General features: G+C 35.7%; 5 protein-coding genes across 8 annotated transcripts; 4 read left to right on the plus strand and 1 right to left on the minus strand.

Moving 5' to 3' along the window:
• Positions 1-7,845: 7,845 nt before the first annotated feature.
• LOC121976079 (V-type proton ATPase subunit d2-like) lies at positions 7,846-11,665 on the minus strand. The gene is made up of 10 exons (XM_042528081.1): positions 11,394-11,665; positions 10,500-10,620; positions 10,231-10,338; positions 10,059-10,161; positions 9,832-9,912; positions 9,673-9,758; positions 9,471-9,530; positions 9,338-9,386; positions 8,595-8,729; positions 7,846-8,216 (listed from the first exon to the last, which is right to left on the minus strand). The coding sequence occupies exons 1-10, from the start codon at positions 11,572-11,574 to the stop codon at positions 8,085-8,087; spliced, it is 1,056 nt and encodes a 351-aa protein (XP_042384015.1). The 5' UTR covers positions 11,575-11,665; the 3' UTR covers positions 7,846-8,084.
• A 169-nt stretch (positions 11,666-11,834) lies between these two features.
• LOC121976095 (tRNase Z TRZ1-like) lies at positions 11,835-16,156 on the plus strand. The gene is made up of 9 exons (XM_042528102.1): positions 11,835-12,057; positions 12,144-12,419; positions 12,664-12,826; positions 12,897-12,967; positions 13,049-13,144; positions 13,301-13,414; positions 14,551-14,619; positions 14,712-14,786; positions 15,736-16,156. The coding sequence occupies exons 2-9, from the start codon at positions 12,183-12,185 to the stop codon at positions 15,808-15,810; spliced, it is 900 nt and encodes a 299-aa protein (XP_042384036.1). The 5' UTR covers positions 11,835-12,057; positions 12,144-12,182; the 3' UTR covers positions 15,811-16,156.
• On the plus strand, positions 15,914-18,539 carry LOC121976089 (sugar transport protein 8-like). Of its 2 annotated transcripts, XM_042528096.1 has the most exons (5): positions 15,914-16,056; positions 16,652-16,765; positions 16,856-17,175; positions 17,259-17,885; positions 17,971-18,539. In XM_042528096.1, coding segments are annotated over exons 1-5 (1,500 nt in total). In that variant the 5' UTR covers positions 15,914-16,055; the 3' UTR covers positions 18,409-18,539. The 2 variants fall into 2 exon arrangements, with proteins under 2 accessions (XP_042384030.1, XP_042384025.1); XM_042528091.1 differs by lacking the exon at positions 15,914-16,056 and having other exon boundaries at positions 16,340-16,765.
• Positions 18,540-20,531: 1,992 nt separating this feature from the next.
• Positions 20,532-22,560, plus strand: LOC121976106 (bifunctional peptidase and (3S)-lysyl hydroxylase Jmjd7-like). Of its 3 annotated transcripts, none has more exons than XM_042528104.1 (4): positions 20,532-21,285; positions 21,368-21,546; positions 21,864-21,934; positions 22,055-22,560. In XM_042528104.1, the coding sequence occupies exons 1-4, from the start codon at positions 20,581-20,583 to the stop codon at positions 22,213-22,215; spliced, it is 1,116 nt and encodes a 371-aa protein (XP_042384038.1). In that variant the 5' UTR covers positions 20,532-20,580; the 3' UTR covers positions 22,216-22,560. The 3 variants fall into 3 exon arrangements, with proteins under 3 accessions (XP_042384038.1, XP_042384045.1, XP_042384055.1); XM_042528111.1 differs by having other exon boundaries at positions 20,533-21,285; positions 22,181-22,559; XM_042528121.1 differs by lacking the exon at positions 21,864-21,934 and having other exon boundaries at positions 20,533-21,285; positions 22,181-22,558.
• Positions 22,561-28,887: 6,327 nt separating this feature from the next.
• LOC122041599 (transcription factor MYB86-like) lies at positions 28,888-30,484 on the plus strand. The gene is made up of 3 exons (XM_042601346.1): positions 28,888-29,020; positions 29,520-29,649; positions 29,773-30,484. The coding sequence occupies exons 1-3, from the start codon at positions 28,888-28,890 to the stop codon at positions 30,482-30,484; spliced, it is 975 nt and encodes a 324-aa protein (XP_042457280.1).
• The last annotated feature ends 41,250 nt before the right edge of the window (positions 30,485-71,734 follow it).

The following is a 71,734-nucleotide window of genomic DNA, read 5'->3' on the forward strand; positions in this document are numbered from 1 at the left end:
CGAGAAAATTTCAGAAATGGATCTGATGAAGAATCCTGAAGCTGCCCCATCTGAGATTATCCCAAATCAGTCCAGGTTAATAGGGATAATGTTAGCCGCTGCACTAGCATTTGTCCTAGTGGGAGCGGTATTGACCTATCTAATTTATTAGTGTTCTGTTTACTGTCATTATGTACAAATAGTATTAGCCCATTTAGTTTTTGAGTCATGTAATAATTTCTGTCGTTATGTACGAACAGAATTATATAATGAAAAGTTATGTTATATGTTAACTAACTTGCTCATGATTAGTTCATGTGAATATGATTAGTTCATATGAAAAATGATTAGTTCATTTTAATAATGATTCGTTCATTAGATGGGATATGTGTAATATGATTAATCAATGTTGATTAGATTAGAATATACAAATGATGAGTGGAAATAATGTTATCACTTGATTTTGTAAACTAATTCTAATTTACACTGAGTTAATAAATAATTGCACATATATGAATTACACCAAAATAATAAATAATGTATTTATTTATGTAGATCATGACAACTAAAAACATCATAGCTGAACTCAATAAGGGTGAGAAATTATATGGGGATAACTAAAAAATTTGACACCTCAAGATACAATACGTTCTTGAGGAACAAGAAGTTCTAGAGGCTATAAAATAAATCATGGAAGAACCAGCTGATGGTTCTACAACACAGCACAGACGTGACCTTGATGCCTATAAGGCATGGAAAAGGAAGGACTCTATTGCTATGGGAATATTGATTAGTTCAATGGTGGATGACCTGGTCTTTGAGTATGAGCCATTACTGTCGGCTCATGCTGTCTAGGTAGCCCTTAGAGAAAAGTACGGTGGAGTTAGTCTCAGTAAGCTCCGTCAGCTAACAATTAAGTTTGATAGCTATAAAAAATGCTCGAATGTTACCATGGCCCAACATCTCAGGGAGAAGGGTAACATGATTCGAGAGCTTAAGGCTGCTGGTCATGCATTGACTGATGAACAACAGGTTCAAGCAGTTATCCATTCCCTTCCTGATTTTTGGGAAACGATGAAATAAAATCTGACCCACAGTGAGAGTATCAAGACTTTCACCGATGTCTCACACCATGTTGAACTTGAGGCAGAGAGGATTGAATCCGCAAGGATTTCTGGTCAAGATTTTGTAGCTGAAGGTTCTGGTTCCAAGAATAAGAAAAGATGGTTCAAGAAAGGAAAGGGAAAAGGAAAGGAGGCTAGTGCTGTTGCTGTTAAAAACCAAATCAAGAAGAAAGGAAAGAGATATGGGCAAAGACCTATGAGTAAGTTGACATGCTTCAACTGTGGCAAGAAGGGCCATTTTGCTTGAGATTATATTGAGCCTGAAAAGGTAGATCTATTTTTATCTTCTTTCCACGAGCAATATGTTGCAAGTACAGTGTTGTTAGCTGATTCGTATCCTTTGTGGATTGTAGATTCAGGAGCAACGAACTACGTAGCACGTGATCGAGCTACAAATGTGGAGTACCGTCAAGTACCAACTGGCAACAAATGGATATATGTAGGAAATAATGCAAGAATTGAAGTCAAAGGAATTGACACTTGCAAGCTCAACTTACGTGGTGAGCGTACCTTGTTTCTACATGATGTCCTGTATGCTCCTGAGATTCGACGGAATCTGGTTTCCGTCATTTGTCTTATTGATTTAGGTTATAATGTAAATTTTTATAGTCGTTGTGTGGAACTTCGAATTAACTCTGTGTTAATTGGGTATGGTTATATAACAAATGGTTTTATGGTTCTTGATGTAGAACCAAATAATAATGATGGTTGTTTTTCAAACATTGCTCTTACTAGTAATACTGATGTTAATGATGAAATTTGGCATGCTAGGCTAGGACATATAAGACAAGAACGAATGAATAGATTAGCTAAGGAGGGTCATTTGGGCACTCATGATAAGATTAACTTGTCTATATGTGAGCATTGTCTTGCTGGAAAGACGACTAGAAAATCATTTGGTAAGGCTATTAGGGTTGAATCACCATTGTAATTAATTTATTCAGATATTTGTGGTCTAATGAATATGAAGACTAGAAATGAGAGTTCTTATTTCATTACATTTATTGATGACTTCACACGTTTTGGTCATGTGTATTTGATTTCTCACAAATCTGAAGCATTAAATTGCTTTATTGGAACGAAGTTGGGAATCAATTGGAACGTAAGGTTAAAACCTTGCACACTGATCGTGGAGGTGAATATTTGTCTGATTAGTTCAAGACAATATGTAATGAGAAAGGGATTATTAGATAGCTAACTATCCTTGGAACTCCACAATAAAATGGGGTTGCTGATAGAAGAAATATGACTCTTTTTGAAATGGTTAGGTCTATGATGGCGCAAGCTAATTTGCCAATCTCCTATTGGGGAGATGCATTATTGATTACAACCTATATACTCAACAAAGTGCCTTTAAAGTTAATTCCATCTACCCCACATGAACGTTGGACATGCAGAAAGCCGGATTTAAGTAATCTGAGACCTTGGGGGTCAGCTGCCTACGTTCATGATAAGACTCACGTATATGAAAAATTATGACCCAGAGGTAAGAAATGTATCTTTATAAGGTATTCTAAGACTTCTAAGGGTTATATTTTTATTGGTGAGCGACAAGATGGAACCATCTCTGAAATAGAGTCAAGAGATGCTACTTTTCTTGAAACTGAGTTCCCAACACGAGGTGAAGTTGATAAGACAATTTCTCTATATGAGATAGAGGAGGAGGATAATGTTCCTTTATCAACAAATCAGGAGATGCTTGAATCTAGTCAACCTAATGGGAGTATTTTGCTACTGACTGAGTCAGTTTCTCAAATGTCTAACCTTCGAAGAAGTAGTCGTCAGATTATTCCTCGGAGAACGTTTAATATTGAGAATGAGGCATTGATGATTCTCCCAGTTGATGATGAGGAGCCTCGAATAGTTGAGGAAGCTTTGAGAAGCTCAGTAAGAGAAAAATGGAAAATTGTAATGGATGAGGAAATGGAGTCAATGAGAAAGAATCAAGTTTGAGATTTAGTCGATCTTCCTCCGAGCCGAAGGGCTATTGGGAATAAGTGGATTCTCAAAGTAAAGAGGAAAGCAGATGAATCGATTAATCGATACAAAGCTTGATTAGTTGCAAAAGGATATACCCAAATAGAGGGTATTGACTTTGAAGAGACATTCTCCCCAGTTGTGAAGTTTGTATCAATACCTGTCATCCTAGCTATAGTAGCACAATATGACATGGAATTACATCAGATGGATGTAAAAATAGCTTTCCTTAATGGTAATCTTGATGAAGGAATCTATATGGTACAACCAGAAGGTTATGTTGCTGAAAGCCAAGAGAAAAGAGTATGTAGACTTAGGAAGTCTATATATGGGCTAAAGCAAGTGTTAAGACAATGGAACATAAGATTTAATGAAGTCATTTTGTCTTACGGTTTCGAAATGATCAATGAGGATCATTGTGTTTACCTTAGAAAGGAAAAGGGAAAGTTTGTCATCTTATCATTATATGTTGATGACATGCTAATAACTGGAAGTGACATAAAGTGTGTGATAGAAGTCAAAAGTTGGCTTTCATCGCAATTTGACATAATAGATATGGGAGAAGCAAAGTATATCTTAGGAGTGAAGATCGTTAGAGATCGATTAAAAAAGCTTTTGGATTTGTCTCAAGAAGCTTATATCACTAAGATGCTACAACACTTCAATATGTCAGATTGCAACATTGAACAAATGCCTATAGCGAGAGGTATTGTTTTGAGCAAAAGTATGTATTCCAAGACTCCTGAGGAAATAGCCGAAATGAAGAAAAAAAATCATATGCCAATGCTATTGGTAGTTTGATGTACACTACATTGTGTACTCGTCCTGATATAAGCTATGTTGTTGGCTTAGTTAGTCATTTCCAGTCAAACCCAAGATCGAGACACTGGAAAGCGGTGAAGAGGATATTCAGATATTTCAAAGGAACAGCGGATTATTGCCTCTGTTTCCAAGGATAAGAAATGAGCCTAAGTGGCTACACAGATGCAGATTGGGCAGGGGATCTTGCTGACATAAAATCCACATTTGGCTATGTCTTATTGCTGAATGGTGGCGTCATCTCATGGAACAGCAAGAAGCAGCCTTGTGTAGCCTTGTTGACAATAGAAGCTGAGTATGTGGCTTATGCATCGATTGTGCAAGAGGTTGTATGGCTAAGAAGGTTCCTGAAGCATCTGAAGATTGCTGAGGATAGTGGGAGTCCTGTTATAGTGTATTGTGACAGTCAAGTTGCAAAAACTTTTTCCAAGGATCCCAAATATCACAGCAAAGACAAGCATATAGAAATTAAGTATAATTTTGTAAGGGATATTGTTGATAAGAAAAAGATAATTCTTGAGTACATCCCTACACGAAATATGCTTGTTGATCATTTTACTAAGTCATTGACTAAAGAGTGATTTTATGTATATGTGAAGTCTTTGGGACTTCGAAGAATGTAACTTATTGTAAAAATATTTTGATAAATGAAAAATGCTATGATCTATTCAGTGTATATGTCTTTGTTACATTTGAATAAAAGTCTCGATAAGTATGTTGGCAGATTGAGATTGGTCCACTCACATGGACAATCATATCTATTTGTTAAGTACAAATAGAGGTAAGACCGTTGCTTATGAGACAACTTATGTAGCTGTGAATAGAGACATACCCATAAGTTAAGGTCGCCTGATAATTGTGTCAAGATGAGATCATTTGTGTAATGATTGAAGTAAATACACCCACTATTTACTGAATCTGTTTAAAGGTCATATTAGAATTCATATGTTGAATTCAAGATTAGACATTAGGTATGTCTAGATCGAAATATGTACGATGTTAAATTTTGGGAAAAAACATGCGCTCTTTTTAGTAAAGAGAATAATATCGTAGCATGTGATTCATACCACATGTGCTATGGCGACAAGAAGGGTAGTAGGAGAATGAATCCCTGCTTCTCTACTATGTGAGACCCTTGAGATTATAAGTTAATCTCAATCTTACCCTAAGTGACTATTTAGCTGTCTACTTGAAGTTCTGATCAGTGTCTGTTACTTTAGTGTTTTTACTATTGACTATGGATAATTCGGTCTATAGAGCATAACTAGGAAATCGACTGATTAGAATGGATAGATTCTAGCTAAAAAGGAAGATTAAGATTGATTTACATCTATGACATTTATTCACTGGTACCAGTTACATTTTTAGTTCAGTGCATAAAATGTAATTGTGAATAATTTGTTTGATTGAAGATGTTGAACATGCTCTTGACATATAGTAAATATGAGGGATTAGAGATGTTCATATTGCTATAAATAATTTAATCTGGGGTAAAGGTAAGTCATTGATGTATCTGATTCGTTCAATGGAGCAGCTAAGTAAGGTGTGACAATCTTCTTAGTAATTGAATGCTTACTATGCTTGCGGTCGCACGAACCATTTTCCCTAATGTATGAAATGAATGTTCTTATATGGTCTTTGTGATTAATTTATGCTCTGGTCTTCGTGACTTGATCCTCATAAAGTCTATGTGACTTATTTGGTCTTTGTGACTAATTTTGCTCTGGTCTTCGTGACATGATCACCTTGTGATCTATGTGACTGACATGGTCTATGTGACCATATAACCTTATGGATTAACTTGGATAGTGAGAGATGCTGGACGTTGAGAGGAGACGAAGGAGCGTTGCTTCCCCTTCATCTCCCCTTTGTGAAAACATCAAGGAGACGAAGGGGCGTCCTTTTCCCTTCATCTTCCTCTTTCCTCTTATAAAAGGAGTCCAAGATAAGAGGTGAGCAAGAGAAAGGGAAGGTGATCAGAGAGGGCAAGCAAAGATGTGAGGTGATCGTGTGCGAGCGAAAGAGAACGTCCTGGGCTCTGGAATTTGGTTCGTGAAAAAGTTCGAGGAGGTTCCAAGCGGTGGTCTTCTCGGCGACAACAATAGCAACTTCTTCGCCGACATCTTTTGCGATTTCTTCGGGAGATCAATGTAAGCTGTTTACAGTTTAGCATCTGGTTTTATTTCATGCTATCTGGATCAACAGAAGGGTGCCTCGTCATCGCAAGAGAAGATCCTTGCTTTGACGACCATGGCGCTTAAGGCCCGCACCGCGCGCTTCAGCTGGCAGCCCGCGGTGAAGTGGAGCACGGGGGGATGGAGAAGAAGAAATCGTGGCCGGCGTGCGTGGCCGCGAATGTCCTCCGCTTCCGTGGCAGGCGGCGGAGCTTGATCAAGTCTAGTAGGTCGTCGACACGAAGGAACTCCTCGTGCAACTCCTCGAGCCAATCGTCTACCGAATCACCTAGCTGCTTCTCGACGTCGCTACAGGTCCATTGGATGGTGTAAAGGATGTTGGCCAGGGAGGTCAGTTTGTTAGAAAGGAACAAACAGCGCATCAACTTGTCATGCGCGAGGGAGCTAGCCCCACAGGTGACGTGCCTCCGTCGCCAACACGGCTGCCGTTGACCTGTCCATGACGATGCTGACGCAAGCAATGAGACTGAAGATGTAGTGGAGTGATTGATGCGGGGAGGAAGGAGGTCCTAAGTTATCAAGGTAGATGGACTTCGAGAGCGAGTCGAGCTGAGCTTGAGCTAGTCTAGACTCGAGCTCGGGTTGATTATACTGGCTTGACTCAAATTTTCTTAGCAGGTAGAGTTGAGTTCGAGCTCAATATTTAATTATTGGTTCGAGCTCGATTTTATTATTATTATTTTTAATAAAAAATTAATATATTATATATTATAAAATATATATATTATTATGAGTTGTTTGGCTGACAAATCATTGAGTTAATAATAATTAAATTCAAATTTAACTTAATTTCTAATCAAATCGGCTTGAGCTCCACTAGTGCTCGATCAATATTAAACTCAAGTTAAATTTTCATCGAGTCGCTCACGAGCTGTTCACGAATGATATAACTCATTTACGCCCCTACTTTGAGACACCTGGAGTGACGTAGAGGATTGGTATCCTACCCATGCATGGTGCAATCGTCAAGGATTGAGCTTTTCTTTACTGGTCTGACAAGGCGATAATTGCACTGCATCATGAAACGTTGCCTGGCATATAATGGAAACCTTTTGCTTCTTGTGTTTCTTCTTCTGGGCAGTAGCCTTTGGCTATAAGTAAGCATAACGTGACATAAGAGTGCTCTGGGCACACATTTTCAATCGTCATTGGTTTGTCCACATCACCTTTTCTGCCATCTCTCTTTCTCCTAGTTTCCATCTCCAGTTGCTCTTTAAAGGGACCCACCGTTTTTTCTATTACCAATCACCTTCTTCAAATCTTTGAGGTGCCAATTCTCCGTTTTGTGACTTTTTTATTTTTCTTGTCGTGAAAGATTATGTTCTTCGGGATGTCCTGGAAGGCTCAAATTGGAGAGTCGAGTTTTTGCCGAAATCAACTCAGAAGTAAGAGTACTTAGAGCAATAGGTGAATAGATAAATCATAAAAAAAAAATTTACTTTAGCACAATGATCCTTTATGGAAAAAAATCAGGTACCCAACAAATTGTTTTACATCTGTTAAAAATTAACTCAAAAACTATTAAAACAAATACCTATATTGATATTAACTATGTCAACCCACGAGGACAACTCAGAAATAAAAATATGTTCGATGTTCATGTGTTAGCTAAGAATAAATTTGACAAAAATAGTTATTCAGGGTAGACTCTTAAAATTTATAGTAAAAAAACATGATAAATCATATCATAAATTTATACTACAAATATATATTCATCACCATTCTATTTATACGACTCAAATCCCTCCAGGAGCAAGGAAAAGTTCAAGCTGAAATTGTACCCCAAAAATATTCCACTATTTGAAAGGAAACACATTCCTTTCTAATGCAATTTACAGCTTATTTATATTTCAAATTTAAGTGATCACGCGTTATGCTGATAGAAACAATGCACGTACCATGGTTTCAGGTGACAAATAAAGAGATAAACATGAGAATGAAATGATGAAGGGAGCATCTCCGGATACATTTTTGTGTTCTCATGCAGCACTTAGAAAATGAAGACCACACTATCATGGATTCTGGTCTTCTGATTCTGGGCTACGCATTCGGAGATCCACATTAGATTCCTTATCTCCTGTTCTTTCAATCTCATATAAGCAAAGAAAACGGCATAGTGAAACTGCAATGTCATTATGAGAATTTATTAGGCCTGGTGATGTTAGTTCATCGAAAATGTAGAATAAAAACATGTGGACAGCATTCTGCACGTCATTTAGTATTTTCCTAGAAGAAAACATGAAGCCAATAGAATCATCTTATCCATGAGGATTTGTATACCGAACATGTTGACTTAATGATAGATTGTTAGCAAAACCACATTAGTTGTATAAGCAATCTCTGAACATGTGTACACTGAAACAAGAGAGTTGGCATGTTGGACTAAATTTATCATTTAGTCGCATGATCAAGCGGTATTCCAGTCAGGGTTCTTCAAGCAGGACAGTCTTTTAATGAATATTTAATTTATAGTGTCAGGCAGTTGATGAAGGATGTTTACCTGCTGTTCAAAAGCCAAGCAGAGTCTCTTTACTTCCTCTTCATAAAATGCTTTGTCCAGCATCTGACTCTCTCCATAGGATATCTTTGCAAAAATTGATTGATATGGTGGGTATTTCTCCATCGCACCACGGACCTGGACCAGAAATAACAGGTAAAATGGTGTTTAGGACATGCATACTTGGGACGAAATAAGAGGCAAATTAATGTTCGAATATAATAAGAATATGCTTGATTGACTTTCAAACTATTATTTATTAATAACATATATTGTACATAATAAATATTAAAATGAATAGAATTAAGATTAATAAGACATTGCATACATGATAATATCAATACATCGTATTATTATTCTTTGATAAAATCACATTTTCAAAATATCAAGTAACAGTAGAATATTAATTAAAATGTATATGTATCATATTATTAAATGATAACTCATTTGCTAATGTGGAAAAGAAGTGTATCATAATAATTTCATATTTGTTCCTATGAAATTAACAAATAGCATTAGCTTATCAGTATAATATTAATTAAAATTGGATTATCATATTATAAATCCAGCCCAACTGCTCATCACAACTGAGTAGAGTACTAGTAGTGTCATATATCAAACAGTTGGAGTTTGGCCCAAAACTTGAGCGTAGGAACGAATTCCATCCAATCAATAATAAAACTTCAAAACTAGATAGATAATCTTCTTATATGTTTTTTCATGTAAAAGCAATAAAATTAACTTACCTGGTCGATATCCTCACATACAGCAAGTTCCTCATGACCATACGGATATCTGTGAAGAAAAAGTTCCATAAGAAAAGTGAAAACAACCAATACAAGCTAAAATAACTATAAGATAAGAGGCCCAAAACCATACAAAAGCCCAAAACTTGAATAAAGCTTCCGGCGATCATCTCTAGTCAACTCAGTACCAATGCTGTAAAACCAAGCCCACAATTAATGAGTAAAAAATCACATTTTTTAAAAAAAATTCATCTGTCGACAAATGTTTTGTGTGGAACACTAAAATGAATAATATGACCACACCTTGAAAATCTCAGAATTTTAATTTGTCTAACCTATTTATAGTGATATTAACAGCCCTTCTATCAGCTTCAAATGCAAGAAGATCAGACATTATCTCAGCAGTTGCTCCACCTAGTTTCTGTTTTGACATAACAGTTTAAGCTAAAAGCAGTAGGAAAGGCTGTTCTTTTATTGAAATACATTATTGTTACCTGACAGAAGTTATAGAAATCTTCAAGGTAGGCCTTGTATAAAGTATTCCTCATGATTTCTATATTCATATCATCCAAATCCTGACAAAAATTGTTAACAAAAGATAAGCTTTGAAAGTCATCATAATTAGATGAGTATATGTTTGGCAATCATCCAGGTGTGCTGATTCTTCACACTTATCACACAAAAAATAATCTGATCATATGGAAACAATTCTTAGTAGTACCTCTGATGTGATGCACTCTGAGAAATATGATGCCAATGGTGTATCAACAAGAACCAATCTGTAAAGTTCCCGCATATTCTGGGCAACTGCAAGAGTTGCAATGCTGCAGAAAAGATGCTCAAGGCCTCAACATGTTAACACAAAAGATAGACATAGAACAGAAAGGACAAACCTATCAAACATTCCCAGAGGATGACATTTTTCCAGCAGTTCCTGAACATCCCTCTCATGTAAGGTGCCAGTGACAATAAGGACAACATTATCGATCATGTAGCCGTACCTATGAGGAACAGAAAATGAGTCAATGTCTCCATCAATGTCTAAATAAAATCCATTATACTAAAAACTAGCTTGTAGAGCAGTAAACCATTACACTGTGAACCAGAGAACTGGAAACAAATAGAAATAAACATGTAAAACAGTGCTTACAGGAACACTTACGTTATATACTCCAAGAAGGTTGATAGAGGCTCTGTTGCCTGACACAACATATGCTTATACTCATCCAAAAGTTTAAGAGTACACTTCTCCACAATGGTGGTTGTATGTAAAGGAGATGGTTCTGCGAGCAATTACAGGCATATATAAGATAACACAAAACATCCATATCGATTAAAGGCTAATACAGAACTTGATCATAGATAATAAGCATGCAAAGTTAGTTGATATTTGTAAAATTTTATCAATCTGCTTAAGATAACTATATTATCTAGAAATTATCAGCTATACAAGAGTAGTGGTTCTTCAACAAAACCTTGTGTTCATGTCGCAAAATACGTCATAATGCACAGAAACTCTAGTCAACTTGTGCATTGTTGCATTCTCATATTGCATCTAGTCCCTGATGCATTCAGCAAAAACAAACTTTTCTAAGATACGAACTCACTAAGCTCACTAAACAGAATTTTTATTAACTTCATTATTTAGACAATGAATCAAGAGGCTAAAGATCCGATGTGCAAAAACTCACGGTAGATGTAACGGTTATGCAAGCAAAGATTCAACCATGAGTGGAAATTCTCCTATGAGAAGTTTTATCACAAATTGATAGTGAATTTTTCAAAGGAGAACGGGAGTTAACTTGCTCCCTTTTCCATAGGCTGATAGGCAATCCCACGGCAGAGGAAGAGATCCGAATCAGGTTTCTGATCAGGTATATATGAAACCAGAACATGTCGACCACTATCTCGCCAATCCTATTCAATATCCAAAGTCTTTGATGCCCCAAATAAGCCCAAATTTGCAATTTTATAATGCAATAGATAAATCCAACAGCACAAATTCGAGAAACTGAATCGGAACCGCATCGGGAGCTAGAGTGAGATATCAACGCACCGTTCTGCAGGTATGGCCCGTACTCGGTGGCGGAGAGGTGCATCTTGATGTCGTCTAGGGTCTCGCACTGGCAGAGATTGTTGTAGTCGGCGGCGGTGAGGAGGCCAGAGCGGTACCCTCGGACGATGGCCTCCAGGTACCCACCATGGATGTTGAACGTGAGCGCCTCGAATCCGTACATCGCTTCGCCTTCCTCCTCGCGGTGGATTCGATGGTCGAATGATCGGATCTCAGGAAGAACCTTGCTATGTTCGGGAAGACAGGTGGATCATACCACGTCTGTAATTACGAATCCGGTTACGACACTCAACGTGGCATTAAACCAGTCGCTACTAAATTCGTGTTTCTGTAGCATTCGTTTCGTGAACGGCCCGCTAGATTGATGAACCGGCCCACGGCCCTCCTACAAGTCAACTCTATCAGGCTTCTCATCCTCCCTTTCATTCCAGTCCCTCTGGACTCGTCGTTCTCCCTCCCCTACCCTCTCGTCCCCTCCTTCTCGTGGCGGCGGCCTCGAGTCCAGTTCCCTACGGAATCTCTCCATTCCGTTCACTTGGTTTCTTATTCAATTGATTGCGGTTGTGATCCAATAAAGCTATTTATTTGCAGTGATTTCTCGTTCATCTCGATTCACTTCAGTTTATGGTTCTTATGATTGAATCAGGTTCTTGTTGATCAAGAGAACTTCGGTGCTCATCGATGAAAAAAATTCGTTTTTTTTAAATGTTTTTTTTTTGTCTTCAATTACAGGCCAAGAAATTTCTTGTCAAATTGCATTAGTAAGCTGAAATGGGGAGTCGCAGAAGCAAAGCGGATAGTGAAGCAAGTGCTGAACAGTCTTCGTTAGTTCCAAGAAAGAAGCCACTGGTGATCGAAGGGTATCCAGTTGAGGGGTTGTCAATTGGAGGGCAGGAGACTTGTGTCATCTTCCCGTCACTTAAGTTGGCCTTTGACATTGGTAGATGCCCGCAGCGAGCCATTTCCCAGGAATTTCTGTTCATTACCCATGGCCATATGGATCACATAGTAAGCAGTTTCCAATTTAGTACTTATGTACAACAGGCGAATTATTGCAGTCGTGATTTAACGTTATCTCAATAAGCATTCATACACAACCACGAACAAAATCCGTGGCGCTAGTTAAGTAGTTTCTACTCTGTGCATTATTTTGAGTTGACCTAAACCTCTTGAGAGTTGCACTCATTCTTAGGACTCATGCTAAGAGAAACCGTTAACCTCTTTGGTCTGAAACATTCAAGTTTTTCATCAGGGAGGACTTCCTATGTACGTTGCTACTAGAGGATTATATAGCATGAAGCCTCCAACTATCTTTGTCCCAGTGTCTATAAAAGAACATGTGGAAAAACTGTTTGAGGTGCACAGGGCGATTGACCAATCTGAACTGAAGCACAATTTAGTCGCCCTTAATGTAGGTATGTATCTATCAAGAAACATGTTAGAGATAGATGGATACCCTTTGTTCTAATAAACTTTATTTTTCAGGCGAAGAATTTCAATTGAGAAATGATCTTAAAGTTAGAGCATTCAAGACCTACCATGTTATACCTAGCCAGGCTAGAACATCTTCTATATCCTATTTACTTTTTGAAAGGTTTATAAGGATGAAAGATAAGTTTGCTTTTTAAAATATGTAGGGTTATTGTATCTACTCTGTCAAAAAAAAGCTTAAGGCAGAATTTTGTGGTCTTTCTGGAAATGAGATTAAGAGCTTGCGACTATCAGGTGTTGAGGTATGTTTTGCTGGATTCCAACGAGAGTGATATATGATTATTAAAAAAATGGTAGATATTGAATTTGGATATATTGTTGAGTTCATTCTAATTTTTTTCAGCCTAGGTTCTTTTTCTTTTGTTTTTTTTTTCTCTTGATTAATATTGTCCTTGTAGATTACTGACACAATAACAACTCCTGAAATTGCCTTCACTGGAGATACGATGTCAGATTTTGTTGTTGACCCTGACAATTCTGATGTACTTAATGCAAGAATTCTTGTGATGGAGGTAATGGATTTGTATATTGGTTGGAATTACTCTTGTCAATTGTGGTGTGGACTATCATGGACAAGTTTAATTTTAGGTTCAAACCAATCAGTATTTTTTTTCTATTATCATTATTATTATTATTTGTAGTGCATGCCAACTATTTAACTTTGATTCTGTTGGTTTTGTAACTACTATTTTAGTTTGGCTCTTGTTGGGATTCCTTGTTTGCTATTGTAACAACTGTTTTGTTTATAGATATATCTCTTGGTTTCCCTTTTACACATATAGGAATAGCATTGGAATAGCATTGGTCCTGATAAGATTCTGCTTTTAAGAGGTATACTAGATCCTTTTGAAGGCCCCTGCTTCTTTCCCCAATTTTGTACTGCATTTCTTGTCTTGGTCAGTATTCCTTTGCGATACCTTCTGAATGCTGCCACAAAATGGAGCATAGTTCAGTGGCAGCTGTGCCTTTGCAGCCTTATTTGTTTGCATTCCATCCTGTCTTAAAGGAACATAATTTGTTCGTAGAATTCATATACAAGAATAAGGTCAAGTAAAAGAAAGTACTAGTCAATTAAGCAATTCTATACATACAGATAATCAAATAAAAAGGGTAGCCAGAAGGGAGTTGCACAATTAGTTGCTGCCTCTTTGCTCAAAAACGGTTTTGTATAAGAATTGTATGGTTTGCAGATGGGTAGATGAATTGTATCTTTTATGATGCAGCTTTTCTTGCCAAAGAGTATGTACATATTTGAAGTTTTTTTTTTTTTTTGACTATTTTCCTCTTCAAGGGTCTAATGCAAAATCTGTTTCATTATTTGGCTACTGCCTCATTTCTAAAAACAAAAAGTATGTACAAAAATTTTGTCTATTTCAGATGTACCCAAGAAATTGAATATTTTATGGGGCAACTTTTCTTGATAAGGAGTTTTATAGATATCTGAATTTTTGGATTATTTTTCTCTTCAAGGTCCTGTTTCCTTAACCCAAATCTGCTCGAGTCTTTATGTGAATGTTTTTTTATCTGTTGTCATTATTTACATTTGGTCATCAACATATATGTTTTCTTTAATATATTTGACTGTCTTCTAATCATTCCATATCTTTTTAAGACATTTTTCACTTTACGGCTTTACTTGATTTTCTAGAGCACTTTTGTGAATGATGCAATGTCAGTTCAACATGCTAGGGATTATGGCCACACCCATTTGTTTGAGGTTAATATCAAGCTCTTGTGTGTCATTTTTGAGTAATTATTTTAGCTATTGATACTTAGATGTGTGCGCCTTTGCATATACTATTCTTTTAGATCGCAAGTTATGAGAACCGATTCCAAAATAAAGCAATTTTGCTCATCCATTTTTCAGCTCGTTATTATCCAGAGGTAAGTCATTGCCATTGCTGACTATTCAAATGCCAAAATCTATCTTGCTTAGGGATAAAGTCTTATCACTTTGCATGCTTCCAATGTGTGATTGCAATCTCAATTCAATTCATGATTATCTTTTATTTTTAAAGATTGAATTTTTATTTCCATTTATCACATAGGACAAAAAATTCAGTATTCTTTTACTTATTTATGTGTCACTTGTCTTTGTCTCTCTCCCATATTTTCTGTCGAAGTAAATGGACTGAAGATACCATATCGGATGGCTCCTTGTTAGATTTTGCTTCTCACTTTTGGCTTCATGTTCTGTGTTGTAATTTTTAAATGTCGCCAAGAAAATCTCTCAAAAAAGTTTTCTTCATGATGTTTTATTTGCTCTAAACATGATGAATGATACATACCCAACTGAGGTTTGCATTCAGCCATATCCTCCAATTCGAGATGAAACCTTGACTTAATTCTTTGGTAATTGTTCTATATCTGTTGAACCAAATTGAAATTCATGTGTTTTCTTCAGTCTCTTCAGATTGAACCTCATAAGTAAATCAGTACCTTTTATTGAAAGGAGATTCAAAATCATTTCGTGAAGTCAAGTCCCAATAAGGATAAATTATATGTATATCCCATCTATTTCATGTACCTCTGATTTTCTTTTAAAATCCTCGCTTTAATCTGAATATGACTAATTTAATTTGAGCAAACATATTATATCATTTTAGCACTTGTCCTATGTTATTTACCATCATATGTATGGTCAAAATAATATAATTTCTATCAACTTATACCAATTTATTATGCAAAATAGTGGTATTATCATTTCGTGAATCATGTGAGAAAATTTATTAGCATTTACGTTTCTTGGTTTCATGTTCTCCATCCGCATTTGATTTTGAGCTCAATGTTGGTTAGTTCATACTGACATTTTTTGCTGTTCTTGGTTTTCCAGGAAATCGAGGCTGCCATCGCCAAGATGCCTCCATCGTTTTCTGGTCGTCTCTTCGCCTTGACAAATGGTTTCTAATGATATTTTTGATCATTGTAGGGTATGACTATTGATGCTCTTACTAAGAGCGACAAGAAGCCTTCCCTTAAGAATAATCTGAAGAAACCTTCCATAGATTATTCCACAACAAGTGAAGCTGCCAATTCCACTCAACTTGCAGAACAAGTGGAAAATGAGACATCTTGTTGTGCAGTGGGGAGAAAAGTTCAGTGGACAGATAAATGTGGCAAAGAACTTGCTGAGATCAGAGAACTTGAACTCTGAGTATATTTTTCTTCGATATTATAAATCAAATTGACAATGGTTTTACTGCATTTATATGGTTAAACAGATAGTCTAAGGCAGGATGTTTATGCATTTTTCATCTGATTCGTTTAATCGTCGCTTCTTTGTTTTAGCGTACATAATTACAGATCGTCATTCATGAATCATTTTATCATTTGGTTGTCATATTGCTAAGGAAATATCAAATATGTTGATCTGGATTTGAAGTGCTCGCTTGTTTAGTCTATTAGTGGGATAAATTTAGCAAACAGATCTTAATGTCAATTACAGGTGTCACATTTTTATTACATCATTCAATTTTTATTTGTATTAATTAATCTTCTACATCTACCTTTATTTAGATTTGTCCTCTCTATTTGGATGTTTGAATAGTCTCTACTTAGACACTAATCTAGTTTGAGATCTAAAATTATCTCCTCTTTTCTATCCATTAGAACTATTATTAGTCATTTCTTTCATGTATATATACACCTTCAATGAGTTTCTCCTCTTTCACAACCTTCTTTTTTCTTTTAATTTTGTAAAAACATCTACCATTAAAATAAAAATAAAGGCAAAATGCCGGCTGTTGTAGTGTCAAGTGGTGGGGACAAGCAGTTTGAGGGAAAGATCACTGTTTACGTAGTGATTTGTGGGATAATTGCGGCCACGGGAGGCCTCATGTTTGGCTACGACATTGGGATTTCGGGTGATAGATGCTATTTTGATTTCATAATTAGCAGTTTGTATACATGATTAGTTTTAATTGTGTTTTTTACGATCTAATTAATATCTGTAGGAGGAGTGACATCCATGGATGACTTCTTGGAGAGATTCTTTCCTAAAGTTTTTGAGAGGAAGCACATGGCCAAAGAAAACAACTATTGCAAGTTTGATAATCAAAATCTGCAGTTGTTCACTTCATCTCTCTACCTCGCTGCGTTGGTATCTAGCTTTATAGCTTCTAAAGTGTGCACCAAATGTGGAAGAAAGATCACGATGCAAGCTGCATCCATCTTCTTCTTACTCGGAGTCATCTTTGATGCATTCGCTTTAAATATCGCCATGTTGATCATAGGAAGAATTCTTCTGGGAGTGGGCGTAGGATTTGCCAATCAAGTAATTAATTAAATTATTTATCGAATTTATTAGTAGAATTAGTTAAGTATTCATGTGATTAATTATATATATATATGCTTTAGGCGGTGCCATTGTTCTTGTCGGAGATTGCTCCAGTGCACCTTCGAGGAGCGCTGAACATCCTCTTCCAGCTTGATGTCACCATCGGCATCTTCGTGGCCAACATCGTGAACTACTTCGTCGCGAACATCCACCCATGGGGGTGGAGGCTGGCGCTCGGCCTCGCTGGAGTGCCGGCGATCATGCTCTGCTTTGGCTCCTTCATCATCGCCGAAACGCCGACGAGCTTGATCGAGCGCGAGATGTTAACGGAGGGCCTCGCCATGCTGAAGAAGATTCGCGGCGTTGACAATGTGCAAGCGGAGTACGAGGAGTTGCTGCACGCGAGCGAGATGGCACGACAGGTGGAGAATCCCTTCAAGAACCTCATGAAGCGATCGAGTCGGCCGCAGTTAGTGATCGCCATCTCCATGCAAATCTTCCAACAGTTCACGGGAATCAACGCCATCATGTTCTATGCTCCGGTTCTCTTCCAAACCATGGGGTTCAAGAATGATGCCTCCTTGCTCTCCGCCGTCATAACAGGGATCGTTAATGTTCTCTCCACCATCGTCTCTGTGGTCCTGGTGGACAAAGCCGGCAGGAGGTTTCTTCTTTTAGAAGCTTGTGTTCAGATGTTCATCACACAGGTATATACTAATATATATGTGCGTTTATTAATTTCTAATTAATTAATGGCCTGATCAAATTAATTTTGTTTAATATCCTCCTCAGGTGGCCATCGGAGGCATTCTTCTTGTGAACCTCAAGTCCACTAATGAGATCGATCACACTCTTGCAACTTGGGTGGTGGTTCTCGTATGCCTCTACGTGGCCAGCTTTGCCTGGTCATGGGGGCCGTTGGGATGGCTCATTCCTAGCGAAATCTTTCCCCTCTCCACTAGGACAGCTGGATTTGCCTTCGCTGTTAGCTCTAACATGTTTTTCACTTTCGTCATTGCCCAAGCTTTCCTCTCCATGATGTGTCATATGCGCGCGGGGATCTTCTTCTTTTTCGGTGCTTGGATCGTGGTCATGGGATTGTTCGTCATCTTTTTACTGCCCGAGACGAAGAACATTCCTATCGATGAAATGACCGAGGTGTGGAAGCAACATTGGTTTTGGAAAAGATTTATGGATGAAGATACCAAGGACGAGAAAGCTAAAAACTGATGTTCGACTAACACCCAACGCCTGAGTGTATACGGAAAATTATACCTGACCTGATTAATCAATTTTTTGTATACAGAAAAATACCTTAAAAATTTTCTTCTGATTATATATCGAACACATTATCTTTAAAATTTTCTTCTGCCTTTTTATTTTATAGTGATTAATTTGAACAATATGGTTAAAATCATCTCTTTCTCTATCAAAATCTATTGTTGTTACCAAGTTATCATGTATAATTTTAATTATGTAATATATTGTAATATAAAGAATAAAATGTGATTATAATGACGTCTCCTTTTTTTTTTGTTTTATTATACTGTATTTTCTTTCATTTTTTAATTTCATTTTTTTTACATCCAAATTATGGAGAAATAAAATATCATTTAATCTTGCTTGGTTTAATTTTAGATAATGTAATAAAAATTTATTTGTTTTGAGGTTTTAATATATAATTTAGTTTAATATTCTATTTTAAAAATAATAATAATATAATTCATAATTACTAAGTAAATAATTTTATATGAATATATAAAATTTATTAGTTATTTTCAAAAAAATTAGGAATTTTTAAATATTTTAATGGGATAAATCAATTAAGGTTTAGAAAAGTATATTTGGCTGTACCATTTAAATTGAAAATTGATTGGAACTTAACTTAAGTTTAAAAAATTAAAATCTAAGTTTTAACCCTAATCAAAAAGATTTAAACAACATAAGTTATCAACGATTATCCTGAATCAAATGAGTATTCACATGTTTAAATTCAACTTGAATTATGTATATTTTATTTTATTTTTATTTATTTTGGCATATAAATAAAATAAATAAATAAAGTGGAATTAGTTTTATCTGTACACGGGTTTGCCGGGTTGGATACTGATCGATCACAGTTGACTGCAACGGGTTTGTAGTGGCTTAGGGTTCTGGATCTTTACCCGATCCAATAACATTCTCACGAACACCTAGGGGGCGTTTGGTTTAGGGGAATAGGAGTGGGGAATGGGAATGGGAATCATTCATTGCCATTGTTAATGTTTGGATTATAGGAATATGAATACAAATAAGGGAATGAATCCTTCCTTCAATGAGCCATTACCCTATTTTCATCAATCAAAATATTCCCTTATTCCCAAAATACCCTTCACTTAAAACTAAAATTTTCTCCATTAATATCCAATATCAAAATATATTTATTTATTTTTTCTTTTATATCACTTCTCTCTCCTTGTTCTCTCTCATCATATTTTCTCTCTCATCATTTTATCACATACTTTCTCTCTCCTTAATCTCTCATTTCACACTCTCTTTCCTTTTTTCTCATTACACTTTCTCTCTCATCATACTTTCTCTCTCCTCAATCTCTTCTATCGCACTCTCTTTCTTCTTTTTTTTCTCATCACACTTTCTCTCTCATCACACATTCTCTCTCCTCAATCTTTTTCATCACACTCTCTTTTCTCTCTCATCACACTTTCTCTCTCCTCAATCTCTCTCATCACACTCTCTTTTCTCTTTTTTCTCAGCACACTTTCTCTCTCATCACACTTTCTCTTTCCTCAATTTCTCTTGTCACACTCCCTCCTTTTTTCCTCAACACACTTTCTCTCTCAACACTCTCTCTCTCATCATTCTTTCTCTCTCCTCAATCTCTCCCATTATACTCACAGTTCACTTTCTCTCTCATCATACTTTCTCTCTCACCATACTTTCTCTCTCCTTAATCTCTCTCATCATACTCTCTCTCCTCAATTTTTCTCATTATATTTTCTCTCTCTTCTTCCTCTCCCATCATACTTTCTCTTACATCATATTTTCTCTCTCATCTTCTCTCATCATGCTTTCTCCCATCATACTTTCTTTTCTCATTTTCTCTCATTACACTTTCTCTCTCTTCATTCTTTCTTTCACACTTTCTCTCTCATCATACTTTCTCTCTAATCATTCTCTTTCATCATATTTTTCTCTTACATTTATCTTTATCTCAAATCTAATTTTTTCTCTTATTTTCCTTTAATGGTTATTGTTCGATGCTTTTAAGAGTGATATCCATATTCATACCCATTCCCATTCCACAATACAATGATTCCCATTCCGATTCCTATTCCTAGGAATGAACCAAACGCCCCCCTAGTCTTCGCCCAAGCTCCTAACCAGAAGAAGAGAAAACCGACGATGGCGGAGGGACAGGTGAGGGATCTGTGGAAGGAGGCGCGAGAGCTCGGCTTGGGAATCTCCGGTGAGGTAGAGCGTCTTGAGTCTCCGCCGTCTCCGCTTGTCTTCCTTCGGGATTTCGTTGCCGCTAACAAACCCTGCATCATCTCCCGAGCCGCCACCCTTCACTGGCCCGCCGTTGCCCGCTCCCTCTGGTCCGATGATTCCTACCTATGCCAAGCCCTCGATGGATGCGACGTATCCGTCCACCTCACCCCCCACGGCCGCGCTGATTCCCTTGTTCCGATCCCGCCCGGTGCTCCTGGCGACGCCCCCCGCGGTCTCTGCTTCGCCTCCGCCTTTGTCCGGACCATGGAGTTCCAGGAAGCGCTTCGCATTATCTATTCTACCGGATCTCCGTCATCCCCGGTCGTGGCGTACGCCCAGCAACAGAATGACTGCTTCAGGGCGGAGTATTCCGCACTGTCAGCAGATGTAGAACCGCACATCCCGTGGGCGACCGAGGCTCTCGGCTGCCTACCGGAGGCCGTCAACCTCTGGATCGGCAATGGGCGATCGGAGACGTCGTTCCACAAGGACCACTACGAAAACCTCTACGTTGTGGTAACAGGGGAGAAACACTTCCTCCTGCTCCCCCCAACTGAGGTCCATCGTCTCTATGTTCGCTCTTATCCGGCCGCCCAATACGTCACCTCCTCCTCCTCGGTAATCTCTTTCTTCTGCCATTAAATTCACTCTCCTCTGTGTTTTTTCTTCTCCAAGTATGATACCATGTGGCGTGCCGTAGGAAATGGGGGAGCTGAAGCTGGAAATGGTGGAACCGAAGATTCTTGTTCCTTGGTGTAGCGTCGACCCCTACCCTCCATCACCTGAGGTCATGGCTGACCAGAGAACGTCTTTCCCCCTATATTTCAATGGCCCGAAGCCATTTCAATGCACTGTTAAAGCCGGGGAGATCCTTTACCTGTAAGTTCCACCTATGACATCTGCAGTAAATCAAAAGCCGCTTCTTTAGTTAAATTTATTATTCTTTTGTTGTTTTTTTTTTAGTTTTCTTCTTGACAGTAACTATGTAAACAGTATGCTCTTACGCTTCCAGTCTACTTACAAACTATCTTAAGAGAAACTTGCTTCATTGTTTGTGCATGTTAACATATTTACTATCCTGTTAGGCTGATGTCTAATGAGATTCTAGGCGAACTAATTTCACCACCTTTTTCCCAAATGGATACTGAAGTTGATTTATATCTGATTTTACAAAGAAAATGTCAATCATAATGCAGGCCAAGTATGTGGCTTCATCATGTCAGTCAAACACCTGACAGCAATGGACGGACAATTGCTATCAATTATTGTGAGTCACTGTATTAATGCTTGTATAACATACGCATCCCTGTAGCCCGACCAATTTCTGTTTTTGTTGCTCTATAGATTTTAAAAATGTAGTCTCATGGCTTTTCCTCTTCCACTTCAGGGTATGATATGGTGTTTGATATCAAATATGCATACTTCAATTTCTTGCAATCCATCAGTTTCTCTCATTGTACCAATGAACCTTCCAGAATGATATGCAATTCTTGTGATGTATCTGATCTTTCAGGAGATTCAGAATTGGAATCCACAAGGAAAGGATGATAAATTATAGTTGATGAGCAATCAGCTTGCACCCAATTGTTGATGGTACCATCAATCAACAAACATTGGCAAAATGTTCGAGTATTGATTTGTGAGGCATTAGTAAGGTTACCTATTTTATCTATTGAGGGTAGGAGATTCAAGACTGTTATGTTGTCTATGAAGTCCATTGTTTTTAAGATTAGACTAGAGTTTCTCTGTAAGCATACATTCTCCAAACTAAAATTTTACAGGCTTTGTAGAGATAGCTCATTTTTCTTGTATAGAGACCCAATAATGGAATTTCTACCTTTTAATCCATTAAATTGTATTGGCTGTCAACATTTTGGAATGCAATGAAAGATGTTACTTGAAAAATCAATTCCTTTTCAAGGTGATTCAAAGATACTTTTTTTTATTACAAACTATTTAGTGATGGTTTGTCTATGAAATGATTGGAAACTAAAATTTGTTTGTGTTTTTGCAAGCAAAAATTTACTAAACCCCTGATCTCCTTGTCACTATAGAAGTTTTAACAAGAATGTGACATAATGGGCTTTTGTTTGCTTTGACTGTAGTCTTTATTAGCACTCTTCTCTTTTCTTGTGTCATCTCTACGGCCTGCTGATAATACCGTGGAAATACAGAACAGCACTTGCAGCCTTTCACCAGTGGATTAATATTTTGAGAATGATGGAGACTGTAGAGACACAATAAAACAATTTAGTAAATCTGCTCCTTTTCGACAAACTATTGCCACTTGATACACTTGATATATTCTGTCTTTTGTTGCATGAATTTCTTGCACAGCTGCTAGAATTTCTGGCTGTATATGTTCTGGAATGAACGACATACTTCGTTGTTTTTTCATATTTAAAGAAAAAATAATCAACTACTTCTCAAAGTGATAAAGTGATCATAATATCATCATCATCATCATCATCAAATCTCCTTATCACTGTAGGGGCTTTTGGTAGGGATGTGAATTAGTGATTTTTTATTTTAACACTTTAGTCCCTTTTTTCACTCCTCACTCTTAACTTTTCCTGTGTGGCCTGTATGGTCAATTGAAATTGTAGTGGAAATGCAGAATGCTCTTTGATCATTGGTATCATATTTAGGTGGACACTCGAGAGAAATGATAAAGCCTTTTGGAGTGCATGCTTCTTTTCGACAAACTATGTACTTGAGATATCCTGGCTGTAACTTTAGTTGCGTGAACTTCTGTTGTCATGCATAAAATAATTCTAGCTTGCAGGCTTTTCCTTTTTTTTTTTTACATAAAAATAGATTAATTAATTAATTACATGTTAAGTCGAGAACCTGAAACAGTTTCAGTTTGTGTTTTTACTGGAGATGCTGCTCCAGGAAGGGCTCAGATAGAGACTCAGGTTTTCTGGTTCACATTCTGAACAAGAGGTAATCTTCTTGACATCATGAGATGTCCATATGTTGGGTTCTTTTTGCAAGTTAAAATATTGTACGAGTACCAGCATAAATTGGAATCACTTATAGCTTCTTTTCTCATTCTTTCTTACAATAACATATTTCTAATTGAAATTGAACTTTGAATTTTGATATATACATCGTGCTTTAATTGTATGGTGAATTTTGTCTATTATTAGGATCTACTTATCTTCTCTTAATGCATTCTTGCTACTATATTACATTTTACCTCATTTTTATCAACATTTGAGGCAACATTTAATTCCTCATGGGCATTAAAGAAATATACTTTGCCAATGAGTAATCATATAAGTCCATTATTGTCTTTTTTTTAAAGGGTAGATTAATTACCCATAATGCATATTATTTACCTGTTGATTACAATTTAGTTTTAATATATCTCATGCATAACCATCTCTAATATCTCCATGAATGAGCCCCTAATAGCTCGCATCTTCAACACTCACCTTCAAACTAATCACAATTGACTTTTAATCCATGGGTATAAATTATTACCATACACCTAACACATCTTCTCGAAAAACAGCATTATTCTTTCCCTTATATATTATTCCATATCATAGTAAAGTTAGTTTTGTTACGTGTTTATATATGTTGGAATAGTCAGCTATTTAGCTTTGGGATCAAATAATGCAAGGAGCATAAGTTTGATGGATCACTTTAGTATCATATATATGAATATGGGAACCGTCACATGTATGACTAGTAAGTTAGAGAAAGTTGTTAGTTTTTTAGTTTTCTTGTCACCTTCAGGAGGTTCAGGGGAGTAACATGAAGGCATACTTGAGGGGTTGGCTTCATTGCATGCATGGGTACGTTGCCGAAGATATTATTGGTGGAGTGGTAGTTCACTTTGTCTCCACTGGAGTGATATAGAAATGGGGTCCTTCATCCAAAAACCATAATTAACAATGTTGTAGTTCTGCTTGCAATTGGATAAGGTAAGGAGTAGCGGAATGGCAAGTGTTATTTTTGAGTTTGAAGGCATTAGTTTACATTGTAAAGAATTCCGAGTTTTCTCTTGGATAGGTCACCGTATTTGCAGTAATGGTCCTAAGAGAGGCACGCATTTTTGTTTTTTTTAAGCTAGCACCAGCTATCTAGTCCTTTAGACTGACTAATTCTAAGGATAACTGATCCGGTTTGGTGGAAGTTTTTCACTAGCTATCAAGGTAAACTCAAGAAGTGTTTGCAATGGGCGGCCCAATAGTCTATCATTTTAGATTTATTATCCGGCTGGAGGAAAATGTACTATGGTATGTCATAGTTGGAAATCGAACTATGAATACTTAAGAGATCTTATAAGCATCTTGTTATTGCACTGTAGTCCGAGTGATAGAGATTGTTATTCTAGTGGGCATCATAAGGAAGAGAGAGGTCATTAATCATGAATTTATAGGATGAAAGGTGCACAGGGAGGGATGCTAGGCAAGGGAGAGGGTTTTTTTATTATTATTATTATTATTTTTTAATTTGCACCAAAGGGAGAGCTTATGAATGGAGACTAAGTAGATGGTGAAGATTAAAGAGCAATGGAGATTTTTTTTTATTAGTATGACTTATGTCGTAAGTGCAGCAAAGAAAGATAGGTAGGGAAAAAATTGAGTATTTTTTATTATATATATATAACAAAGTAATTTAAAATCAAATTTCAGAAACGTATGGTTCAAAAAATGAATCATCTTTTGCTTGAAATATACCTTAATTAATGGACCAGCTTGGAAATATTAATGCAATTCTTGTCATCTTGTGTAGTGAGAACAGACTTGTAATTCCTCTCTCTTGTCATAGATTCCTCTGTATTTCGACAAGAACAATGTCCTTTGACTTCACTTGATTTATTGATAGCCAAATAGAGCAACACCATGCAAAATGCATTCATGCAAAACTAAACCCAACTTTGGCCTCCATGCATATATGCCTTCCATCGCAAGCAGTCTTTCCAACTCCATATTGCTCTTCAACATGTAAAGGAAATTGCTTTTACAGCTCACTCGTCCAAGGATTAGAGATCGATACAATACATGTAAAATTTTCACTTCACTTGTACTTTTCAAAGAATTGACCAGTGTCATGTCAAACCACTGATTACAAAGGGGGAAAATGGATATTGTCTTATTGTCTTAATTTGACCTCATAGTAGAATGTTTGTAGGACTCTAGTTGAGGCTTATTAGAGATGGAAGACTTACCTTAACTTTCTTCTAGAACAAGATTTTGTTAAATGGTCTAGTTCTATCTCTAATAATCTAGTTGAAAGTTATATATTTGTTAAAATTTATATCTTGGACTGACTAAATTTAATTTACATATATACTTCTATTATATATGAAAATGGTATATAGATATTTGAAGATAAAAGGTTTTTAAAGTAATATTTTTGTAAGACTTAATTTCTTAAATGTTGAAAAATAATATGATAAAAAAATATGTCATAATTAATTAATTAGATTATTTTACTAATGGAAAGAAATAAATGCATAGACTGAAACAATAAGAAGAATAAAAAGAAGATGGGAACTTTCAATCAATGAGACAGCATCACTAAATGTACAACTTTACCTACCAGATGCCACAAATTAATAAATGTACGTAAGGATATGACGTATCTAGCAAAAATCAAGGAAATATTGATAGGTACTGCATTTAATTAATCGGTAATGGGTGGGGTGCATAGAAAAGGGTATTCTCCTCACTGGCTGTTTAGCTATCCACAGATTTGAATAATAAGTTTATCATGAAATTAATGTTCTTGAGGTGAAGTAGATATATTTAATTTGGCGCATCCATTTTTAAACTAATATCCCATTTTAAATGCACTATAACAAATATACATTACATGTTTAATCCCGCATTGTCATTTTTGGGCAAGGGCACACTTTGATTTGTGTCTTAATACTAAGGTATGTGTTTAGATTGTGGTTAGTTAGGTTCGTTATGGTTGTACTAGATATAGATCAACTTGAGTTTGCATTGGCATTCACACTGCTTATAGATCAACTTGAGTTTGCATCGGCATTCACATTACTTCCTCTAATGTGTTCAAGCTTTTCTTTTTACAAGAACTGCCTCTATCCTCTTCGTGACGGTCTAGTGGTTAGCACATGAGATGTTATCATCATGAGATCTTGGGTTCGAATTTCGATAAAGTTGAGATAAATGTCTCCCTTATGTGTTAGTCACTATTCCAAAGGCTAGTAGCCGCCCGTGATTTACCTCCTCCGTATTGACCGAGAGACGGGTTGGCGAGAGCGCTAGGGGCGAGCGTATTCGTCTTTTGCTGCCAATATCAACTATCATTTATAGGAGCGAGGTTCGAATCCTCCGAGGTTCATTCCTTAGGGTATAAATTTCTCCCACCTAGAAGGCCGATCAGTACCTTAATTTATCTCCCTTTCACAAGGCCTTGGGGTGGAAAGTGGAGGGGCATGGGGGTGAACGTTGCCACCTTTTTACATCACAAGATCAACTACCATTCTCCATTTGTTATCATCATCACCTTCCTCCCACACTCATCAATGCCAAGGAATGCATGGGTAACTACTAGCATCCAAGTCGTTGATATCCACCTCCCCCACTCGCCTCTTTACAATTAATATGCATTAATCATACACATGATGAATGAATACCATAGTAAGATATTTCTTGGTGTTTATGGTATTGTTGATGAACTTATTGTACTGTTGTTGTTGAGAGTTACTTTATGCTTTAGTTCGTAACTTCATATGTCGTTACACATGTTCAGTTGCACATTTGTGTTCACTGTATTTTCTTCTCTCATCTCCAATTTAATATACCTATAGTGAGTTGATTGTGTTATACATGTACAATTGAATGTTATTTCTCATATGCTCTATTTTTTATCTTTTGTGATGACATCGCTTAGAATATCATGCATGTATATAAGACCAGTGTTCAATGGATCGATCAACCTCAAATGAAACTTAACAAGTCCACTCATTCTGCTGTTACTTCAAAACATCGCTGAAGCTGATTCAGTAACTTGGCTTTCCTTATTATGCTCGCAGTGTGGGCCCCGGGACTGAAGGCAACACGCATCCCATCCCTCGCAGGTACACAAGTAGACCCTTAAAAACTCCACCCTCTTCTCTGTGATGTATCAGTTTCAATCCCGATCACGTCTTGTTCTATTACCTCTTTTCGTGCTGCATGGCCCATGCATTATGGCAGACTGTTGGCGTGCTGACGTGCGTGACTGCAGCAGCTTCAAGAGGTGGCAATGCCACGTTTGGCATCGACTCCAAGTCAACTATTAAAAAAGACATTGTTGAATTGTTCTCTCGCAAGAGATGAACCCATGAGTAGCCATATATTCCATGTACAGCGGCTGATGTAATCTCATTTTTGCTTAATCCAGTTCGTAGCTAGAGCTTGTTAATTAATCTACCTTCATGTCACTCAGATTTTAATTTGTAAATTCAGATCGCGAGTAATTTCCTGTATTTCTGTAATTTTGTGAAACTCTAGGGGTATTCTGAAATGAAAGTTAAATGCTATGGGCATTTTTGGCTCAAAAAACAATACAACAACTGTGATGGGGGAAAAGTATATGTATATGTGAAAGGAAAATATAGGACATACTAATAACAATGCAAGAAACTTCAATTATTATTGAAGACTGGGAAGAAGATATAAAGATAAGAAAAATAATAACATAGAATGAAAACAAAGGAATTACATATAGAATTTAGAGTTGAAAACAAAGGGGGGAAAAAGAGGGATACTCTGAATTACATATAGTGTAGTTAAAGCTTGCTAATAAATATCCTTGTTGTTTTGCTACTACAAGAATGGCATCTCATGGACAAATAGAAATAACTTACCACATTACTTGAATTCTGGCTCCCAATCTCTCTCCTAATAAGGGCTTCCACCCCGACTGTCAAATTGCCATGCTTACAAACTCCCCCATTTTGAGCTCTTCCTTGTGCACCAGCTCATTAAATTCCTTACAATGGCACCAACCTCTAACAGCACCATCCTTCTGCAGCCCCTGCTTCATTCGGTGGTTGGTGCCTCAGGAATAAGGTTAAGTTACATAGTACTGCTCTTCTCTCTCTCTCTTTCTCTTCCAATTCTTGAGGTTTAATATGTTGTGGATTTGGTAGGAGGAAGAAGAGGAGGAAGAAGAAGAAGAAGCAGAGAGAGGTCAGGACAAGTGCTGTGGGGGATCAAATTCAAGGAGTTGGCAACTAATTAGCAAGAGATGGGCCATCACTCATGCTGCAACAAACAAAAGGTGAGGAGAGGCCTTTGGTCTCCTGAGGAAGATGAGAAGCTCATCAAATATATTTCCACCTATGGCCATGGCTGCTGGAGCTCAGTCCCAAAACTTGCAGGTTATACATAAACTATATTAACTAGCTATAGCTACTTCATAAATTCATATGCTAGGATATATATGATCATAATTAACGTAGAAAATTATTGAGATTATATTAATGAAGTTCTTATAAAGGACCTAGAGATCTTTGCCATCTCTGCCGAGCTATGCATTCCAATGCAACAAACTAGTAGACAATCAAGTTCACTTGGTCATAAAGTCGTTGTTTCTAAAAGCCAAACAAAAAAGAAAAAATTTATCGGTTTCTGTGAAAACATAAAGCATAATTATATTTGTTTAAGTAAGTGAATTTTAGAGGCGATTATGATGAAATACAAGTACCAAATAGCAGTTCCTATGTGTCTCTTGATAGATTCTTTTTTTTTTTTTAATTAAAGTTAATTTTTCTTATAGTTTTGTTCTGGACCAGGCATTAACTTAATTAATAATAATAATGGAAACTGATTAAAACTTGTTTTCTTTTTGCCTGAATTGGTAAATCTATATTGGCACAGGGTTACAAAGATGTGGAAAGAGTTGCAGGCTTAGATGGATCAATTATCTCAGGCCTGACCTCAAGAGAGGGAGCTTCACTCCTCAAGAAGAATCTCTCATCATTGAACTCCACAGAATGTTAGGTAACAGGTAATTAATTCAAACTTCACACGAGTGTCTACGTATTTTCTTTTCTTCGAAAGATTCTTAAAGAATTTTATAGGATGAATTGTTATCATAATCAAATTAACTAACAAAATTAATCCCGTGCAGATGGTCACAGATAGCCAAGCAACTCCCAGGAAGAACAGACAACGAGGTGAAGAATTTTTGGAACTCCACCATTAAGAAGAAGCTCATCTCTCATGCCATGGACAACCTCAATCCCATGCCGATGCCTTTAGGCGACGAACACCTCCTCTTAAACCCACTGCCCTCATTCCCAGTTCCAAACGAGCAGCTCTTATGCAACCCGGAGCAGCTCTACTTCCACCTCAATGCAATCAACAACATGCCAATCCTGCCTACTTATGAAAGCAGCAGCTCCACCGACTTCACCGGCATCGGCTGCTGCCAGAGCCCGGCCGGTTACATCATTGACTCAACCCTAATTGCACCGTCTCCCCAACAAGCATCAACTTCAACAGTAATACCAATGAACAACTTTTACAATCCCCTGGCGTTGGCATATATTAATGAAGCCATTCCTCTGTTGCACGCAAACAGTAGTAGGGCTGCTGCTGCTGCAGGCTTCTTGGTGAATAATTTTGATCCGAATACTTCGTCGGATCAGACACAGGTAGAATCAATTACTGTGGATGGCCAGCAGATGGATGAATTAATTGGTGACAGGGCTCCAGCTGCGTACAAGGATGTGGTCACCACCACATCACTAGCAGAAACAGCAGCAGTAATAGCTACTGACAGCAACAATGATGCCCTCGCTAAGGTTTCTGGCGTCCAGCAGTCACTTTGGATTCAGTAATTCATATACCGTCGACGTAAAAAAATAAATCAGTGCATGATATAAAGCTAGGAGGAAATTAAGTGTATGTATTTCCTGTTTTATCATTTGATGGGGGCAATTAATATATAACATATTTGTGTGTGTCCGTGTATAATACATTTTCTCCTATGCATACTGATCGAGTGAACCAGTACAAGGAATAGTCCAACGCAATTAAAGCAACAAAACCATAGCATGACGCAGGGCAACACCTCCACCAAAAACTAACTACAAGTACAATTACTCACACACTGCTAAATGCCAAATTGTGAACTTTCCTTCAGTTCATAAAGAGCCACATTTGCTTGGGGCAGCTGTGTGTGGTCAAATGAGCCCACTCAGATAATGTGGGAGCATATCAATGTGCAACTTCCTCGTCTACAACAAAGCCTACATTCTATCTCCACCTTAATTCTTCCTCATCCCCCGTTCCTCTTAATTCCTAATCAAGTCCCAAATTCTTCCTTCGCCTTCATTCTTCCTAATTGCCACCTCTCCTCTTCACATTCTACCTCAATTATCCTCTTCTTCTTCTTCTTCTTCCTTCACCTAAGTTAGTGCTTGGCATAGATTTCAAACCTCAAAACAAAGTGAGTAGTCATGACCAGAACAAAGAAGGAAATTGAAGAGAAAAAGTTATCAGTCTCTGTTTGGTTGCTTTAGGCTTTGTGTTGTTTTTCTATTCATCTAGATACTTGGGAAGCACTGCGTGATTCTTTTGATAGATTAGTATAAAATTTAACCAGGCTCTTTATTCTTTTTTTCAAAAACTAGTGTAGCTTAGGGAAGCACATTTCTATTGGAAGGAACCCACGTCGGACCAAATTAAGTTCATGGTCAAATCATCTTCCCGTCCATTTCAAATTTTTCATAAAATTTTGAAATTAATTTTAAATGTTGGCATCCAATTTTTCAAACTTCCAGAATTTTTTAAAGATGTCTAGTGAATTGACGCATTATATATGTATATCCAATAGATTTAGGGATCAATTTTAAAATATTTCGATAGATGTTTGATTTTTTTCGTGCAAAGGATCACTATGTTAGGTCAACATATATCCTAGGATTATTTTTTTAAAGATATTAAAATTTAATTGACATGATAATTTTGAAAATGACCAAATAATTTAGTAGGCTGAATTGATTTAATATAAGAATAAGTACTTCAATTTTTATTTTTTTAAAAAGGAAGATTGATGATACAATCATAAATGTATATAGATCGATAAATATTAACTTCCATTGTACAAATTTTAATAGCTAAAGTCCTGTCTAAATTATATCTTCTCAAAGTAAAATAAGCAGGCAGGTACAAAATTTACTTGAGACCGTGTTAGTCATTTTTGGTGGAAAATTAATATGAGATTGGGTCATCTTTATATTAATCAGTTATATATCTAAATTCTATATAAAAAAAACTATGTAATAGATTTTTTATTATGGATCTGCACAAAGAAAATGAAAAATTGGAGCATTTTTCAGTTTTAAAGATGTATATTTCTTGTTAATATCTTATCTGATAAGCATTTTCCTGGATGTCATTTTATTGTATTCCTAGACATGAGAAACCGTCTATGGTCGTAATAAAAGACTCAAGACAATAGTTAAATATTTTTAAAAAAAATAAGTAAGAGGATTAAAATTCAAAACTCATTGCAGACAATATTCTATTGATAGACTTCTGAATATATATAAATTGTACTTCAAATTTATCCAAATAAGAAGAAAAGTTATAGAGATGAGCTGTATCAAACTAATTTAAAAATTCGATTTCATTTATTCAAAAGTTCAATTTTTCAAAAATATATATCCACTATTCTAATTAAATGGGTTCGATTTTGATTTAAATTTTTGAAAATTGAATAAATCAATTAAATCGATTTTTGTTAAATAATAAATAAAAATTTTATTAAACCCATTAAATTTTTATTAACCAGTTTTAATATTTTTTTTAAAAAATACAAAATTGATTAATATTATTAACCGAATTTGGTGTAAGTTTGATTCCTTGAATTTTAATGATAAAATTTGATTAGTTCTATTGGTTAAAAATAATAATAATTTAATTTTGGATAGTTCAATTTAATAGAATTGGTGTTAACCTAATGCTCAATCAGAGAAGATTGTATGCCTCGAAAATTAGTCGAAGTTGGATACCTAAATTATTTTTAAAAATCATAATGAAAGAAGATATTAAGTAAAACAACATTGAAAAATAATGATAAGGTTACTCCCTCATCGTCTAGTCAGTGGTCGACTATAAGCTGACTCTATGAATTATCTCTTTTCACATAACTTGAGAACAAATTGTGAGAGGATGAGTGTAATAATCTTTTTGCTACGATAAGCTTATCTTGTTGATTTAGCAGTTTAAACACTTTAATCTAGCACCAAGAAAGTGATAATTCTGGTTAGCACAGGTTCTTAAAATAGGGATTTAGGGAAAAAAAAATAAAAAAGTTTAAATCCATTATCATTGTCGAGTTTAGTAAATTTGATATCTGTTATAATATATAGGAACTACTTTATCCCGACCATTGATCCAAGTAAAATTTTTATTGATATATACCCAACTTGTGTAGCTTAAGGGAGCACATTTTAATTGAATCAAACATGATACAATTAAGGTGATGATAAGATCATCTCCCCGTGAGCTCAAATTTTCCATAAAATTTTGAAATTAATTAAAATATTGGCCTCTAATTTTCAAACCTCCAAAAAAATAAAAAAATAAAATATTAATTAACAAATATTGAATATAAGAATGAGAAAAAAGTAACTTTAATTTTTATTTTTAGAGAAGTAAGATTCATTAATCATCTAATCCACTATTTAATACAATCATGAATTTCAATATTTAATTTTCAGAAAATAAAAATGTAATCTAAGTCTACCTTTTTAGTTTTATAGAGATCAAGACTTCATGTAACAATACCCCATATTTTGACCACCGCACCGCTCCAAGGAGACCGATTGATATGTTATGATTAGTCAACTAGTGGTCTATAAATTGAGTACGGTAAGTTCAAAAATTAATTACAATTGTCTGTCTACGTGGCAATCGACTAATGTTGCATCATCGATCGATTGTTGATAAAACAAAGTTGGTTTAATTTGGTAACCAACTGAATGAACAATATTATATCAGCTCAATTTATTCGATTTTAATGATAAATTTCAATCGGTTCAATTTGTCTCTAAAAAAATTAATTTATTCAATTTCAATTACTCTGATTTAATCAATTCAATTTTAACCAACCCTAATTTTAATTTTAGCATCAGCTTTAGGATAATATATTGAATGAAAAAGGTTAGAAAACTGGATCATTTTTCAATTTCAAACTACTATATTTTTCGGCCGCTTTGTTTCTTTTTCAATATCTTCTCTATCAAACATTTCCTTAGCTATTCTATTATAGTCCTAGACAATAAAAATTATTGATTCGCCTCAAAGTAAAATAAGCAACTCTGTAATATAATTTCTTATTATGGATTTGCGCAAAGAAATTGAAAACTAGAGCAGTTTTCAGTTTTAAAGTCAGTATATATATTTCTTGAGTTTCTTCTTGGCGTCTTTTACAATATCTGCTCCATAAGAATTTTCCTAGATGTCATTCTATTGTATTCATAGACAAGAGAAACCATTGATTCAATCAATCGTTCTAATAAAAGGCTCCGATGGGTATGGTAAAAATGAACAAAACAAAGAATACAAATAGAGTGCATGTAAAAGACAGCATAAAATGAAGGAGAGAGGTAGCCGTAAAAGGAGGCTAGCAAATTATATTACCAAGAAACTTAAGTTTAGAAAAGAAAAGAAAATATAAATAGATAATAAAAAAAATAATAAAAGACTAATCTACCCTTATATAATAATAATTTATCATATACTAACATCTCCCTCAAATTCGTGAATGTGCCTTGGTGAGCAAGTCTGCAATTTACATAGAAGATGAGATAAATGATAAAGTAATGATGTTATTCTAATAGTGATGGCGAGTGAAATGACAATCAATCTCGATATGCTTGGTCCGCTTATGAAAGACAGAATTACGAGTAATTTGAATGGCACTAGAGTTGTCACAATGCATAGGGGTAGGGTTCAACAGAAAACACCCATATAAGCAAGTAGCCAATGTAACCAAACAATTTCAGCAGTAGTAGAGGTCATAGTACGATATTCTGCTTTGGTAGAAGAACGAGAGACAACATCTTGCTTTTTACTCTTCCAAGAGATAAGGAAATCTTCCATGAAAACACACTATCATGTGGTAAACTTATGATCTTGAAGATAGCAAAGGATGCGAAACATAGCTCCCGAATGTGCTGAAGTGGGAGAAGTAACAAACTGGCTGATAATATGTACAACATAAATAATGTCAGGTCTAGTGATGGTGAGATATACTAAACTACCAACTAAAGTGCGATATAAAGATGGATTTGGTAAGGGAACACCATCAATAGAAGAGTATCGAACATTAACTTCAAGCGGAGTATCAACAGTGTGAGTGTCAATTAGATGAGCTTGCTCAAGAATCTCACCAATATATTTGGATTGCGAGCTAGAGAAGATAGCAACGAGGAGAATAAGCTATTTCAAGTCCCAAAAAATAACGCAGAGGATCCAAATCTTCCATATCAAACTCATGAGCCAAATGCAATTTTAACTCTTCTATTCCACTTAAATTATCCTTTGTAATAATCATGTCATCAACATAAAGAGAGAGTAATGTGTGACCTGACAAAGAACGACGAACAAAAAGAGCGGAGTCATGTTGGCTAGGAAGAAAGCCAAGAGATCCAATCACAATGGAGAACTTATCAAACCAAGTTCGAGGAGCTTGTTTAAGGTCATAAAGAGCCTTCTTTAGTTTGCAAACTTTATCAAGGTTGTGAGTGACACCTGGTGGAGGCACCATGTAGACTTCTTTTTGAAGATTTCCATTTAAAAAAGTATTTTTAACATCCATCTGGAAAATAGACCACCGATGAACTAATGCAACTGCAATGAGAGTACGAATAGCAACAAGCTAAACTAGAGCAAAGGTTTCCTCATAATCCATACCATACTGTTTATTTATAATGTGAGAATTGTTTTGAGTTCAATTGTATTTTTTCTCTTAATTCATAATATATTCGTCACAATTTGAATTTGATCTTGTAGGACTTTGGAATTTATACATGATTCAAGTGAAGTCAAACCAATTCAAGAGGAGGATTAGGTCATTCAACCAAGTGAGGAAGCCTAAAACCTTACTTGGGTTCGATTCAATTCCAACCCATCTCAAGGAGCAAACCCATTGAGTTTAATCCAAGTCCAATCCCCTAAAAAATCCCTAAAACCTCACTTAGACCAAACCCAATTGCACAATTGACATGATTCAAACCTAAGCTTTACAACCCAAATTTCACACAGATGAACACTGGCTCGAGTTCTGTTCATCCTCGATTTCTTCTTCGTAGCCCCCGATCTTTCCTGCCTTCCTTCTTCTCAAGCTACAACATTAGAGTGGAAGTTCAAGGCAGATTTTGGATCACCTTCGATCAGCTAGAAGCTCGTCGAAGAGGGTTTCGACGGCAAGTTTGCTGAATTTTGGACCATCCTTGCATTTTCCGCCTCATTTCAGCATTTTTTCATTCCTTCATCAGTGATCATTAGAGGGATCCTTTGGTGATTCATGACAGCTCTCTATTCATTCACAACATCCCATTCCATCCGGTTAGCTCAAAATTTCAGACTCTAGATATGAATTTCCAATTTCGATTTGTTCTTGTAAGCTTCATTGGAGAGGGTTTCTTCAAAGGAGATTGCAAGCTTCAGATTGATTCCAAAGTTTAGAGCTTACTTGTGCTTCTTCCCCAGCTACTGGAGATGAGGGTTTTATCTTCGGCCTCTTGTGTGATGGCAAGAGGGTTTGCTTGTAAAGTTTGGTTGTGATTGAAGGATTGGTTCACTTATTTCTTGCATTTGTTGTTTAGTTTCCTGCATTTCAATAGTAGAACAGATTCTTTTGCTAGTTGCTGAATTTAATTCCATAGACTTAGCATTTTGTTTGTTTAGTTGTATTTGAATTTTTGTTAAGTAGTTTAGTCTTTTCTTAAGTGCCTATTAGTTCAACTTCATAGTTTGTTTAGTTTAAACTCTTTTACTTGAATTCGATCATAATTCTACTTGTTTACAATTCCTTTTAGTGTTAACAATTTCATTTGTTTTAGTTTAATTTCATTGATGGTGAAATCGTAGCATGGAGTAACAATATGTAGTGAGATCACTATTAATGGGTAGATAGGATGTTGTTCATTTCATTAGTGTAAATTTTATACTTATTTTGCTATCTTATTTGTTAAATCCAAAACCCCTATTTCTATATTAGAAACCTTAAAAATATGAATAACAAACAATTCTAGATTACCATCCTAATGTTGCATTCATTGGGAGATGACCCGAGTCATTTCTATACTACATTAGTGTAGTTAGAGAGATTCAATACTTAAATTCTTTTGATATTATTTCATGACAAAAATGACTTTATCAAAATTGGTGTCGTGCTAGAGAATGTACGATGTTTGGTGATCTTATGATTATTTTACTAAATTATTTAGTGTCTTGATTCTTGAATGTTTAATATATCCATGTGTTTGGTCTTTTAAGCTTTCTGTGTCTGGTGATTTTGTTTGTTTCACTGTTTCAGGTGAGACCAAGATATGTATTCAGTAGCCATGAATCCATTTGAGGCTTTGATGGTGGAGGGAGCTAAACTTGACGATATTGATCACATGAAGAAGAGACTCACTACCATTAGGTCCACTCTAGTTTCGTATTGGCTCAATTATTGAACCGTATTCAACCACTAGAACTTCAAGGGAGTTTGTTCCATTCCACCTTCTATTTATCATTGTAGATACCATGTCTTTATTTTGTTGCATGAATAATCTCTTAGTTTACTTTAGTAATCTTGTTGGTTTTTGAGTTATCTTGTTGATCTTTTTGGTTTTTGAAAATAAAATGTACTCCTTGGCATTTCTTTATATCATTTTAGATATTTTAAAAGATAGTTAAATTTGATTGTTAAGTTTTAAAATTTATTGTCATGAATGAAATTTTAGATTGCATGAAGATACTATTTAGTGATGGATTCTAGATTGATGAATTGAGATGATAATTTGAATACCTAGTGAGGATTTAGCTTATTTGTGTTATGCACTTGTGTGATTGTTATTCGGAAACTTACTACCATATTACATTAAATTGAATCATTCTTATGAAGGTAAATCTATTTGTTTCTCTTTCTTCCACACAAGTTCTTGCTAATTTTCTTATCAACCATCATATCATTTATCTTTTCTTATTGAATACTTTGGATCTGGATACCTTGATTATTATATAATGAATTATTTAGCCAAGATGGATAAAGTTGATGTATGTGTGTGTGTGTATTGGGGGGGGGGGGGGGGGGGGGGTTGGGGGGAGTTTTTTTTTTTGAATTATTCGGTTTAGATTTTTGAATCAATTGAATAGTATTTTTGGAGCCTTTGGATTGGTTCTTTATTGTATGCAAATTCAGTTAAAACCTATGATGGCAGTAGCTTTTATGGAAGTTTTTGAGGATTACTTGAGTTAAGTTCTCAAGATTCAAGATGAAATTGCTTAGAAATCTCTAACTTTGAACTTGGATATGAATTTTGGAGGAGTATTGAAGGCTATTAAATTTCTAAATGAATGTAACTAGCTACATTGCCGCTGCAAGGAATGAAAACATAATGAAATCAAGACTATGAATGTGCAAAAATAGAATGGAATTGAAATTCCATCCCTTCATTAGTTATGGTGAACATAATCCATTGGAAGTAGACAAGAATTATTGGTTATTGAATTTGTTGGTTTATCATACTTAGATTGTTCTAGCTACTGGGAGGTCATACATATATGAAGCTTTACCCATGAATGATTTATGAAGGCAAAGGATATGAAAAAAAAATATAGAATATGCACAAGAAGCTAAAAAAATTCTGTCAAACCTCTTAGAATTATGCCTGAGACCTTGTTGCTGGAAGTGTTTCAGCAGTTCATGTTTTAAAGCTACAAACAAGTAATGAATTCATAATAAGTTCCATATGTAGAAGTTCCTAATGCTTGAATGAAAATCTAAGCTAAAGTCTTGATGATTTAATCTGAAATTTCCTTGAATTCCAGATTCTGAAACTGAAGTTGAAAAAAATTTAGAATTCAGAAGTACTTGTTTGATGTTTGAATTCATGGATTGCAGAGTTCACTATTGCTAAGAGGTTTCTTAGTCAATGTTGAGAGTATCACTGAGGATATGAAAGGAATACCAAGTGTAGAACTTATATCTGAATGAAGTTGGAAAATTTGATTTCTGGAAAAGATAAACTGTATTAACAGAGAAGAGCAGGACTTATTTTCGTGCCAATTGCTAGTGATGTTTCTGTTCAGTATTGTTTTGAAAGAAGCAAGCTTCTAGAAAGTTGAAACAAGATGCAAGTGAGATGGTTCCATTGAATTCAGGAATTGAATTAGTAAAAAACAGTGAGAAGCTGATTTTGTGCCAATTCCTTATTTTATTCTTGGTTGATAGAACTTTGAATTTAATTTTTAATTATGCTAATGCTAAATGATTCTTACTTTCAAGCTGAATCCTTTAGGAATTAAACCGAAGCCACTTTGAAGTCTTAATTATGAAACCTAAGCCTTAATTCTGAAATTCAAGGCTAATTACTGAAATTGAAATGCAGCAGTTGGTCAAATCTTACCAACTCTTGTATATGAGTAACAAGAAGTCATCTCTAAACAGAAAGCAAGGATTTTCATTAAGTACACAAAGTTTTTAATTCAGCCATGAATTTTGAAACTGTATGAATAGAAAAAAAGAATAGAACCGAAGTAAGGAAAACTCACTGAGTTACATTTCAATGGAAGAACTGGGTTGAGCAAGAGTGAAGTTTAGCTCAATTGTTCCTGGGAAATACAACCTAGTTACAGTAGTGCTATATTCATACTAGACCTAAGCTCATGGGAGAAGATTTCAGCAATTGAAGATTTAAGGTTATGGTTACATAATTTAATAGCAAGATTTAGTTTTCATCTATGATTTTTAGTGTTGTTGTACAACTATGGATGTTACAAAAGCTTCATTTCCACAAGCAGTAGTTAGCACATCATATTAAGCCAGTTCTTGATCAGTTCACAAATTTACATAGAAGATCAAATGTGGATTGTTGTGTGCTAATCTGATCTGCAGGTTTCTGTGAATGTAGTTTCTAATCAGTATAGTCCTATATTTCTTTTCTAAGTAATTAGGTGCTAAATGATGTTAATGCTTGAGAGTAAATTGTCCAAAGTTACAATTAGGAACTGGTTGCACCTGGATTTTGGAATTTTGGAGTTGAAGTATCAATTGAAGTGCTGTGCCAGTTCTCTGATACTGATTTCCAATCTGATGTAGTTACAAAGTGGAATTCACCTATTCATTGACGGGTGTTGAGAATGTTCAACTTTGAATTGTTGCTGATAAGCTTAACTCTTCATGATTCAAACCTAAAATTTCCTTGAATTTCAAATTCTGAAACTGAAGTTGGGAAATGAAACAGAATTTGGAAAAATTGCCCAATTTAGTTTGGGAAACAAATGTTGTTTACTTCCTTTCAATGTCTCAACAAATCTGAAGGACAGATTTCTAAAACTATCAAACTGCTGAAATGCAAAAATAGTGAGTTGTTAGAGCTACTGGTAACCTGATCAAGGATCAAAATTTGAACTACAATTGGAGAGTACCATTCTATTCATGAAGCACTTCAAGATGGTATCATAAACTTTGAAAAGTTAATGAAAAGGGAAGTAATTGATACTAAAAACAGTGAGGTGAAAACCTGGAAAATAGAAATCAGTTTTAGAGTTATATCTAGTGTGGAAAAACAATCTTGAAGCTCTTGCATTCATAGTGACAAATGATGTCTCAATTCTTTCCATGTTTTTTCAAATTACTTTGAACATAATTTTGAAGATATCAGAATTATGGTTTGAAAAATGTATCAAGAACTATGCTAAATTGATGTTTCTAATCAGAAAACAATGAAATTCAAGCTTACATTAATTGAATACTAAATGAGATAGTATATAGAGATTTAACTTCAAAGCTTGATCAAAAATCAATAAGATCAAAGTTGAAACAGTCATGAAATTCATAAATGAAAAGCTGAATCTATTTAGAGATCAAAGATGTTCGGATTCAAATAAAAAAAAAATGGGAATCAAGCTATTATTGATTAAATGTTAATTGTGATGCCCTACAGAAGTTAAATGTTGAAGCTTGATCTGAGAAATTAGTAAAATTAGATTAGGAAACTAATTGTGTCAATTCAGAAATCCAGATTTCTTTAAGTTTTAAATCTGAGATGAAATCCTTGATTTATTTTGAAATTTTTACAAGAATAAATGAAGGATGCACATAAGGGTTTGATGATAGAAATTTTGGAAATAAATTCCAAGTTCATTAAATTCTGGATCTGAAGATCAGAGTGTAGAGTGCTTAAATGAAAATCTGAAAAACTGTGATGTTTGAAGTTGTTGTTGGAGTTCAATTGTGTGCCAATTTTCTTGGACCTGACTTCTACTGTGAAACTTTGCTCCCATTTTAAAAGAATTCAAGAAATGGTATTTGAATATGAGTTCTGTTTTGTTGGAAATTGTGTTGTAAATACTGAGTCTGAATACTAGAATTTGAAACTGTTAAATGCTCGAAGCTGTGTCTATTCAGTACATCAAGCCTTTGCTGAATTTTAGTGCCAGAAGTGAATTCCAGAGTTAGAGACAAAATAGGGGATTGACAATGTTATAGGTGGAGCTGTTGAATTTTAATCAATTTAGTCTATTCAGAGCAAGCTAAGTTCTAGATTGCAATGTTATTTAGTGTGTTAACTATACCATTATGCCACTTTTTATTGTTGTAAATAGATTTGGAAGGGGATTTAGTGGCAGGAATTTTGAATATTAGAAATGTAATTAAAAGAGAATTTGCAAATGATGTGCCGAAAGGTGCCAAATGCTTGTAACCTTGTGATGAGCAAAGAATGCAAAGAAAGATATTAGTTTCAAAAGGACAATTATATTTGTTCTCCCCAAAGAGTGTTGATTGCACAGAAATTGAGAAATAATTGAGAATGATTCTGATTTCTAAAATTTTTGAAACTATGAAGTTCTGTAATTTTTGAAACTGTGAAGTTGCAGAAAGTTGCAGAAATTAGGTGAAATCACTAGTAGAGAGATGCCTCTAACTAGAATGAGATTACAAAGTTCAAGTATTAAAAAAAACAGAACAGAATAAAAACTATAATTCTATTCCTATAACTAATGTATCAACTTAAGGGGTTCTTGATGAGTTTGTTTGCCCAGGATGGACAAATTCCAAGTGTGGGGAGGTTTGCATATTTTGAAGATCTTGTAGATAGAAGGATGAAGAAATTGAGTGGTGTTGCAGATATAAGGAAAAATGCAGTAATTGGAGTTAGGAATGTACATTGTTCTGGAAATCTATTTGGTATAAAATTTGTTTGATTTCTAAAGCAAACCAAAAGAGATCGTTTTCCAGCTAACAAAAGATTAGTGCTAAGGTTGAAGCTGTTACTGGGAGGTAGTAGACAAAAATGCATAATGATAGAAGCTGGAATCTCAACAAAATAGGAATGCAGTTTTGAACTTTGTAGGTGTTGTGTCATTTTGCAATTTGATCTTTCTAAGTTGAAACAAATTGAACTCAAGCTTTTATTGATTGAGTGTTAAATAAGATGGTCTTATAAAAATTAAATGTTATAGCTTGATTAGAAATTGGTACGATCAGATTTCGAAAATGAATCAGGAAATCCAGAAATTTCATATTCTGTTTGGTTTTCGAATCTGAGATGGAATCTAAGTGATCATTAATCCTTTAACTCCAAAAATTCTACAAGAATGAGAAGCATATAAGGGCCTTACTCTCTAAATTTTAGGAAAATATCAACTTGGGTTAAAAGGTCACTAACACATAGTGCTAAGAAACAATAAGTGTAGCTGCTAGAGGAAGTAATTAGAGCCAAGTTTTCATACAGTAGAACTGAATTCCAATTTCTATTAGCTCAGTGCTAAATGAAACTCGTTTCTAAGTTGAATCCTAGATGAGTTAAACTAGATTGCTCTTAAGTTCAAAATTATAAAACTGAAGATTGAAGTAGCAAGGCTTAGGAATTAGTTTAATGTCTGAAACTTTTTAGAATGTTTTACAAACTTGTTTCCTTGAGTTCTAATTGCAGAAACTTCCTAAGCTGAGTATGGAAATGATCTCTTAATGGCCGAAACTATTTTACTGATTTACAATCTTTGAGATTTTGCTGAATTCTAAATTATAAAGACCTAAATTTGAAATCTGTTGCTGTTGTAAATTGAATTTCTGAATTCTAAAATCATTTCTGAATTAAAGAACTGTTGCTTTCTTTTTCTAAGTAAATTTTCGAGTAATCTTAGAATAAAGTTGTTGAACAAAAGTGGATGAATATTGATCATTTTGATCAGTATGTTCAGGAAAATAAACAAAGTGGCTGAGTTGAATTGCAAGTTTTGAACTTGAAATTTGTGAAGCCGAATACAGAATTAGTTTCAATTCTAAAATTTCTGTAACTTGGTAAATTGATATGAACTGAAAATAAGCTGAAATTTGAAAATAGTTGTTGTGCATTGGGAACTAAATTTAGAAAAAGAGAAAAGAGGGAAGTATGTCCAGAATTCATCTATATAGCATTCTTTTGTATCCATGTCTTCCACTATCAATTGAATCAATTCTTCTTTTCTTTCTTAACACTTATACTTTGATTTCATTTGATGCATGCTTTCTTTGTCATTATTTTAAACCTTCATAATTATGTATTCTAATGCCTAGGTTAGTGGTCAAGAGTAGAAGATAAGTAAGCATATGGTAATGCATAAAACATGAGTAGCGTTAGTGTGCTCCACCATTACATGAATTTGATATTAGGATTGAGAGCAACCAAAAATTTCCTTATGAGGATTAGTTTATTGATATTATTCTCAGTTTATTCATGATGAATTAAAGACATTATGTTGTTAACCAAGGTAAGAATTGAAACCATGAATGCTTGAATTATTGAAACTTGACAATTTTAGGTAACTTTCTTTTATTATTTTCTAAGCATGATCGAGAATTGTTAGGGTGTATATCTTTATTTGTTTCCTTAGTTTTGTTCACTCGCACAAGACGTGCAAGAATAAATGTGGGGGATTTGATAATTCATTTATTTGATACATCCTTTTGGTTGACATTGGGAGATTTTGAGCTAATTGCATTTGTTAATCAACACATTTTGGATTGTTTATAAATTGAGAATTGTTTTGAGTTCAATTAAATTTCTTATCTTAATTTATGATATATTCCTCACAATTTGAATTTGGTCTTGTAGGACATTGAAATTGATACATGATTTAAGTGAAGTCAAACCAATTCAAGAGGAGGCTTGGCTCATTCAACCAAGTGAAGAAGCCCAAAACCCTACTTGGGTTTGATTCAATTCCAACCCATCTCAAGGAGCAAACCCATTGAGCTTAACCCAAGTCTAATCCCCTGACAAATCCCTAAAATCTCACTTGAACCAAACCCAATTCCACAATTGAACCTGCTTCAAACCTAATCTTTAAAACCCAAATTTCATGCGGATGAACAGTGATCTCTCCTTCCTTCCTTCTTCTCAAGCTACAACATTAGAGTGAATGTTCAAGGCAGATTTTGGATCACCTTCGATCAACTGGAAGCTCGCGAAAGAGGGTTTCGACGGCGAGTTTGCTGAATGCTGGATCATCCCTGCATTTTTCGCCGTATTTCAGCATATTCTTCATTCCTTCATTAGTGATCATCAGAGGGGTTCTCTGGTGATTCCTGGCAGCTCTCCATTCATTCACAGCATCTCATTTCATTCGGTCAGCTCAGAATTTCAGATTCTAGATATGAATTTTCAATTTTGGTTTATTTTTTTAAGCTTCATTAGAGAAGGTTTCTTCAAGGGAGATTGCAAGCTTCGGATTGATTCCAGAGTTTAGAGCTTACTCATGCTTCTATTGGTGCAGCCAGGCTGACAAGAGAGGGGTGAATTACCTATGTGAAAATCAAACAAGCCTTTCTTAATCTTTCAACTTGGATTAGTAGCAGTAGCACAATTATAATAAAAATAAATGAACAACTTTAAAAAAAAAAGAGGCAAAAGAGTTACTTGGTTACAACCTAGGTGGTTTTTAATCCAAGACAAATAAAAGCACTAAAAAAAGTCTATTTCGGTGAAGCCGGAGAAGCCTCTTACACTCATTGAAGGCTCAGAAAGTTGCTAGGAAATGAATACTAGAGTTGATAATAATTTCCTAGGACTAGGGGTCTTTTTATAGCCCCTGGAAAAAGTTATCCGTAGCTTGAAGGCGTCTCCAAAGAGGTCCAAGGCACCTTCCATTGGATAGAGTTTATCCGCCAAGGATAAAACTTTATCCTTGGCTAACGGCTAGCGAAGGCGCCTTCAAAGGCTGGAAGGTGACTTCGTACTGTTCATTGAAGATGCCTTCCACAAGGCAACTCAGCTCAAAGCTAATCTCTCCGTGTAGTTCTTCGTATAAGTGATTCTCCGGCTAACTGGAGTTGAGTTCACCCAAACTCAACTCCAACCTTCTCCTCGAGTAGGCTTCCTTCCTGGCTTCTCATCCCTCGAACGCCATGCACGTCCTTCTCATCCACCGGTGTACTCTTCCGTAGCATCTGGTCCTTTGGATGCACCGAGCCCGTCGACTCCCTTCTCGTGTCATCCTTCTCGCTAGCTGTGTCTTCCGCTCGACTTCTTATGTTCCTAAGCTCTTATACACTTAGACAGAAGGATCAAACACAACAGGACCTAATTGACCTTGGTTGGCTATATCAAAACTACCTCAGAAAAATAACAATCTCCCCCTTTTTGATGTGTTATCCTGTCTGAGAAGCTAGACAAAACGGAAAGCTGGGAGAAAAACCTACTACTGACGAAGAATAATACCTGTGGAAGATCGATCCGAGAAACCCAAAGCGGATCTGAGAGAATAAAGTCACGAAATGCCCTTCTCGTGCGAAGATCCCAAGACAAGAGAAGAGCTTGAATGAAGACAACCGAGATCTGGAGCTTCCAAGGCTTCCTGCGCACAAGAGACCAACCAACACTATCGTCAGTGACCTAAGGCCGGGGTGGGAATCCCTGGCTAGGCTCTTCGACACTCAAGTCAGTGATCTCTCTTAGTGTGGAAGAAGGAAGAAGAAGATGAACAGTAGTTAAAAATTAGGGTTGTGAGTGCGAGCAACAATGTGTGCATACCTGGCCAACGGAGAGGATTCCCCTTTTTATACCACTTCATATAACCTCCGTAGTCATGAAGTAGACCCCGACTTGTTAGAGTTTGTTATGGGATGACGTAAGTTCTGTACTTGCATAAAATAACTTTTAAAGAATCTTTTTTGTACCCCAGATGTATCTTCTTTGTCATTTAGTACCTGCAGAAGAATCTAGAAACATACTTCCCGCCAAATTAGCAAAACTTGTTATACAATCACATACCACAGATATCTTCATTAAACTATTTATGAATATTCTTGAAACATTTGCTCCTGCCCTGTCGTATAAGTTATATCGGAGTGTATTTATCACCCCTACCTGCCTGTCCTGTCCTCATTATATTATAGACATCTCGGTATGATACTGTGCCTTGTATCGGCCAAAGTTGAACCCAGGTCATGTCCGATCGATTTATTATTATCGTTCAATAATATACTATAAATTTTGTAAGGCCCTAGATCTTTTCAGACTCGGGCGATCATGTATACTCAATTAATAATAGTCTATGTCCAGGTATGCTACCTTAAACAATCCTGGTTCTCCTATTTTAATCGTGTAAACTCGGTCGATATTGGCTTACCTCTGCCAAGGTATATCCTGGTGGATATTGGTCTATCCTTCTTACGGTATTTCTCGGCCGGGATTGGTCTGCCTTTCTTACGATATATCCCATCCGATATTGGTCTATCTTTCTTACGATATTTCTCGGTTGGGATTGGTCTGCCTTTCTTACAGTATATCCCGTCCGATATTAGTCTATCTTTCTTACGGTATTTCTCGGTCGGGATTGGTCTGCCTTTCCAACGGTATATCCCGTACGATATTGATCTATCTTTCTCAAGTTATATATCAGTCGATATTGGACCATCCCTCTCAAGGTATTGCCCGTCCGATATTGACCTATCCTTCTTAAGGTATTACCTGGCCGGGGTGGCCTACCTATCTCAAGGTATCTCCCGGTCGATATTAATATATTTTATTAATTCTACTATCTCCTTTCTCTTTTTCACCATGGACCTACAAAATCTAATCCATATCATGTGACATTCACACTATTAGATTGAAGAACCATAAGCGAAAAAGTAGTGACACCAATAATTTCATATCTATGTGTGTAAATGGAAATAAATAAAAGTATTGTTATATATCAAATATCACAGACTCAAGTACAAAAGTCTTTGATTTAAGTAAAGTAGTATAATTGCATATAATTCCAATGAGTAATAGAAAATCATCATGAAATGTCACAACATAATCTTAAGTTAATAAAACATTTGACCTAATCAACCAAGAACAATACAAGCAAAGTGTCTCTCATTAGTCAAAAAAAAAAAACTCATTACTCTTCCAAACTAATTAACACGATGGGCCCATTTTAAATTGATACTACAAAAAGGCATATTGCTACAAAACCATGAGAGAAATTCACACAGAGAATTTGTATAAGATCATAAGCTAGATGACAAGAGGCTCTCATAAACTTCAATTTGTAATATTAACAATTCTGTCATACGAATCCAAAAATTGATTAAACCGAAAGATATCTAAGCTCAGCATGATAGTAAAAAAATGTAGAACTACCACTAAATAGACCAAAATAAGATAAATCGATTAAAGTAATTTTTAATTAAATAATAAAAATATATTAAATTTTTAATAATTTTTATTAAACCGATTAAGTTTTTATTTAAAAAATTAACATTTTTGATAAAATTAGTCGGTTGGTTAATTTATTTTTACTATTTTGAATAGTTTAGTTCAGTTGATTCAATTTTAATTGAATGTTCAATCTTATGATCGTCTATTTTTAAAATAAATTAAGTGAAATCCAAACACCTCAAGCAAAAAAAAAGGTAAAACAACATTGATAGAATTATAAGGTTACCCTATTAATTTAACATTATTTGATTTAAGCATATCTCTCCACAAGCAAGTGATAATTCTTGGTTAAGATAGAGGTCTTAAAATAGGGATTTAGGCAAAAAAAAAAAAATGAAGTCAAGTTTAAATCCATTCTCAGTATCCAATGTAACAAAATTGATACTATTAGAAGATATATACAAACTACGTTTATCCTGATCATAATGTTGGACAATTTTATCATAGATAGATGAGTAATCTGAATTACAATTACAAATCAAATCAGACTTATTCGTTGAGTTGACTTAAGCTGATAATTTTATGCTGACAAGCAGGGAAGAAAGAGTTGTTTGGGATGGCTAAGTTGGCTAGAAAGTTAGTTGCCTTGTATGCCAGAGTTCATACTATCGAGTGCAAAATCCGAGTGCAAAATCCGCTAAAAAATTGGCATCCTTGTATGCCAGAGTGCATATTATCGAGTGCAAAATCTGAGTACAGACAGTTGACTCCTGAGTGCAGACTCCCGAGTACAGACTCTCAACTATAAAATCCCAGTTACGAACTCCCAACTCCCGAGTGCAGACTTCCGAGTCTGAATCCTAAGTTGCAGAAAAGAAGATGTCAATGCTTGATTTCAAGCAGTTTCCTTAAAACAAATTTGTCCTCTCGCAGCTGTGCTTTGAGGTTATGATGGACGTCTATTTCTCAAGATACAACAGCAGAACCATGTATACAACCAAACACTGATTAATCATGGAAAATTGAGAAAGTACCCAATTGCTGATGAGTGTAGATTTTATATGTTTTTAAGTATTATTTATTATATACTTTGATGCATTTCGTGAGCATAATTTACATTCGCACATCCTATTCCTTTGAATTTCATTACTTTTACTCTTTTAGTACGGAGAACTGCTCTTTGCTTGTTTTCATTGATATGACGTGAATTTGGAGCTAAAATGGAGCATTGAACATCAAGTCTCATTATCAAACCGAACACACGAAGCACCCACGAAGAAAAAGGATTCAAAAGACCATCAAAATAAAATTTTAATCAAGGAACACGCTTACCATGACACAAATGGATTTATATGGAAGAAATCGGGTGCAAAACAACCCCAAAACACCTCCCAACATAGCCCACCACAGGCATCCATGCTACTAGGCATGACTTATGCCTAAATTAGGTGTTTTCTTGAGCCAAATATGGGTGCCTGTGTCGTGCTCAGTTTGATCTGCATTGTAAATTAAAAGTAAAATAGCCATAACTTTTAGCTCAATTTGAGTTGCGGATCAAACCTCCTATGTAAATGTTGATAATTTTCAAGATCTACAACTTTGATTCAAGGCCCAACCCGAGAAAACCGGGTATAAGGGTCGAAAAATCTGTTTTGGTGGAGCGATGTAAACCTACAGATTTGTACAGCTTGGGAGGTGGTATAAAATGGTGAAACAAACTCGTGTTTTTTCTTCATCCTCCTCCTTGGCAGAGAGTTTTCCCCTCTACGAAAAATCCTTGAGCAATCATCTTCATCCATTCCGACGATCTATCCACCTTCAGAGAAAGGAACCACTTCGAAGACAATAAAAATATTTTCCCTAAACATTTCTCTATCTCTATTCTCTATTTTTGAACTCTATAAATACTTCTCTTAGTGTCTTTGGATTGTAATTTCTTTATTATGGAGTAGTTCTCTTAATTTTAGGGTGTAGAGTAGCCCTCTTAATATGTGAACATCTTTTCATTTAATCTATATGTTTGCATGTTTCTTGTTTAATAAATGTATGTTTAGGTCAGGATCTACCGTGTTAATACTGTTGGGATGTATACTATAAGCCTAACTTTTGTATGAACATCTGTTTTGAAATATTTTGAAATGAGAATTACTTTGGTCAAATGTTTACATTTTATATTTATATATATGCCAATGTAGTTGTCCATTTAATTTATATTATAGATAACATGGTGTGTGGTGCCACACAAAAGATCATGTGATCGGTTCCTTATAAATTATAAATAGTAGCTCACAACCAAGATGGATTGGGATAAACCATTAGAACGGTTGTAGTGTAATTTGGTATTAGTCTGTCTTGACTATAAAATTACACTAGTACACTATGTGTGTATTGAGCAGAACTGTTTGAGGTTGTTTGATTTGTACTGACTACATAAAAGAATAAAATCTCTGTTATTATGGATGTGTGTCATCTTAATCCCTATATAATAATAAGCATGTATACTCAGTATTTATTTCTTTAACTTATCAATGGGTGAGATTTATTCGTTAAATCAATAGGCCCGATGAGTTGGGAGATAGTACTATTTATATAGTGTGTTGTTGATTATAGAAGAAATCTGTGTCCTAATTATTTAGGCTGATGATGTCCCCTTGAGGAGCTCATAAGGATTATCATGTAACCCTGTAGGTGGACTTAGTCCGGCATGATAAAAAAGTTGATTGGTACTACTCTTGGAATCATATGTTAATTAATTGAGTTGTCAATAACTCATTTAATTAATGGACATACGATATCTTATCATTTAATTAACGCACTCATGATAAGAAGGAACTCATATTGTAATATGAGATTGGTGCGGTAGTTCAATAATAACCCTTTAGTGGTATGAGTTATTATTGATGAACTTGAGTTGAGTGTTCGGGCCGAACATAGGAAGCCCAAGCCCATTAGGAGACCTAAACCAATTCCTCCTCTAGGTCTCTGTTGTAGCCTCTATATAAAGCCTTGCATCCACTCATCTAGTTTTGTTTTTGGTTAATCTCATCTTCCTAGGGCTGGCGGCAAGGATTATAAAAGGGAGTAGGTGGCGACTCCAAAACCTAATTTTCCCTCAATTCCCTCCACCTCCTTGCTAGGGTCAGCGCCACCTCCTCCTCCTTGCTAGGGTCGGCGCCACCTCCACCTCCTTGCTAGGGTCGGTGCCTCCTCTTTGCTAGGGTCGGCGCCTCTTCCTTGCTAGGGTCGGCGCCCCTTGCTTAGCATCCTTTATGGACAGCGGCTTGGAAAAGAAGAGGAAGAGGAGAAGGTGTCTCATCCTAGAGCTTCTCTTGGTGGTCGACGGTTTGGAAACGAAGAAGGGAAGGGTGTTTGTTATCTTGGTAGATCGTCGCCCATACGACATCCAAGAAGATGAGAGGAATACAACAGAAGATCAAGAGGTCTTTGGTTACAAAGGAAAGGTACAACTAGTTCTTTGATTCCGCTGTGTAATTAGTTTTGTTTACTTTATATCGATCCTGAATACCAACACAAGAGGTTAGCAATCTTATGCTTCGATCAAGGTGTGCTTTGATCCGTCAAGCACTTGCTCGATTGATCAAACACATGTCTGATCGGACATGCGGGTTGCTAGGAAAAGTTTTGTACTTGTACAATTTTTATACAGGGGAAATTGAAATAGAACGAAATTCCAGCGCCTTCAAATACGATCTCAATGCGAAAAGCACGAGATTCATATCCCACAAGGATTTAGAAATAAGCCATAAGGAAACTCTGACCCTCCACCAGTAGAAAATCGAGACATGGAGAGTCGATGTGAAAGTACAACCCGGTATGCCGCGAGGAATCCTAGGCCATCATGTAGTTTAATTGACTAAACCTAATTTTTGTCATGCAGTAGGAAAAGTGGTTAATTAGAGGTCAAGGGATCTTATGATAGGGCCCCCCTAAGTTTAGATCACTAGCTGTAATCCTTCCGAAAGTAGACAATGATTAGTGTTGGTATGTCGTAGTACCAAAAGTTCACATTGGACACCATAGGATGGTCTACCTACATAAATACCCATTGAGGATAAGAAATCAAATATAGATTAGGTGTTTATAATTATTTGGGTGAAACTAAAGTCCTAGAATCACTTCCCATTCGGCTTTTTTTCTCTGCCTCCCTCAAACCTCTCTCAACTATTTCAACTCTCCTTCTCTCTTTCTCTCTTTTTCTAGTGACACACACCTGTGAGTCTCTAGATAACCTATTTTTTCATTCTGGGCCATGGATTTGCACCCCTGTGCATCCATGCATGAGAGAGAGAGTCTCTCCCAATATATTTGTTCATATCATGCATACATGTATAATAATATAAACCAATAATAATGCCATGAAACTCCTAATGTGGGACTAAATTCATACATAAAGGAGTCTCCTTCCACCTCTTGTTTTCCATTCATATTTCTAGCAATCCCCCATATGAATGGAAATAGGGTATATGATAGCATTCAACAGTTGAGTCCAGTATATGACAAGTAGGTTTTATCCTTTGAACCTTCCCCTTGTGAAGATCTATTTGCTTACTAGCTAACAGTAGAGATGATGTTCTTGAACTATTCTACCGCCTGTATAAGCATTGACATATCTCACCCAGGACTTTCCCTGATACAACTCAGTTCTCATGAGTGTGTTCATTTTCGGCTGTGAATACACCTTGTTCTGTAAGAAGCTCTAAGATGTATGCTTCCAATAGCATTCCATATTACTCTACTGTATCATTAAAAGATGTATGTTTAACCTTCATCCTTCATTGATCTATTGGATTGTTCTCTTATAGTGAGCAACTTATTGATACAATTAGATTGTCTATTTGAACCTAGTTCTTGGGATCTCCAATCTGCATAGGTTGGGTTCCTTTACAACATTTCTTATCAGCATTAGGCTTATCCCTCGTGATGAACTTGCAACTAACTCTCTATTTAATCCTTTGGTTAACAGATCTACTAGGTTATCCTTTGACTTCACATAGTCAATAGTAATAACTCTTGTTGAGAATTATTGTCTTATGATATTATGTCTGCGATGTATATATCTAGATTTACCATTATACGATGACTCTATGTCTGGCCAATTGTTGATTGACTATCATAATGTATGAAAATTATCGGTATTAGTTTCGGCCATCTTGGAACACCTTCTAAGAATTGTCATAGTCATTTAGCTTCTTCACCATATTTGTTAAGAGCTACAATCCTATAAGTAATCAAGTAATGGTATACACTTAGGCACATCTAATAGTATCCTCCCCAACGGAGTCACTACTGTTATTTGTGTGACCAAAGGAAAATCAACTATTAATTATATTTGTCATAAAGTTAGGTTGACAAGATAATAAAATTAATGGGTAAAACCCCTCTTACAAATGTTTGAATTTGTATACGTCCACACTAACGTGGCATACAAAATTCATGGTGTTTGAGGTAATTTTATTTGTCATAAAGTTAGGTTGACAAGATAATTAATGGGTAAGACCCTCCTCTTACAAATGTCTGAATTTGTATACGTCCACACTAACGTGACATACAAAATTCACGGTGTTTGAGGTGTTGGTGAATTTAAATGATATTGTTTTGAGGAATCAATATTATTTTAAATTCAAAATTTTGACCAAATATTTGATCAAAGTCAGACCAACTATTAATTTTATTTGTCATAAAGTTAGGTTGACGAGATAAAATTAATGGATAAAATATCCTCTTAAAGTTTGAATTTATATACGTCCACACTAACGTGGCATACAAAATTCATGAGGATTTTGAGGTGTTGGTTTTGACCAAATATTTTTTGTGATTCTTAGGATTTCAAATGTTTGTCAATCCCCTAGCTGTTATACTATAGAATAGACTTAGTAATCCCAATTATAATGATTGGAAACAAAACTTGGATACTAAGGTGGGCAGTGTTGGTTAGTCCTAGGAAAACGTACCGGTTCCACTGTACAAAAATTTTATACAAGCGTCGAACCTTTCCTTAAATAACCTATTGTGTTCTTTAGAAGTTAAATTAGGAATCGCAGACGGAACTTAACATCATTGATTCTAAATTTAACTTATATGTTCTTAATGGTTTAGATTTGAATCGCAAGCGGAACTTAACACTATTGATTCAAATCCACCTATGTTATTAATTCCATTAAATATTAATTTCTAAAATTAGCTTCCAGGACTGCATGGCGAGGCACATGGCCTTCTTGGATATGGGAGCAACCACCACCGCCTAGACAAAGCCTTTTAAAGAAAGTTAATATTTAATTTTCTTAAATAACTCTAGGTTAACCAAAAAGAACAATCGAATCATAAATTCAAAAAAGAAGAAAACACAAACTCGAAAAACTAATTCGAAGAACTAGATCTATTGCCTCTTGTGTTTGGAATTCTTACAAAGAAAAATAACTAGCATGATGCGGAAAACAATTGTTAATACCTTCTCTTTGTATGCTAATGACTTCGAGATCTTCTGTCGTATTCCTCGCCTCGCCTTGGACGTCGTGTGGGCGACGATCCTCCAAGATGAACACCACCCAAAGAGCTTTCTTCTTCCTCCTCTAAAATTCGGCCACCACCACCAATTTAGGAACCAAAGAGAGCAAGGGAAAGGGAAGGGGAGAGATCCGGCCATCATGAGAGAGCACAAGCAAGAGACTAGAATTAGATGCCTCCTTCTTCTTCTTCTCCTTCTCCTCCTTGTATCCGGCCACTTAAAGAAACCACAAGCAATATGTGGCCGGCCCTAGCATGATAAAGAGCTAGGGGTCGGCCCTAAGGAGGAGACTAGAGAGAAGAAAGAAAAAGAATTCATTAACCCATGAAGCCTCTCCTCCCCTTCTTTTATAATACTTGCCCAAGGCAAATAAGGAAAATTTTTTTACAAAAATTAAAATCTTCCTTTAGTTTTTCCTTTTCCCTTTTTTTTTTTCCCTTTTCTTTCCTCTTGATTGAACCAATCACCAAATCAATGGTTGGATGGATCTAATCTTGGCTGGCCCCTTGCTTGAGCACCAAGCAAGGTGGCCGGCCACTTATAGGAAGAAAAGAAAATTTTTATAAAATTTTACAAGAAGAAAACATCTTATAAAACTTTACAAGCTCTCTTTCCTAAAGTGGATGTTAAAAAGGAAAGCTTTTAAAAATTAAAACAATGTTTTAAAATTTAAAACTTCTCTTATAAAATTTCCTTTTTTAACATGGTGATAGAAAATTTAAATTTTAAAACTTCTCTTCCTTTTTTTCTTAAACCATGAGGATGATTAAAAAAGAAAAGTTTTAAAACTTTAAAACTTTCTTTTAAAACATGTGGCCTAATTCAAATAAGGAAAGTTTTTAAATTTAAAATCTCTCTTTTAAAACTTGTAGTTTTCTACAAAGATAAGATTTTAAAAATTCAAAACACCCCTCCTTGTTTGAATTATTGTGGCCGGCCCTTCCTATGCTTGGACACCAAGCATAGGGCTGACCCTCTTGAGAGGAGATGCTTGGTCACCAAGAATTGGACTAACCCCCTTCTTAGACACCAAGATGGGCTTATATTTGGATGGACTTGAAGCTTTAATGAGGCTACGACAGGGACCTAGAGGAGAAATTGGTTTTGGCCTTTCGATGAGCTTGAGTATCCCGTGTTCACCCCGAACACACAACTCAAGTTCATCGATAATAACTCATTCCACTAGAGAGTTATTATCGCACTACCGCACCAATCCCAAATTACATTATAGGCTCCTTCTTATTATGAGTGTGTTAGTCTCCCTGTTTTTAAGATAATGAATGTCCACTAATTAAGTAAGTTACTGACAACTCACTTAATTAATATCTAGCTCCAAGAGTAGTACCACTCAACTTCATTGTCATGTCGGATTAAGTCCACCTGCAGGGTTTAACACGGCAATCCTTATGAGCTCCTCTTGGGGACATTCTCAACCTAGATAACTAGGACACATATTCCTTCTATAATCAACAACACACACTATAAGTAATATCATTTCTCAACTTATCGGACTTATTGACTTATCGAGTTAAATCTCACCCATTGATAAGTCAAAGAAATAAATACTAAATATATGTGTTTATTATTATATTAGGATTAAGAGCACACACTTCCATAACAACTAAGGTGTAGTTCTTTTATAAAGTCAGTACAAAAAGAACTTACTTAAAATGATCCTACTCAATACACTTGGAGTGTATCAGTGTAATTTATTAGTTAAGATAAACTAATAATTAATTACACTACGACTACTTTAACAGTTTGTTCCTTTCCATCTTAGTCGCGAGTAACTGTTTATAATTTATAAAGAACCGACAACATGATCTTTTGTGTGTGACACCACACACCATGTTGTCTACTATATAAATTAATTGAACAAATTACATTTAACAAATAAATATAGATATTGACCACTATGATTCTTTATTTCTAAATAAATGTTTATACAAAAGCTAGGCTTTTAGTATACACTCTAACAGGCAGTCCTCTCAGAACTGAGAATAATAAAGGTGTATTTTATTCATTAGTTGTTGAAATATATTTAATGGTGTTATCTACCAGTACCTGGTGTGTAGATACAGAAACCACTGATCATGTCTGCAATTCATTGCAGGGGTTTCAGGAAACCCGACAACTATATAAAAGGGAAATCACCGTCTACATGGACACTGCTGCAAAAGTAGCAACTGTTGTAGTGGGAGATATTTATAGGAATTGATTTAGAGAAATTGTCTTTATGTACCAAGTTTTAGAAAGAACTTGATTTCGGTTTCTAAACTATTAAAGAATAGATATTCTGTCTATTTTGATAACAAAGTTGTTTCAAGAAAAATAGGGAAGTTATCTGTTCTGGTATGTTGGTTGGTAATTTAAAAATTCAACAACTCCCACGATGCAACAAAATTAATAACACATCTTCTAACTCTAATAAGAGAAAATAACCTTCGAAAATGAACCAAACATATCTTTGGCATCTAAGACTAGGTCATATTAACTTGAGTAGGATTCAAAAGTAAATAGCCAATGGACTTTTGGGTTCATTGGTAGTGGAAAATTTTCCAAACATGCGAGTCTCGCTTGAAAGGGAAAATGACCAAGAGACATTTTAAGGCCAAGGGGTATAGAGCCAAAGATGTGTTGGAATTGGTTCATTATGATTTGTACTTATGACTATCCAGACGAGAGGTGATTTCGAATATTTCGTCTCTTTAATAGATGACTATTCGAGATATGGGTACTTTTTACTTAATGTTCCACAAGTCTAAGTGTTTTGATAAGTTCAAAAAGTACAAGGCTGATGTGGAGAACGTCATGGTAAAAGTATCAGGACACTATGGTGAGATTGTAGTGGAGAGTACCTCTTAGGAAAGTTTAAGAGTCAATTATCAGAAGTCGGGATTCAATCCCAACTGACTGCACCTGGTACACCCCAACAGAATGGTGTGGCAGAACGAAGGTATAGAACTCTTATGGAAATGGTTAGATCAATGATGAGTTAATAAGAATTACCTAATTCATTTTGGGGATATACTCTTGAAATGGCAGTAAACTTAGTAACTTCCAAGTCAGTACCCTCTACTCCCATAGAATTATAGAATGGACGTAAGCTTAGTCTGAAGCATATTCGGATTTGGGGTGGTCCAGCACTTGTGCTGAAGGGAGACACTGAATTACGAACAGAAGTTCACTTGTTTGTGGGATATCCTAGAGAAATGAAAGGAGGTTTAGTCCTAAAAATCAGAAGGTCATTGTTAGCATCAATGCCCGATTTTTAGAAGAGGACTATGTAATGAATCACAAGCCCATAAGTAAAATTGTTCTTGAGGAAATAAGAGAAGACACGTATAAATCTAGTACCAACAGTACAAGATGAAATATCACAAGAAACTGCAACACATATCACAAATGATACACAATTATAGACAGTGTCTCGTCGTAGTGGGAGGGTTGTGAGGCAACCTAAAAGATTCACATTTTTGGGAGAGTCATTGGACTTGATCCTAGATAAACATGAACTTGATCCCTGAACATATGACGAAGCACTCCAAGATAAAGATGCAGCATCTTGGCAAATAGTAATAAAGTCAAAAAAAAATAGAATCTATGTATTCTAACAAAGTCTGGGAGCTAGTAGAACCATTAAATAGTATAAAAGCTATTGGATGAAAATGGATCTACAAAAGAAAAAGAGGGACAGAAGGGAAGGTGGAAACCTTCAAAGCAAGGCTTGTTGCGAAGGGGTATACTCAGAAAAAGGGAATCAATTATGAGGAAACCTTTTCGCCAGTAGCTATGCTTAAGTCTATCCAGATACTCTTATCTATTGCTGCTCATATGGATTATGAGGTTTGGCAAATGGATGTCAAGACAGCTTTCATTAACGGAAGTCTTGAAGAAAACGTTCATATGAAACAACCAGAGGGGTTTATTGCAAAGGGCAAAGAGCATCTAGTATGTAAGCTTAATTGGCCTATTTATGGACTGAAGTAAGCTTCAAGGTCTTGAAACATCCGGATTAATGAAGTAATCTAATCCTATGGATTCATTCAGTGTCTGGATGAGTGTTGTGTATACAAGAAATGTGATGGAAACGTGGTGGTATTTCTTGTACTATACGTAGATGACATTTTGTTAGTTGGAAACAATATCAAAGTGTTGTTGGAAGTAAGGGCATGGTTGTCCAAGCAATTCGATATGAAGGACTTAGGAGTATGTGCACATATTCTTGGGATTAAGAGATCACAAAAAAAGAATGTTGTGTTTATCCCAAGCTTCATATATTGATACGATCCTAGCTTGTTTTAGCATGCAAGACTCTAAGAAAGGTTTTTTACCTTTTAGGCATGGAGTATCTTTATCTAAAGAGATATCTCCGAACACATCAAACAGATAGAAGAAGTAAAAGCAGCTTCTTAAGTTGTAGGAAGCCTAATGTATGCTATGTTATGCATGAGATAGGATATCTGTTTTATCGTGGGCATGGTCAGTAGATATCAAAGTAATCCAGGACAGGGGCATTGGACTATCATAAAGCATATATTAAAGTACCTGAGAAGGACTAGAGATTATATGCTAGTTTACCAAGCAGATGATTTGCTCCCTATGGGTTACACGGATTTTGACTTCCAATCAGATAGAGATAATAATAAGTCTACCTCGGGGTTTGTATTTACTTTAGGAGGTGGAGCCATAACTATGGAGGAGTATTAAGCATAGATACTTTTTCGTACTCCACCATGGAAGCTGAGTATATGACAGCCTCTGAGGCAGCCATAGAAGCTATATGGCTCAGAAACTTCATGATGGACTTAAATGTGATTCCTGGTTTGTCCAAAAATTATTACAGTGTATTGTGATAAAAAGTTGTGCAGTAGCAAACTTGAAGGAACCACGAGCTCATAAGGCAAGTAAACACATAGAGCGCAAGTACTACCCAATACGAGACATCGTATAACGAGGAGAAGTTGTTGCCACCTATATTGCATCAGATGATAACCTGAGAGATCTTTTCACTAAGGCCCTTAAGGCAAGAGCTTTTGATGGGCATGTTGAGGGGTTGGGAATCAGATATATGGCAGGGTATATGGCAGCATAGTCTTTTAGTATAAGTGGGAGATTGTTAGAGTGTATACTAATTACACCAGTCGTAGTGTAATAAGATATTAATTTATCTTGACTATAAAATTACACCAGTATACTCTAAGTGTATTGAACAGAACCATTTAAGGTAAATTTTTTTTATACTGACTGCATAAAAGAACAAGACCTTTGTTATTATGGAAGTGTGTGCTCTTAATCATGATATAATAACAAGCACATATACTCAATATTCATTTATTTAATTTATCAAAGGTGTGATTTAGTTCGATAAATCAATAGGCCCGATAAGTTGGAAAATGGTATTATTTATATGGTGTGTTGTTGATTATAGAATAAAACTGTGTCCTAGTAATCTAGGTAGATAATGTCCCCAAGAGGAGCTCATAAGGATTGTCATGTAAACCCTGCAGGTGGACTTAGTTCGACATGATGATAAGGTTGAGTGGTACTACTCTTGAAGCTAGATATTAATTAAAGTGAATTATCAGTAACTCATTTAATTAGTGGATATTCAATATCTTAAACATAGGGAGATTAACACACTCATGATAAGAAGGAGCTCATATAGTAATATGAGATTGGTGTGATAGTTCAATAATAACTCTTTAGTGGTATGAGTTATTATTGATGAACTCGAGTTGGGTGTTTAGGGTGAACATGGGAAGCTCAAGTTCATCGGGAGACCAAAACTAATTCCTCCTCTCGGTCCCTATCATAGCCTCTTAGTTATAAAGTCTTATACCCACCTAAACCTACCTTCTTACCCATCCCAAGATGGTCGGCCAAGCCAAGCTTGGAGCCCAAGCAAGGGTCGGCCAAGACAAGGCTTGGATGGGTTGAAGTGTGGCCGGCCTAGCTTGAACCCAAGCTTAGGTGGCTGGCCACAATAAAATTAAAAGGATTTTATTTTTAAAAAATCTTTCCTTATGTGGAAGCCATGATTTAAAAGAGAGTTTTAAAATTAAATCTTTCCTTTTATAGTTTCTACAAAAGATTAAGAGAAAGGTTTTGATATCTTTCCTTATTTGTAGATTGAAAAGAAGATTTTAATTTTGGAGAAAACTTTCCTTATTGTAATTATCCAAATGTTTTAATAGAGAGATTTTAATTTATAAAAGTTTCCTTTTATAACCAACCATGAAGGAAATTTTTAAAGAGAAATTTTTATTTTAAAAATTTCCGGAAACAAATAAGGAAGTTTTAATTTTGTGTTTAAAACTTTCCTTGTTTGGAGGATTGGAGGTGGCCGGCCAATAGAAACAAGAAAAGGACATTTTAATTTTCCTTTCATTGGCAAGGAAATTAAGAAAGTTTTAATTAAAACTTTCCTTATTTGCCAAGACCAAGGAATATAAAAGAGAGGGTTGAGGTGTCTTACCTTACAACAATAGATCTTCTATTATTCCTCTCTTCCTTAGTGGTGGTCAGCCCTCTCTTCCTCTTCCTCTCCTATTCTTCTTCCTTGTGTGGCCGGCGGCATCTTCATCTCAAGGAGCTTGGTGGTGGTCGGATCTTGTTAAAGGAAGAAGGAGATATAAGAGGCTTTGTTTCTTAGCATTCCTTGGAGCTTGGTTGGTGGTCGAAAGTTCTTCATCTCTTGAAGATTGTTGGTGGTCGAAACTTGCTTGGAGAAGAAGGAAGCTTGGGTGGATTCTCATCTCGGTAGATCGTCGCTCACACGACGTCCGAGATAAGAAGAGGAATATGACAGAAGATCGTGAGGTCTATAAGCTACAAAAGGTATAACTAGTTATTAGTTTCCGCATCATAACTAGTTCATCTTTTTGTTTAAATCTTGAAATACCAAACACAAGAGGCTAGTGATTCTAGGTTTTCGGATTTATGATTCGAGTTTGTGTTTCTTTTGTTTTTTCGATCTTGTGATTTGATTGTTCTTAATGGTTAAACCTAGGGTTACTATAAGGAGATTAAATATTGAATTTCTTTGAAAGTCTTTGTCTAGGAAGTGGTGGATGCTCCCATAACCAAGAAGGCCTAGTGTCTCGTCATGTTTAACCTGGAAGTCAATCTCTGAAATTAATATTTAATCAAATTTATAACATGGGTGGATTTGGATTAATAATGTTAAGCATCGTTTGCAATCCAAGTCTAAACCTCTAAGAACAGATAAGTTGAATTTGGAATCAATAATGTTAAGTTCTGTTTGCGATTCTAAATTTAATTTCTAAAGAACATAATAGGTTATTAGGAAGGGTTCAGGCTTGTACAAAAATTTTTTACAGGGGAACCAGTACGATATTCCAGAATAACAACCAACAATTGGTATCAGAGCTAGGGTTTACCTCTGTGTGTTTGGTTTTCAATTTAATTATGCACATGTCATACATAATTTAGGCAGGATAATAGTAGGATATGCTAACTCTGTGGTTGCAGGCTCCAACTATTATGGCTTATAGTGATTGTGTGTGATTGGACCCTTGGATATGTCAAGGGTATTTTATGTGTGTGCATGATTGTATGTATTAAATACAGCAGGAGCTGTATTAGTTTTAGGATTTTACATTTTTGTTTCGATCTAGATTACATATACATTCCTTCGTGGAATATAAGATCGATAAATGTAAAATTCTATTTTTGTCACGGATCGTATCCTTGCGATGCGTGGTACTATTTATGGACCAGAGGTGCAGCGGAAAAAGAAGTAAGATAGATGCAGCGACTAGATCCGATTGCGGTGGCTAAAGATGACAGCAGCTAGGGTTGGTAGCATATGGAGGATAGTGATGGAAAAGACCATAATAGTTGGAAAATTACTTTTCCATATTTATTGCTTTATTTGCTGTGATTGTTGGTTAGTTCTAGGAAAATCGTACCGGTTCCACTGTACAAAAATTTTGTACAAGTGTTGAACCTTTCCTTAAATAACCTATTGTGATCTTTAGAAGTTAAATTAGGAATCGCAGACAAAACTTAACATCATTGATTCCAAATTTAACTTATTTGTTCTTGATAGTTTAGATTTGGATCGCAAGCGGAACTTAACACTGTTGATCCAAATCCACCTATGTTATTAATTCCATTAAATATTAATTTCTAAAATTGGCTTCCAGGACTGCATAGCGAGACACATAGCCTTCTTGGATATGGGAGCAACCACTACCGCCTAGACAAAGCCTTTTAAGGAAAGCTAATATTTAATTTTCTTAAATAACTCTAGGTTAACCAAAAAGCACAATCGAATCACAAATTTGAAAAATAAAGAAAACACAAACTCGAAAAACTAATTCGAAAAAGTAGATCTAATGTCTCTTGTGTTTGGAATTCTTACAAAGAAAAATAACTAGTATGATGCGGAAGAAAAATACTAGTTATACCTTCTCTTTGTATGCTAATGACCTCGAGATCTTCTGCCGTATTCCTCGTCTCGCCTTGGACGTCGTGTGGGCGACGATCCTCCAAGATGAACACCACCCAAAAGCTTTCTTCCTCTTCCTCTAAAATTCGGCCACCACCACCACCAAGTAGAAGAGAGCAAAGTGAAAAGAAGAGGGGAGAGGGAGGGTCGGCCACCAAGAGAGATTCCACCAAGAGAATAAGAATTGATGTCTCATGAGGCATCCTCATCCCTTCTTTTATATTACTTGCACAAGGCAAATAAGGAAAGACTTTTTACAAAAGTTAAAATCTTCCTCATGGTTTTCCTTTTCCCTTTTATTTTTCTTTTTTCTTTCCTCTTGATTGAATCAATCACCAAACATTAATTGGATGATGATTTTTTTTATTTTGTTTAGGCTGGCCCCTTGCTTGGGCACCAAGCAAGGTGGCCGGCCACCTCATCAAGGAAAGAAATAAAAAAAATTTATAAAATTTTATAAGCTCTTATAAAATTTTACAAGCTCTCTTCTAATTTCCTAAAGTATGAGTTAAAAAAGGAAAGTTTTAAAAAATTAAAACCATGTTTTAAAATTTAAAACTTCTCTTATAAAATTTCCTTTTTTAACATGGTGATAGAAATTTTAAATTTTAAAACTTCTCTTCCTTTTTTTTCTTAAACCATGAGGATGATTAAAAAAGAAAAGTTTTAAAACTTTAAAACTTTCTTTTAAAACATGTGGCCTAATTCAAATAAGGAAAGTTTTTAAATTTAAAATCTCTCTTTTAAAACTTGTAGTTTTCTACAAAGAGAAGATTTTAAAAATTCAAAACACCCCTCCTTGTTTGAATTATTGTGGCCGACCCCTACATGCTTGGGCACCAAGCAAAGGGCCGGCCCTTTAAGAGGAGATGTGGCCGGCCATTGCTTGGTCACCAAGCAATAGACTGACCCCGTTCTTGGACACCAAGATGGGCCTTTCTTTGGATGGACTTGAGAGTTTAATGAGGCTACGATAGGGACCTAGAGGAGAAATTGGTTTTGACCTTCCGATGAGCTTGAGTATCCCATGTTCGCCCTGAACACACAACTCAAGTTCATCGATAATAACTCATTCCACTAGAGAGTTATTATCGCACTACCGCACCAATCCCAAATTACATTATGGACTCCTTATTATGAGTGTGTTAGTCTCCCTGTGTTTAAGATTACGAATGTCCACTAATTAAGTAAGTTACTGACAACTCACTTAATTAATATCTATCTCCGAGAGTAGTACCACTCAACTTCATCGTCATGTCGGACTAAGTCCACCTGCAGGGTTTAACATGACAATCCTTATGAGCTCCTCTTGGGGACATTCTCAACCTAGATAACTAGGACGCAGTTTCCTTCTATAATCAACAACACACACTATAAGTAATATCATTTCTCAACTTATCGGGCCTATTGATTTATCGAACTAAATCTCACCCTTTGATAAGTCAAAGAAATAAATACTAAATATATGTGCTTGTTATTATATTAGGATTAAGAGTACACACTTCCATAATAACTAATGACTCATTCTTTTATTATGTCAGTATAAAAAGAACTTGCCTTAATTGGTCCTACTCAATATACTTAGAGTGTACTAGTGTAATTTATTAGTCAAGATAAACTAATACCTAATTACACTACGACTATACCAATGGTTTGTTCTTTTCCATCTTAGTCGTGAGCAACTGTTTATAATTTATAAAGAGCTGATGACATGATCTTCTGTGTGTGGCACCACACACCATGTTATCTACTTTATAAATTAATTGAACAACTATATTTAACAAATAAATATAGACATTTGACCAATGTGATTCTTTTATTTCAAAAATAAATGTTTACAAAAGCTAGGCTTTTAGTATACACTCCAACAGTGATGTGTGTGTGCATGATTAAAATTTCTCACCTTAAATAACTAAGTGGGAGAGGGATTAGTAAATAAATTCCACGGTCTCCATTACTGGTTTGTAAGTGATGCAACAAACTTACGTGTTGGCTCTGAGTGCCTCCCTCCACAACGGATGAGTTTATTTGCGGATCACTAGGTCAAACTTCCTTTATGGATGGTTATAGGAAATTATTTAGGAGTGTGCGATCTTCTCCAACTGAAGGGGCACAATCTTATTTAATGGACTAAGTATCAAGTAATGGTATACACTTAGGCGTATTTAATTGTATTTTCCCCAACGGAGTCACTGTTATTATTTGTGTGGCCAAAAGAATACCAACTTTTAATTTTATTTGTCATAAAGTTAGGATGACAAGATAATAAAATTAATGGGTAAGACCCTCCTCTTACAAATGTTTGATTTTGTATACGTCTACACTAATGTGGCATGCAAAATTCATGGTGTTTTAAGGTGTTGGTAAATTTAAATAGTATTGTTTGAGGAATCAATATTATTCTAAATTTAGAGTCTTGACCAAAACTTATTTTGTGATTCTTAGGATGACTTTCAACCCACTGGCTATTACACTGAAAGAGAACAAACTTACTGGTCCCAACTACATAGATTGGAAAAGAAACCTAGACATTGTCCTAACTGCTGAAGGCTATAAGTTTGTACTGTTAGAGGTTTACCCTAATGTGCCTAACGACGATTCTAGTGAAGAGGAGATTGAGCATCATAGGAAATGAGTCAAGGCAGATGAGATGGTGCGATGTTACATTTTGGCTTCAATGTTAAATGTACTGCAACATCAGCATCAGGACTTGCCAACTGCCTATGACATGATGAACAATCTCAAGAAACTCTTCGGTCACTAGAATCGGGTTGACAGGCAAGACTGTATGATCTCTAGGTATTGGACTAAAAGCATGAATGAAGAAGCTTTAAGGCTAGTGCTTCATTTGCAAGCAGTCTGGACATTTGTAAGCGGAATGTCCTCGTAGGAAGAGAACAATATAGGTATATCTTATTCTCTAGTAGTTGAAACATGTTTAATGGTGTTATCTACCGGTACCTGGCGTGTAGATATGATAACCACTGATCATGTATGCAAATCATTACAGGGGTTCCAAGAAATCTGACAACTACACGAAGAAGAAATCACTATTTACATGGGCAATGCTGCAAAAGTAGCAGCTGTTGTAGTGGGAGATGTTTATCCTCTAATAGGAATAAAACATGGATTTTGAGAAATTATCTTTACGTACCAAGTTTTAAAAAGAAATTTCAGTTTCTAAACTATTCAAAGAACTTGATATTCTGTCTATTTTGATAACAAAGTTGTTATCAAGAAAAATAGGGAAGTTATCTATTCTGGTACATTGGATTGCAATTTATATTCTAAATCCAAAAACTCCCACGATACAACAAAGAAAAATTAATAACACATCTTCTAACTCTAATAAGAGAAAGCAACCTTCGGAAATGAACCAATCATATCTTTGGCATATATGACTAGGTCATTTTAACTTGAGTAAGATTCAAAGGATAATAGCCGATGAACTTTTGGGTTCATTGGTGGTGGAAAACTTTCCAACCTGTGAGTCTTACTTAGAAGGAAAAATGACCAAGAGACTTTTTAAGACTAAGGGGTATAGAGCCAAAGATGTGTTGGAACTAGTTCATTCTGATTTGTGTGGTCCTATAACTATCCAGGCAAGAGGTAGTTTCGAATATTTCATCTATTTTATAGATGACTATTCGAGATACGAGTATATTTACTTAATGTGCCACAAGTCTGAGTGCTTTGATAAGTTTAAAGAGTACAAGGCTGAAACATCATGGTAAAAGTATCAAGACACTACGGTGTGATCGTAGTGGTAAGTACCTCTTAGGAAAATTTAGGAGTCACTTATCAGAAGTCGGGATTCAATCCCAATTGTCTGCACCTGGTATACCTCAACAGAATGGTGTGGTAGAAAAAAGGAATAGAACTCTTATGGAAATGGTTAGATCGATGATGAGTTATTAAGAATTGTCAAATTAATTTTGGGGATATGCTCTGGAAATAGCAGTGTACATTCTGAATATAGTACCTTCTAAATCAGTACCCTCTACACTCATGGAATTGTGGAATGGGTGTAAGCCTAGTCTAAGTCATATTTGGATATGAGGTAGTCCAGCACATGTGCTGAAGGGAGACACTGACAAGTTGGAATCACGTACAGAAGTTTGTCTGTTTGTGGGATATCCTAAAGGAACGTTAGGTGGTTTGTTTTATAATCCTAAAAATCAGAAGATCATTGTTAGCACCAATGCTTGATTTTTAGAGGAATATTATGTAATGAACCATAAGCCCATGAGTGAAATTGTTCTAGAAGAAATGCGAGAGGACACGCCTACTTTAGTACCAATAGTGCAAGATGAAATATCACAAGAAACTGCAACACGTATCACAAATGATACACAACAACAGATAGTGCCTCGTCGTAGTGGGAGGGTTGTTAGGTAACCTAAATGATTCATGTTTTTGGGAGAGTCGTCGGACTTGATTTCAAGTAAACATGAACCTGATCCCTGAACATATGACGAAGCACTCCAAGATAAGGATGCAGCATCTTGGCAAAGAGCAATGAATTCAGAAATAGAATATATGTATTCTAACAAAGTCTGGAGCTAGTAGAACCATCAAATAGTGTAAAAGCTATTGGATGTAAGTGGATCTACAAAAGGAAAAGAGGGATAGATGGGAAGGTGGAACCCTTCAAAGCAAGGCTTGTTGCGAAGGGGTATACTCAGAAAAAGAGAATCGATTATGAGGAAACCTTTTCGCCAGTAGCTATACTTAAGTCTATCCGGATACTCTTATCTATTGCTGCTCATATGGATTATGAGGTTTGGAAAATGGATGTCAAGACAGCTTTCCTTAACGGAAGTCTTGAAGAAAACATCCATATGAAGCAACCAGAGGGGTTCATAGCAAAGGACAAAGAGCATCTAGTTTGTAATATCAATCGGTCTATTTATGGACTGAAGCAAGTTTCAAGGTCTTGGAACATCCGGTTTAATAAAGTAATCCAGTCGTATGGATTTATTCAGTGTCCGGATGCATCTTGTGTATACAAGAAGTGTGATGGAAACATGGTGGTATTTCTTGTACTATGTGTAGATGACATTTTGTTAGTTGGAAACAATATCAAAGTGTTGTCGGAAGTAAGGGTATGGTTGTCCAAGCAATTCGATATGAAGGACTTGGGAGAATGCGCATATATTCTTGGGATCAAAGTAATAAGGGATCGCAAGAAAAGAATATTGTGTTTATCCCAAGCTTCATATATCGATACAATCCTAACTCGTTTTAGCATGCAAGACTCCAAGAAAGGCTTTCTACCTGTTAGGCATGGAGTATCTTTATCTAAAGAGATGTCTCCGAAGACATCAAAAGAGATAGAAGAAATAAAGGCAGTTCCTTATGCTTCAGTTGTAGGAAGCCTAATGTATGCTATGTTATGCACGAGACCTGATATCTGTTTTGCCGTGGGCATGGTTAGCATATATCAAAGTAACCCTGGACAAGAACATTAGACTGCAGTAAAACATATATTAAAGTACCTGAGAAGGACTAGAGATTATATGCTGGTTTACCAAGCAGATGATTTACTTCCTGTGGAATACACGGATTTTGACTTCCAATCAGATAGGAACAATAGTAAGTCTACATCAGGCTATGTGTTTACTTTAGGAGGTGGAGCCATTACATGGAGGAGTATTAAGCAGAAATACGTTTCAGACTCAACTATGGAAGCTGAGTATGTGGTAGCCTCTGAGACAGCTAAAGAAGTTGTATGGCTTAGGAACTTTCTAATGGACTTGGATGTGATTCCTGGTTTGTCCAAAATTATCATAATTTATTGTGATAATAGTGGTGCAGTAGCAAACTCGAAGGAACCACGAGCCCATAAGGTGAGTAAACATATAGAGCGCAAGTACCACCTGATACGAGGCATCGTAAAGCGAGGAGAAGTTGTTGTCGCTAATATTGCATCAACAGATAACCTAGCAGATCCTTTCACTAAGGCCCTTCCGGCGAAAACTTTCGATCGGCATGTTGAAGGAATGGGAATCGGATGTATGGCAGCATTTATGACAGCATAGTCTTTTAGTATAAGTGGGAGATTGTTAGAGTGTATACTAAAAGCCTAGTTTTTTTGTAAACATTTATTTTGAAATAAAGAATCACATTGGTCAAATGTCTACATTATATGCTAAGTGGAGTTGTTCAATTAGTTTATATTGTAGATAACATGGTGTGTAGTGTCACACACAGAAGATCATGTTATCAGTTCCTTATAAATTATAAACAGTAGCTCACGACTAAGATGGATAGGAACAAACCATTGGAATAGTCATAGTGTAATTTGGTATTAGTTTATCTTGACTATAAAATTACACTAGTGCACTTTGAGTGTATTGAGCAGGACCATTTAAGGTAAGTTCTTTTTTTACTGACTGCATAAAAGGACAAGACCTTTGTTATTATGAAAGTGTGTGCTCTTAATCATGATATAATAACAAGCACATATACTCAATATTTATTTCTTTAATTTATCAAAGGGTGCGATTTAGTTCGATAAATCAATAGGCCCGATAAGTTGGGAAATGATATTATTTATATGGTGTGTTATTGATTATAGAATGAAATTGTGTCCTAGTAATCTAGGTTGATAATGTCCCCAAGAGAAGCTCATAAGAATTGTCATGTAAACCCTGCAGGTAAACTTAGTCCGACATGATGATAAAGTTGAGTGGTACTACTCTTGGAGCTAGATATTAATTAAAGTGAGTTGTCGGTAATTCATTTAATTAGTGGGCATTCAATATCTTAAACACAGGGAGATTAATACACTCATGATAAGAAGGTGCTCATATAGTAATATGGGATTGGTGCGGTAGTTCTATAATAACTCTTTAGTGGTATGAGTTATTCTTGATGAACTCGAGTTGGGTGTTCGGGGCGAACATGGGAAGCTCAAGTTCATCGGGAGACCAAACCAATTCCTCCTCTTGGTCCCTATCATAGCCTCTTAGTTATAAAATCTTATACCCACCTAAACCCACCTTCTTACCCATCCCAAGGTGGCCAACCAAGCCAAGCTTGGAGCCCAAGCAAGGGTCAACTAAGACAAGGCTTGGATGGGTTGAAGTGTGGTCGGCCTAGCTTGAACCCAAACTTAGGTGGTCGGCCACAATAAAATTAAAAGGATTTTATTTTAAAAAAATATTTCCTTATGTGGAAGCCATGATTTAAAAGAGAGTTTTAAAATTAAATCTTTCCTTTTATAGTTTCTACAAAAGATTAAGAGAAAGGTTTTGATATCTTTCCTTATTTGTAGATTGAAAGGAAGATTTTAATTTTGGAGAAAACTTTCCTTATTGTAATCATCCATATGTTTTAATAGAGAGATTTTAATTTATAAAAGTTTTCTTTTATAACCAACCATGAAGGAAATTTTTAAAGAGAAATTTTTATTTTAAAAATTTCCGGAAACAAATTAGGATGTTTTAATTTTGTGTTTAAAACTTTCCTTGTTTGGAGGATTGGAGGTGGCCGGTCAATAGAAACAAGAAAAGGAAATTTTAATTTTCCTTTCATTGGCAAGGAAATTAAGGAAGTTTTAATTAAAACTTTCCTTATTTGTCAAGACCAAGGAATATAAAAGAGAGGGTTGAGGTGCCTCACCTTACAACAATAGATCTTCTATTATTCATCTCTTCCTTAGTGGTGGTCAGCCCTCTCTTCCTCTTCCTCTCCTATTCTTCTTCCTTGTGTGGCCGGCGACATCTTCATCTCAAGGAGCTTGGTGGTGGCCGGATCTTGTTAAAGGAAGAAGGAGATATAGGAGGTTTTGTTTCTTAGCATCCTTTGGAGCTTGGTTGGTGGCCGAAAGTTCTTCATCTCTTGAAGATTGTTGGTGGCCGAAACTTGCTTGGAGAAGAAGGAAGCTTGGGTGGATTCTCGTCTCGGTAGATCGTCGCCCACACGACGTCCGAGATAAGAAGAGCAATATGACAGAAGATCGTGAGGTCTATAAGCTACAAAAGTATAACTAATTATTAGTTTCCGCATCATAACTAGTTCATCTTTTTGTTTAGATCTTGAAATTCCAAATACAAGAGGCTAGTGATTCTAGGTTTTCGAATTTATGATTCGAGTTTGTGTTTCTTTTATTTTTTCGATCTTGTGATTCGATTGTTTTTAATGGTTAAACCTAGGGTTACTATAAGGATATTAAATATTGAATTTCGTTGAAAGTCTTTGTCTAGGAAGTTGTTGATGCTCCCATAACCAAGAAGGCCTAGTGTCTCGCCATGTTTAACCTGGAAGCCGATCTCTGGAATTAATATTTAATCAAATTTGTAACATGGGTGGATTTGGATTAATAATGTTAAGCATCGTTTGCAATCCAAGTCTAAACCTCTAAGAACAGATAAGTTGAATTTGGAATCAATAATGTTAAGTTCTGTTTGCGATTCCAAATTTAATTTCTAAAGAACACAATAGGTTGTTAGGAATGGTTCAGGACTTGTATAAAATTTTTGTACAGGGGAACCAGTACGATATCCGGAATAACAACCAACAGTATGTAGATTCCTCAATTCTTCTATTATTTGAGTTTTATTTGTTGCAATTACGTCTTTAATTTGAAGTAAAATAGTTTTAAATTGGAGCTCAAAATGTTTGGATTGAAGTTCCCAATTTTTAGGCTTATTTTCTTTAATATATTGTGAAAGGCTTAGTATTTATTTCTTAGTAGGGATACTAAGTAATTGAGTTCGCTAAATCTTCCGTTCAATGAGTCTTGAGCGTCTTTTAGGAGATATGTATTTCTTTTTAAATCTCTTAGTATTTGTGTTTGTTGATTTAAAGTGATAGATACTTTTTCCAATACGAGTTTAGTTTGACTTTGTTGGGACTCTAAGTTAGTTCCTATACTGAGTAGTAGGTTTGTGACTATATTTAAGTGTGCCCTATCAGTTTAAAGACAATGGTTATATGTTCTAGATCTAAAATAATAACGTGTTTATGTTGATTTAGGATAACAATTTTTCAAGCTGGGAATTGGAGAGCTAGATTAAAAAATCTAATTTTTAAAATCCCTGAAAGTCTTTAGAATTATAAGTAATTCATGGTGATCTAAAGATCTTATTGCTTTGATACTAAAATTTTATGCTTCGGCCGAAGTTGTGTAAATTAGTGAATAATAAAAGTAAATAGTAATTGTGATTTGTGAACCGTAAATAAAAATGGTGAAGTTGGGTTTATGATGAATCTAGGCTAAGAG

This window comes from Zingiber officinale, chromosome 1B (genome assembly GCF_018446385.1).
Source record: "Zingiber officinale cultivar Zhangliang chromosome 1B, Zo_v1.1, whole genome shotgun sequence".
Lineage (NCBI taxonomy): Eukaryota > Viridiplantae > Streptophyta > Magnoliopsida > Zingiberales > Zingiberaceae > Zingiber > Zingiber officinale.

Bases quoted from the DNA above. Each gene is read 5' to 3' on its own strand.
- LOC121976089 (XM_042528091.1), top strand. From the start codon at position 16,636: ATGCCGGCTGTTGTAGTGTCAAGTGGTGGGGACAAGCAGTTTGAGGGA. The intron at 16,766-16,855 runs GTGATAGATGCT...TAATATCTGTAG, and splicing joins CTACGACATTGGGATTTCGG to GAGGAGTGACATCCATGGAT. The intron at 17,176-17,258 runs GTAATTAATTAA...TATATGCTTTAG, and splicing joins GCGTAGGATTTGCCAATCAA to GCGGTGCCATTGTTCTTGTC.
- LOC121976106 (XM_042528104.1), top strand. From the start codon at position 20,581: ATGGCGGAGGGACAGGTGAGGGATCTGTGGAAGGAGGCGCGAGAGCTC. The intron at 21,286-21,367 runs GTAATCTCTTTC...GGCGTGCCGTAG, and splicing joins ACGTCACCTCCTCCTCCTCG to GAAATGGGGGAGCTGAAGCT. The intron at 21,935-22,054 runs GTGAGTCACTGT...CTTCCACTTCAG, and splicing joins GACAATTGCTATCAATTATT to GGTATGATATGGTGTTTGAT.
- LOC122041599 (XM_042601346.1), top strand. From the start codon at position 28,888: ATGGGCCATCACTCATGCTGCAACAAACAAAAGGTGAGGAGAGGCCTT. The intron at 29,021-29,519 runs GTTATACATAAA...ATATTGGCACAG, and splicing joins CTCAGTCCCAAAACTTGCAG to GGTTACAAAGATGTGGAAAG. The intron at 29,650-29,772 runs GTAATTAATTCA...AATCCCGTGCAG, and splicing joins CACAGAATGTTAGGTAACAG to ATGGTCACAGATAGCCAAGC.
- LOC121976079 (XM_042528081.1), bottom strand. From the start codon at position 11,574: ATGTACGGATTCGAGGCGCTCACGTTCAACATCCATGGTGGGTACCTG. The intron at 10,339-10,499 runs GTAAGTGTTCCT...TGTTCCTCATAG, and splicing joins ACCTTCTTGGAGTATATAAC to GTACGGCTACATGATCGATA. The intron at 9,387-9,470 runs GTATGGTTTTGG...TTTTCTTCACAG, and splicing joins TATTCAAGTTTTGGGCTTTT to ATATCCGTATGGTCATGAGG.
- LOC121976095 (XM_042528102.1), top strand. From the start codon at position 12,183: ATGGGGAGTCGCAGAAGCAAAGCGGATAGTGAAGCAAGTGCTGAACAG. The intron at 12,420-12,663 runs GTAAGCAGTTTC...GTTTTTCATCAG, and splicing joins ATGGCCATATGGATCACATA to GGAGGACTTCCTATGTACGT. The intron at 12,827-12,896 runs GTATGTATCTAT...TTTATTTTTCAG, and splicing joins TTTAGTCGCCCTTAATGTAG to GCGAAGAATTTCAATTGAGA.